Here is a 72,089-nt window from a genome sequence, read left to right as displayed (position 1 = left end):
TGTTTAGTGGGTATAAAGTTGATGTTACAAAGTTTATAGAATTATATCCTGCTATAGATGGGATAAATTGACAGTTCATTTGTTTAGTCTCAGTTGTTCAGTGGGTTACTCTATCTCTCCCTCATTTTGGCTTTCTAGGTAGATTATTCTCAGATTTTGTTGAATTATATGAGTGTTGTATTTGTGACTAAAATTTGATGGTGCCTTTTTTTTTTCTCCCCTTTCCCAGTTGTTGCTTGTGTTCAAGATGGGTTTCTAAACAAAGGTCTTGGTTAATGGAAATCACTCGCTCTCTTGGTTTTATCAGAATTCTAGATTCTTTTGATCTTATAAGAGATATTTTTTGAATATACTGATGGTGACTTGACTTGTCAGTTGTCACTAGGGTCTCAATTCGTTCAAAAGGGTTTTCCAGTTAAAGGTGTTGGTCTAAGGATTTCACTCTCTCTTTCTCTCTCTCTCTCTCTCTCTCTCTCTTTATATGGTCTCTAGGATGACTATATTTCTAACGCCATTGACTTATAATTGTTGTATGAGTAAAGGATGCACCTCTATGGTGCAGCAAGGGTCTTGAATTCCAATCTAATGTCATATCAGATCCCATATCCACTCATAAATGGCAGTGGAACACCATAGGATGGAGGTCATCGTTTAATGCTGATTTGGTATGATTTCAAATCAATTTCAATTTCAATTTCATTGGGTGATATCTATTACTGAAAATTGTTTGGTTTGATTTTTGCAGCTTATTGCAATGAAATAGAGATTCTGAAATAGCTGAATTTCTGTTCATTTCTCACTCTTGCTCTTTGATGTGCACATGGTAATTCTGATAGGCAAAGTAGTAATTTAATATTTAAAACAAAAAAACTGCCATTCTTCTCCTAGTGTTCTCACTAATCCAACACCATATGTAACTATTGCCACCAGAGATGAGCTTGATTACTTGGTTACTTGGTGGAATGTTAATTGACATAGAAAGAATGGCACTTGTATGTTGATGATCAAAAATATGACGTATTGGTTAAAAGATTTATTTTGAAATTGAATTTAGAGGTACTACCATTTGAACTTCTAAACCTTTTCCCATTGCTGGTAATAACTTGTTGAACCCTACTTTGTGTCTACTGTACAAAGAATCACCTCAGTGGTCAACTGTTCACCAAAATTGACTCGAAATTATAGTTAAGGAGTCCTGTGAAACATGCTTCTGAACCTTAAGTGACCTGGAACATACTAATTGGAGCTTGGTTCATTGAATAATCAGGTGAGTAAACCTATGTACACCATTGTCTATACTTCATTCCCTGTGAAATAAAGCTTTTTATTTTTGCTTTGCCTGTTTTTTCCATAATAATCATGAATCAGAGTTATTTATTTTTCTTGTTGCTTTTAGTCCTCTCCATTTCGCATTACGTAGAAAAAAATTCCATAGAAAGAATGTATTGATTTCCTTGGGGCTCTATTTTGTTTGATGTACAACTGCTGAAGTCAAAAAATGATATGTTGTCCTTTGTTGAGATCTTTCTACTCAGATGTTCACACCAGATATGAAATTCCATTGAAAACAGAGGGTGATTGTGTGTATTTTCTTTCTTCTCTTGTCTTTGTGCTCCTTTGTTTGGTGAGTTTCTATTTCTTTTGTGCTCCTTGAATTTATACGCTGTGAAGTTTGCAATTATGGAATTTTGTTTCATAGGAAGCAATGAAAAAGGATGTCAGGTTCCATCAAAAGGCTAACTATTTTACTTTCAAAGATGTTAATGTAAAATGTTACACCTACCGCTTTTTGTGGGTATTTTTTGTCAATACAGATGGAGACTGATTGGAGATTTTACCTTGGTTTTAGGAAATAGGCTGGCTACTAGAATTTCATCATTGGTGGTTGATAATCCTTTTGAAACCAATCCACCCCGCACCTCACCACTGGAAAGAGAATGAAAGAAAGAGAGGGAAAAAAAGGAGTTGACAATTTTTCCAAGGTACTAGCATATGTTGAAAAGGAAATTGGGTCCAAACATCAGACCAGTTCCACGACCCAAAGTAGGTGTCAGCTGATTGTGTGCCCATATATATTCAGAAGGGATTGAGTCAAAGTGGTGGGCCAGTTGCAGAGGCTACATGGTTGATGTGTTATGGTGGTTTGACTACCCATTTTAATGTTCATGAATTCTCTTCATTTAGTTGAATTGTGTTTCTTTGTGACCCCCGCCCGCAAGTCTGCTGTTAAATCAGTCAGTTAATGGTCCTTAGGATGTTGAAGAATAATTACTATGGATCTGAGGCTGGCTATTTACTACAGTTAATGAATCACACTCTTACCATATCTTTCATCTTTCTTGCAGCCTTGCAGGTAACCATTCTTTTGTGGTATAGAAGCTCTATGTGTGCATCTGAAGTCTGAATGCTGTTTCTGAGATTGCAGATTCAATCGGACTGTGTGGAGCTCTACAGAGTATTGGTTTATGAGAAAGATTCATGTGTGACTGCACGATGTAAAGTCATATCTTTGATTTCTTCAGTTTTAACAACTTTAGGAAGGTCACCTGATATTCAGCGTGGGATTACAAGAATTTTCCACCAGACTGCCACTGCATCTGAGGTACTAAACTGTCTTTCGCAGGACATATTGTAATATTAAATGCAAGGCAAAAGTATAACTATCACATATCATATCTGTCAGTGAGTTTAAGAGGCATATCATATTGGAGATGCATATCAAACACTGCAGATACATATGAAAATAGTTGACGTACACATGGAAATACACTTTTAGGGGGGGCGGGGGAAGGACCCACATGCATAAGCAATATATAATTATCTAACATGAAGAATAATGGTTGCTGGAAACATGGAAAGGATGGTATTGTAGCACTTCATGATTCATTTTTTAACCCAAAAGTATGAAAAGACCACGATTAAGTGAAAGATATGAGACTATTTTTTGTGAATTTTCCTCTTATATCGGGTTTCTGAATCAAAAGGTTTTTATTTTTATGGAATGTATCAAATGTATCAAATTTATCAATGGTATTGGTACGTATTGTGATGTATCAAGCAGTGGTGGTTGATATAATTTGATATGTAGAAATGCATACTGATAGGTATTAACACATCCACGATTTATAGATTGAATCATTGGTGTCATTATCTATCAATTGTATTGTATTGTATTGGCCAATATAATTTGATGGTGCATTTTGTAGAAGAAGATGAAGACGAAGACTAAGAGGCATTTCCTATCATACTGGTCTATACAAACTGTTGCTTATTTTCCTTATGTGTTATGTAGGCATCTAAATAGCTTACCTATTAAGATGCTTAATTTCAAATCTAACGAGTATTTTTTGTGTAAACTTGGTACCATTGCATACTTCAACTTAGAAGAAAGAACTAAAACTTCGCATTTTTTATGGTTTTTCTTCTCTCAGAAACAATAAGCCTGCTTATGTTTATTTTGTCCCCAAAAGATCCGTTTTATGATCAAAACTAGGCAATTCAAATGCATTGATCTATTTTCTGGTCAATTGATTACTGTCAAACACTGCTTTGGATGTACACCAAATGTACTACTTTGCCAGTTCATCTTGTTTTTCTGTGTATAAAATTTTATATCATTTTTCTCTTCCTCTCTCTTCTTTAGGTCAATCATTTCATGAAGTCCTACACGTGTTTCCTAGATTTCTGAACCTTGCTTTTGTCTAATCTGCTGCTATAGTTCAATACTATCAGTTTGTCATCTTGTCTCTGTGCACTATGTTTACTATGCCAAAATGCTACAGTTTGTTTCAGTGATGCATGCTACTTTAGATGCTGGGAAACAATTTCAGCAACTCAATATTGAAGTAGAGGACTGCAGTGGGAGGGTGGAGGAGCAGGTTGTGTATTCAGCTCTGCTGAGAAGGTTGATTTTGACAGTCTCATCATCCAACGTTGGTCATGCTTCTAAACTTCTTCTTGTTCTTTACAATGATGTAGCTGACCAAGGGGATTAGGAGAACTTAATATTTATAATAGACAAAACCCAGAGGTGACTGCAAAATTGTCGAACTGCTTTCCGCCCTTGATCTGCTTTCTGCTTTAACTTTGTGACTTCTTAACTTGTTTTCTGTCTGCTTATCAGAGATACCCAAAAACTGCACAAGGTTGCTGGAGCTCACGCGGCAGTTAAAATTATGGAGTCAGTTGTTATCGATCAGCACATAGACTCTATTTAATTTTACTGTCCTCCATAACTTTATTTTGACCACTCAATTCTAGTCTGCTTGCATTTGCTTTAGTTCAGTACATATTTTGTTGTTCCCTATATTTCAATCTAATTTCTTTTATTGGATTTAAATGTGTTTGCTTATTTATGAATAATATCTTTAGTAAATGGAATAACATTTAATTGATATTTCCATATGTAAGATGTGTCTTTTCTAGTTTGGTACCATTTCCAAGAATAATATATAGTATCAAACTTGTGTAAAATATGCAAGTACTATTCTAGTCTTTGTTTGTAAACCAATGCATGGTTTGGGTTCAAAATGCCAAAAAATGGGAGCACAGAAGATTTTTGATTGGCATATGGTTGAAACTGGCCCATTTTGTTCTTGGGGCTGGGGTGAACCTGATATTAGAACCTTACACTAACAGATAATTAAAAGAAAATAAGGAAAGATACAAACCAAATTCACTCTATGACTCAACTCACTTCACAATGGGGAAACTGTGAATATTCCTTGATAATATCTATAAGAACCTGAGATTGTTTTCTTTTCTTCTCTTATCTTTTGCAAAGTCTTACTTGTAAATGGTAATTGGGCATTTTCTTAGTATTATGGTAATCAGACTAATATGCTGGGGAGATCAGGCTCAAGTTTCAGATTGGATACATGTTTTGGTTGGTGTTTGTTCTTTTTATGCCTGGTTTACATGACAGTTTGATGGGGTGAGGATTTGGACTCCTATTAAGGTAGAATTCTTGGACTACTTTTTTATTTATTAATTCTCCTTCCTAATGTTTTCATCAAAGTTAGTAGGTAATTTTGTTCAACAAAAGTTCTTTCTTTTCGTTTGTTAATTATATACACTCTACCTTTTTCATTTTTAACGTGTTTAGGATAATATTATCTTTTTATAGCCAAAATTACTACTAGTTGATGGCATTGTTGCAATCCTAGTAATTTCAAGCCATTCAATTGGTCATGCAGTAAACTTAAAATTGCTAGATAATTTATTCATCATTTTGGTGTTTAGTTGGAGGTTAACTTGATTCAGCTTTGGCTCCAGTTGCCTTCGAATGTAAAGGTTCCATTAAAATGGATTGAGGTCAGTAGTACCCAAACGACAGTTCGTTGTCACCCTCCTATATCAGCTATGACTTTCCAAAGAGGAACTTGTTGTTGCTTGGGGCTCCATTGGATATTTTCTTAATGGGCTTCTCTAAAATATTATCTTGAATTTTGAGCTGTTCTACAAACTCTAGCTGCTTTGGATTGTCTGCATTCAGTTGCCATCCTTTCGAGAAATAAGGTTAATTCTGTCATAACTAATCTCTTTTTTAGTGGATGCACTTATTTTTTCAAGTCAATTTGTTACTTGTTGGATGGTTCGGTTATATTTTAATTCTCTAAGCATATGTTGCAGAATTATGTCTGGCCAACTTTTGTGGATGATGATGAACCTGTCCAAATACAAATCTGATCTGGGCACCATACAGTATGTATTTCTTGTAGAATTTAACTGCATTTCAGATATATGAACCATCTTCAATCAGTATTGCTTGTACTTCTTTCTTCTTCAGCCTCAAGTTAAAATTTTAGGTTTACTATTGTGGATACATTTAAGAAACGTTGCTTCAGTTACTTGATGATGCATTTGTAAGGTAGCATTGACCTCAATGGCTGCTATATAGTGGTAGTTGTTGTTGTCATTTAACGTGTGGTCATATTTTAGTCTGTGTTAGAGTTCAGTACACTTTCAGTTCCAGGAATGAGTTATGATTTTAGTTTTTATATTTCAATGCATGTAACCATCTAACATCAGTGTCAAAACAGAATAAAAGGTTTTGTTGTGAATCTAGGGATATGCGAATGTCCTTCATTGGTAGGGGTGAGGTTTTGAAGCATTTAAGGGAACCACTTCAGAGGATCCTTCGACCAGTGCATCTCCCTGTTCTGAGTTTTCTTGCTGGAGTTACAATTAAAATCTCCTGTTTTCGGGATACAATCACAGAACTAAGTTTTCCAAATTATCTCGATTATATCTCTAGGTTTGATTTATAAGTTGGGAATTGATTAGAGCTCTTAGGAGCTCAAGAATCTGACCGTTAACTCATTACAATCTTCTAATGGGTTCCCCCACAATTTGTGATTGATGAATAATCTGACATTCATTTGAGGATGTTGACTTCTCTGTTGACTTTTAAGATAATTTATTGGTTTGTTTTTACTTGGAGATGTTGTCCAGGAGGTGACAAGCCCAAACCTAGAGTTCAACCTACCCTACTGCCCACCACATCTCCGTATTCCTGGTTCTTATTCTACGTTGGTTCTACGCGGGTTTAGATTAGCATTTTGAAATATCATGGTTATTTGCATTCGATGTACTTCTGATTGAGTCTTCCATTCTGAAACTACAGCTTTACGTTCTATTTATAATCTTTGGGTTTGTTGGCAAATCACTATCTGGAATTGTGAACATAAACACCAAGGAAACACAAAGGAAAAATGAAACAGAGCAAAGATCACATGCCGATTTAATGTGGTTTATACACAATTAAAATATGTTGCCTCCCAAGGGATGCTGAAGTTTGGAAGAGAGGGAAATCAGAGATCTCTCAAGAAGACCAATAGTCATGGAAGAACATTTACCCAGAAAAGTCCCTACTCAAAAACTCCCCAAACATCTTGTTTCACTTTCTTATACAACAAGCCAAAGAAGTATGTTAATACTCCTACACGATAGGTCATTTTCTATTGTATGCCTTGGTTTTGCCTTTGCACCTCCAAAATAGGCTTAATAGGTGCAAGCCCTACTCTAACAACACAGTCCTTGGGAAAAGTCCCATTCCGATTGCAACAAAAATGTCATAATTGATCAATCTCTGAATGGGTACAAGAATTCAAGACACAAATACCAGAAACTCTTCAACTTTACATCAATCTCAAGGAATCTTTTCTAGTAAGATTTTTTGAAAATTTTAAATTTTAATTTGGTTTCCTATTTTGTTTTCATACCTATCAACCTATTCCTTTGTTCACGATCTGCTTTTGACATTGATTCCTTGAGAGTCCCATTAGTCCAATATCTGAGATCTTCATTTCTGATCTTTTGTTTTAGTTCAGGTACCAAATTTGTATTATATTGCTATTATTTAGATCTGTTCCTTATCTGTTCGTATGTTGATTGCTAGTTTGGATACTTTAAAAGTCTGATTTTGTCTACCGTTCTGGAAACCTAAAATCCAAAATCATAGTGGCAACTCTAGATCTGACTATCAGATCTAAGTCAAACTCTCAGTAGTTATTTTATCATATTACTGTATGGAATGTCTTAAATCTCTTTCAAGAATTTGACTCTATGTGACTGCTTCAATATGCCTGTTGACTTCTCAATATATTGGCTGATTTGTTTATTGTTAGTTGGAGGATTATATAGATACAGATAACTATTGCAACTTCAAGCTGAATGTCCCAGGTAAGCATGTAAAATGGTCGTCATTTCCCCTTCTGTTGAGAATGAAATGGTTGGAACATCTGATAATCACTTTGTTAATTTCACCAAAATGTCTAAACCTTTTCTAGCATACTAGACAAGTAGGTGTATTGGCTTTGCTAGGCCTTGAGTTAATAAAATTTCGGACCTATCACACTTTTGTGAAGTTTCTTTCACAGATTAAGACACCTCAGGATTGGAAATATGGATCACTGCTCACAATTTACTCTAATTTTTTTTATCAAATAAATATGTTTTGATGTCCACACATAATGTTCTTAAATTGCTTATGTTGTATATTATTCTGTGTGTTCTAGTGCTTTACTACCTCAGCCCCCTTCTAAATGAAAGAATAAAAATGGGTATATACTAGAAAGAATGGGTGCGAATCTTTTTGTTTCTTCTGTTCCCCTCCCCCATCCTGATCTAGTTGATAGGTATCTTGTAAGGGTAAAATTATATAACCACTCTAAATGAAAGTTTATCTCGTATTCTCGTTTTAGTGGTGCTTTAAAAAGAAAACAATCTTCGAATATATGTTTCAGTCCTTTAGGGTTGGTTGTAAGGCTAGGTGATGCTTGTGAGTTGTGACTGTACTTCAAAGCAAACATTGATAAAACATTTTTATTGCATTGCATCTTGTCATTTAGGGTTGGTTGTGAGGCTAGGTGATGCTTGTGAGTTGTGACTGTACTTCAAAGCAAACATTGATAAAACATTTTTATTGCATTGCATCTTGATCTATATTTAGATCTACTTCTTTTGTGCCTCGGTTGGTTACTTTGCTTTCACAATGCAAGATGTCGGCCTTTTTAGCTTAAGAAGCATGATTCTTTGATATATGATGCACATCGTTTACATGATATTGCACAAATGAACAGAACTTTTGATACCAAGCTGAAGATTGCACTGTTTGACACCTTGATCTATATTTAGATCTACTTCTTTTGTGCCTTGGTTGGATAGTTTGCTTTCACAATGCTAGATGTCAGCCTTTATATCTTAAGAAGCGCTATTCATTGATATATGATGCACATCGTTTACATGGTATTGCACAAAATGAACACAACTTTTGACACCAAGCTGAAGTTTGCACGGTTTTGACACCTTGGTCGGTATTTCTTTTTCACATTGCATTGTGTCATTTCTCTGTTGGATTGGAGGCCTAATTTTTTGATTCATCATACATGGAAGTTATACAATGATGTGCATAGAAACACATGAATATCAGAGGATTGAACATTGCATGGTACGGATACTAGTTGGGTATTGAACACATCAAACTAATATTTGCTCCACATTTTTTAATTGTTTTTGGAGCTGAATTACATTTTCTTAGCGATATAGGGATGTTAAGGTTGGTGTTGAACCCCATTTACTATCTTTCCCTTTCCATTGACGGGGAAAGATGGTGATGCTTTGATTAAGATTTCGTGGGTGGTTATTCTACACCTTTCTATTCAGGATCTGTTGAGAAATGAAGCACGATTTCTGTGCTTGGGTTGCATTCTGTGATGCACTGATACAGAATGACAATCATTAAACTAGTTTTGAGCTGTTTTTCTTATCTTTTTTTCTTTTACTTTGATCAGGTTTGGTGCTCTTTGAATCAGTGCATATATTGATGTTGCATCTTATTCCTCTTTGTGAATGGATATATGATGCATTGGATGACATAATGTGATGCAACCACAGATTTAGGGTTAAGGGTAAAGCTGTAAATTTTCCTAGATTTGTGGCTGCCCAGGAAATTCTTGCAAAGAGGGATGAAATTCCTAGGGTTTCAGAGGGTATTTTCTCACTCTCAAGTTCAGACACAGTGTGAAAGGGTTCAGGATTATTGCAGGTTCAGGTTTTAGGGTTTAGAGGGTTCAGCTAGGGATATAATAAGGATACTCCTTGCTGTTCCTGCCGTTAGAACTGTCACCCATTGTTACTCCAGCTAGAATGGAATCTAATTGACAAACATGGTAGAAGTCAGCTTTCTAGAAGTCTTAAAAATTCCGCAGAATTCCAAGGTTGAAAAAGACTTGCAAAATTCTCAAGTTAGGGAAAGTAGGCTGGATGGGGCAAACAACTAGAAGATTGTATTTTAGGGCATGGTGCGATCCAAGAGAGGAGGAAAGGGGTCAAGAGGGCTGGGGAGGTGGGTTTAATCAAGGGTGGATGCTATTGCAATCCCAGGGGAGAAGTGGGGAGACTTACGGCTGCAAGGGGAAGGGGTAGGAGTTGTTGAACGAGAACAGGAAGTCGAGAGGGGTAATTGCGATGGGGTTGTAACGGTTGTTGGTGTTTCTAGGTCTACACAAGAGGGGAGGGGCTGTGACTTAACATGGCTTGCTAAGAACTCAAAGAAGTTTGTTGGATTCGATGATTGAAGCTTCACAACTTGAATGCAGGCTTGCATAAATTCTAGGATTAACTTAAGAGCTCTCTCAAAGACAACCATAGGGTTCACTCAAACGAACCCCGTCACTCAGGCAATTCACATTGCATGAAGAGGCTATTTATAGCCTAAAATAGTAGACTCTGACTTCAACTGGGATCTTCTTTACCCATCATTTGATTATGTTTTGTTAGTGCTCTTATTCATTAATGTATTCCTTTTTCTGATATTAGACCTAATGGTTTGGTATGTGATTTTCTATCTACATTCTGGTGAGTATACATGTTGCTGCACAATCTTGTTCGTCCCTTCAGCCGGATGAACCTGCAAGAATGCGCTCGACCGTGGAGGTCGAGTTTTCACCTCCGACAATCTAGTTAGGAATCCGATTGAGGAAGACAAGAAAGTAATGAACAATAAGAATTCGAATAGTGATAGTTCTATTTAGCGTACCTTTCTCTTGTGTTCTCATACCTTTTTATAGCTTTCCTAAGTATGAGTTTGAGCGGGACTCAAACCTTAGTTAGGTTGCAATCTGAATCTTAGTCATTGAGTCCTACTCAAATATGAGTAGTTGAGTCTTGACTGAATACCGTTTCTTTGGCTAGAGTCTTTATTCAGATTTACCTTGCTATTCAGCCTTTGTACTTATTCGACCGACCTTGACTTGGTCGGTCTAACTTGATCCCCGCTGGTCGGACTAGGCTCAAACCGAACTGGTTTGATTCCGATCTGGTTGGACTGGGCTCAAACCGAACTGGTTTGAGTTTATTTATTCTTTCCTCATCAATACAAATAAGACGTTATTGGCAGGGTAAAACAAGTTATTGTTGCAAGATATAAGAGTAGGTTTAGCACGGCTAGTAAAGTCTTTTTCAGCTTCAAGGTTGGGTATGGGTTCATGGAATATACAATGATGCCAAGCTTCGAAGTTGTTATAAAAATTGAAGAATGATGGTTTCCTTGTTAACTAAACCAATCCCCCACCCCGCACTGAAAGAAAAAGAGACAAAGACATAGAAGAAAATAAAAATGAGAGCAGTTGATGAGTTTTCAAAGTACTAGTATATGTTGAAAAGGAAACACAGATGGTCAGAAATAACTGGGTCTAAAGACCAGTTCAACGACCCAAAGTGGGTTTCAGCTTATTGTGCGCCCTTACATATTCAAAAGGGATTGAGTCAAACGGGTGGGCCAGTTGTGTAGGTTACATGGTTAATGTGTTATAGTGGTGGTTTTTGACTACCCCCTTGTCAATGTTCATGAATTCCCTTCATTTAGTCGAATTGTTTTTCTTTGTGTTTTCCCCCTAGGTCTGCTGTTAAATTATTCAGTTAACGGTCCTTAGGGTGTTGAAGAGTAATTTTGATGGGTCTGAGACTGGCTGTTTGCTATAGTTAGTGATCACACTCTTACTATATCGTTCATTTGATTAGCAGGTAACCCATCCTTTGTGTGATAGAAGCTCATTATGTTGCATTTGAATGCTGTTTCTGACATTGCAGATTCAATTGGACTGTGTGGAGCTGTACAGAGTTTGGTGGAGCTTGTGAGAAAGATTCATGTGTGGCAAGATGTAAAGTCATGTCTTTGATTGGGAAGGTCACCTCTTATTCAGTGTGGGATTGCAAGAATTTTCCATCGGACTGCCACTGCATCTGAGGTACTAAACAGTCTTTCCAGGACATGTTGTAATATTAAATTCAAGGTTTAAAGTATCAACCATCATGAATCATATCTTCGGTGATTTTAAGAGGAGTACCCTGTTGGTGATGCATATCCAACACTGCAGATACACATGAAAATAGTCAAGGTACAAAAAAAGAAAAAGAAATACGTCCATAGATAAGCAATATATAATCATCATATAACCATGAAGAGCAATGGATGATGGAAACTTGGAAAGGATGGTATTGTAGCACTCCTTGATTCATTTTTTAACCCAAGAGCGTGAAAGGAAAAAACCATGATTAAGTGCAAGATATTAGACTCTTGTTAACAAATTTTCCTTTTATATTAAGTTTCTGAATCAAAAGGGGTTTTTTATGGAGCATATATCGAACGTTTATCGTATTGGTACATATGGAGATGTATCAACCAGTGTTGGCGGATGCATCTTGATATGTAAACATGCATACTAAAGGTATTAACACATCCACAAACCTTTTTATAGATTGAGTCCTTGGTGTCATTAAATATCTGTATTGTATTGGCTGATAGAATTTGATGGTGTATTTTGTAGAAGAAGAGGAAGACAATGACAAAGACTAAGAGGCATTTCCTATAATGCTGGCCTATACAAATTGCTGCTTATTTTCCTTATGTGTTACGTAGGCATCTAAATAGCTTACCTATTTAAGATGCTTCCTAGGTACCACTGCATACTTCATCTTAGAATAAATGAATGAAACTTTGCCTTTTAGATGGTTTGTCTTCACTCAGAAATAATAAGCCTGCTTATGCTTATTTTGTTCAAAAATGATCTGTTTTATGATCAAAACTAGGCAATTCAAATGGATTGAATTATTTTCTGGTCAATTGAGTACTGTCAAACACTGCTTTGGATGTACACCAAATGTACTCTGCCAGTTCATCTTGTTTTTCTGGGTATAATATCCAATTTTATATCATTTCTCTCTTCCTTTCTCTTCTCTCTCACTTCATTCATTTCATGAAGTCCTGCACATGGTTCCCAGACTTCGAACCTTGCTTTTGTCTAAGCTGCTGCTATGTAGCTCAATACTATCAGTTTGTCATCTTGTCCCTGTGCGCTGACATTTACTGTGCCAAAATGCTACAGTTTGTTTCAGTGATGCATGCTACTTCAGATGCTGGGAAACAATTTCAGCCACTCAATATTGAAGAAGAGGACTGCAGTGGGAGAATGGACCAGCAGGTTGTGTATTCAGCTCTGCTGAAATGATTTTGACAGTCTCATCATCCAATGTTAGTGGTCATGCAAATCTGTAGCTGACCAAACCCAGAGGCGAGTGTAAAATTGTCTTTCTGCTTTAACTTTGTGACTTCTTAACTCGTTTTGTGTGTTTATTTGAGATACCCAACAATTGCACAGGTCTGAAGGAAATTTTGATTTATTAATTGATCTTTACTGGAAACAGCTTGGGATTCCCAATTTGGAATTCATGTCTGTATCACAATCCACACATCTAATAAAGGTAATTTCTTTTCTTTTTTGATGAATTAATAGAGGTAATATCATGACATTGCATGTTGAAAAGAAATATTATGGAGTCAGTTGTCATGGATCAGTACCGGACTTTTTTTAATTTTACTGTCCTCCATAGCCTTCTTTTAACCAATCAATTCTAGTCTGCTTGCATTAGTCAGTTGTCATGGATCAGTACCCAGACTTTTTTTAATTTTACTGTCCTCCATAACCTTCTTTTAACCAATCAATTCTAGTCTGCTTGCGTTTGCTTTAGTTCAATACATACTTTGCCATTCTTAGTACTTCTATCTGACTGTTTTCATTGGATTTAAATTTATTTGCTTATTTTGTGAAAAGTAAATGGAATAACATTTAAATGATATTTTCATTAATTTTGGTTTTGTACAATTTTGCAAGAACAATATATAGTATCAAACTTGGGTTAAACATGCATGTACTATTTCGAAACTTGGTTTGGGTTCACAATGTCAAAAATGGGCAGCACAAAAACCTTTTGAGACATGGAAATAAGTTTTGAGTTGGCCTCAAGAAAGTTCCTGGTTTTGACTAAGATATAAGGTTGAAACCCGGCCTATATGGGTCTCGGGGCTGGGGTGAAACTGAGGTTAGAACCTTACTAACACTTAATTACAATATAATAAGAAAAGATACAATAACTTAACTCTATGATTCAACTCACATCACAATGGGGACACTCCTCTCTGTTGTGAATGGTCCTTGATAATATCTATAAGAACCTGAGACTGTTTTCTTTTCTTCTCTTATCTTTTGTAAGGTCTTATTTGTAATAGGTACATGGGGATTTTCTTAGTCTTATGGTAATTGGACTAATATGCTGGGGAGATCAGCCTTTCTTATTTCATATTGGATTCAGGTTTTTGTTGATGTTCGTTCTTTTTATGCTTGGTCTTCATGAAACAATTTTAGCAGGTGAGGACTCCTACTAAGGTAGAATTCTTGGGCTATTTCTTGGTTATTATTTTTTTCCTAATGTTTTCATCAAAGTTAGAAGGTGATTTGTTCAACAGAAGTTCTGCCTTTTCGCTTGTTAATTTATACACTCTACCTTTTTTTTTCGTTTTTAATTTATTTAGGATAATATTATCTTTTTGTAGCTAAAATTACAACTAGTTGATGGCATTGTTTCAATCGGTAGGCCGTTCATGTAAGTTTGCAAGGCTCATGATTTCAGTGAGTCTGCTTATGTAGTAAACTAGAAATTTCTGGATAATTTCTGTTACTAATCTGTTCATCTGTTGATTTCTGGTTTGGATCCTTAGAAGTCTGATTTTGTCTACTGCTCTGGAAAACCTGAAGGCCAGAATCATAGTGGCAACTCTAGATCTGACTACAGAGCTAAGTCAAACTTTTAGTTGCTAGTTTATCATATTACTTGTATGGGTTGTCTTAAATCTCTTTCAAGAATTTGACTCCATGTGACTATTTCAATCTATCTATTGAATTCTTGAAACATTGGCTGATTTGTTTATTTTGTTAGTTGGAGGTTCTATGTAGATACAGATAACTATCAACTTCATGCTGACTGTCCCAGTTAAGCATATAAAATGGACGGTATTTCCCCTTTTGCTGAGAATGAAATGGTTGTTATAGATGATAATCACCTTGTTAGTTTCACCAGAATGTCCAAGAGCTTTGCTAATAGACTAGACACATAAAAGTTACTATATTGGCTTAGTGTTGGAATATCTATCTTTTAGCAGGGCCATATTGTTCATTCTCTGTTCAAGTGTTTACTTGTGGTTTGTGTTCATTTAGAGGGGCTTTTGAGTACTTTCTAGTGTTGTATATTTAAACCCCTGTTTTAGGCTTAGGGTTTCATATGTTCAACATTGGGTTTTCTTTCTCTTTGAGTTGCAATTCCTCTTTAGTTCTCTTGCTCTCTTGTTTGAGGCTTGTGGTTGGTTTCCTTTGTGATTTAATGGTGTTCTAGCTTTCGGTGTTAGTTTCATGCTGTGCGTGGATGTGCTGCTGCTGTGCGTGTTCCAGGTGAGATCGTTCCTTTGGTATTCAATTGTGACGCCATGTCTTCTTGGTTGATCTCCTGAAAGTTCCTTTTGTAGAGAGGTTGTCTATGTTATTTGTGAGTCTCCTTGTACCCAACTTACATTGATTTAGTAGTGCATGTTATCTTAGTCCTTTGGACTCATCCTTGGATGTGTGTCACTTGACCGAACCAAGTAAAATCGTTGTCTCTTGTCTCTCTTTTATGCTTGATTCTGCTGCACATTTGAGGTTATTCCTAACACTTATCTAGGCCTCGAGTGAATAAAAGTTCAGACCTATCACACTTTGTGAAGTTTCTTTTACTGATTAGGACACCTTAAGATTGGATATATGGATCACTGCTCACAATTCACTGTAAGTTCTTTATTTTTTATTTTTTTCCAAATAATTAAGTTTTGACTTTTGATGTTCAAAAATAATGTTCTTAAATTGCTCGTGTCATTGTATATTATTCTGTGTAATTTACTACCCAGCCCCCTCAAAATGAAAGAAGAAAAGATGGGTATATACTAGAAGGAATGGGTGTGAATCTTTTTGTTTCTTTAGTTCCCCTTCACCCCATCTTGACCAAGTTGTCAAGTAAAATTATATAACCACTCTAAATGTAAAGTTTCTTGTTTTAGTGGTGCTTAAATAAGCATACAATCTTTGAACATTGATCAAATATTTTATTGCATTGTATCTTGGTCTATATTTGGATCTACTTGTCTGGTTCTTTGGTCGGTTACTTTGCCTTCACAATGCAAGATGTCAGCCTTTTTAGCATAAGAAGCATTATTCTTTGATATATGATGAACATCGTTTACATGGTATTGCACAAAGGAACACAACTTTCAATACCAAGCTGAAGATTGCACGATTTTGACACCTTGGTCGGTACTTTTTATGTCATTTGTTTGTTGGATAGGAGGCCTAATTATTTGATTTATGATACATGGAGGTTATACAATGATGTGCATAGAAACACATCCATGAAACACATGCATGTCAGAGGATTGAGAAGTGCATGGTATAGAGACTAGTTGAGGTATTGAAGACATCAAACTTCTCTTTGTTCCTCATTTTTTAAATTGATTTTGGAGTTGATTTACATTTACTTAGCGATATAGGGATGTTAAAGTTGGTGTTGAACCATTTACTATCTTTCCCTTTCCATTGACCGGGAAAGATGGTGATGCTTTGATTAAGATTTCATGGGCGGGATGTACATCCCTTTCTGAGCGATATAGGGATGTACACTCTTGTGTTCATGATCTGTTATGAAATGATGCATGATTTCTGTGCTTGGGTTGCATTCTCTGATGCACTGATACAGAGTGATGATCATTAAACTAGTTTTGAGCTGTTTTTCTTATCTTTTATTCTTTTTATTTTGATCAGGTTTGGTGCTCTTTGAATCAGTGAGTATATTGAAGTTCCTTCTTATTCCTCTTTGTGGTGGCTTTTTATCCTAGAACATGGTTTTGAGTGGACATATGCTGCATGGTTTTGAGTGGATATATTGCTTTTTATACAAGGTGGTTCTTCTTACCCATCCTATGATTATGTTTTGTTGGTGCTCTTATTCATTAATATATTCCTTTTTCTGATTTTAGACCTAATGTTTGGTTTGTGATTTTCAGTCTACACTCCGGTGAGTATAAAAATTAGATGATATTGAAAGGGTAAGACAAGTTATTGTTGTGAGATATAAGAGTAGATTTACCACGGTTAGTAAAGTCTTTTTCAGCTTTAAGGTTGAGTTTGGGATCATGGAACACATACAAGATGCCTTGTAAGTTGTCATAGAAATTGAAGAATGGTGGTTTCCTTGAAATTCTGTGGGGGTGTATTTGGTTTGAATCATTGTTAAACTTGCCTCTTGCAGCATTTGCTTATGTTGTAGCAGTTATTTATTCTCACTTGTTTTGTGGGTATAAAATTAATGTTAAGAAGTTGACACAATTATCTCTTGTTGTAGACAAGATAAATTTAAAATTCATTTATTTATTCTCAGTTGTTTAGTGGGTAAAACTCTATGTATCTCTCTGATTTTTTCCCCCTTTCTAATTCTAAGTCGACTATGTTTTCAGATAATTTAATTAATATAACTTGATGCTGCCTTTTTTGTCAATTCCTGCTAAGGTTTGGATGTGTTCAAAATAGATTTTTTTTATTAGAAGTCTTAGTTATAGGATATTTCTCGTTCTTTGGTTTTATGCTTTCATAGTATATTATCATTGATTCTTTTGAAAATTAGAGTTATAATTATAAATATAATTTGACTGTGCCTTAATCTGTGCGTTTTCATCAGGGTCTCAATTTGTTCAGAGGTGTTTTCCAGTTGAAGGTGTTGGTATGAGGATTTCTCCCAATCTCTCTCTCTCTCTCTCTGTTCTCTAAGAAGTCTATATTCAGATTCCGTTGAATTTTAAGTGTTATATTTTTTAATGGGATCTGTTGTTCCTTATATATATGTTGTCACTTGTCACTAAGGTTTCGATTTGTTCATGTTGGTTCATGGTTAAAGAACTTGGTCGAAGGATATCGGCCTCTTTCTGGTTTTGTGCTCTCTCTGTGGGATCTATTTTAGATTCCTTTAAATTTCATGAGTGTTATATTTTCTGAATATAATTTGATGGTACCTTTATTTGTCTGCTGTCATATGGGTTTTAATTTGTTTAAGATGGGTTTCCTGTTAAAGGTTTTAGTCAAAGGATCACTCTCTCTTTGATTATATATTCTCTTGGTGGACTATATTTTATGTCTCAGTCGAATTTTATTGGTTTAATTTTCTGACATGAACTTATCAGTTGTCAGCAACATTATGTTTTGTAAGAAAAATCCTCGTTGGATATGAGACATTTTGAGACCTAGTTTTCATATATGAATCATGGTGTGCACATGTGATGAGTGTAGAGATCCTTTTATGACACTTGATTGACGGTTATGTATGGTTGAAATGTTGGTTTTTTTTTTGGTGGGGGGGGGGAGGAGGGAAGGGGAACTCTTTTGAAATATTTTAATATGTTGAAGGGTTTGGATTCTTTGCGATGTTAGATATTAAATTTTTAAAACTATTGAATTTGTTTCCTCTTCAGCTGGTTATTGGATCCCTAGATACTTATTGTTTGGTTTTACTACAAATTTGAGTTCACTGGTGGCTGTCGTGCTTTAGATACTCTTCTAGATTTTGAAAAAAGAGAATGTTCCTTTTTGCTTGGTGTATTCTGTTTTGAATCTTCTGATTATTGTTATGCAAGTTGATTCTATATCTTGTTCAAACATAGAATGAGAGTTTTCTACTATGGACATTAATAGCATCTTTTTTAGCTAGTGCCACACAGAAGGGAAGTAACCATTCTCCTGCTATCCATTTTTCTACAAATTTGAGTTCATGATTGGATACTTGGTTGTTGTGCTTTAGACACTCTTCTAGATTTTGGAAAAAAGAGAATGTTCTCTTTTAGCTTTTTGCACAGTGTATTCTGCTTTGAATCTGTTGATTATCATTATGTAAGTTGATTCTATATTCTGTTCAAACCTAAAATGAGAGATTTCTACTATGGACATTAATAGCATCTTTTTTTGCTGGGGTCACACAAAAGGGAAGGAAATATTCTCCTACTATTCAGTTTTCCTTTCCTTTGGCCCTTCTTTAATTTTTTTAAGAAATTGTTTTGTTGACTAATGTTTGTTGGTCGTGATATATTCTGATTTTCTTTTACTTATCATCCATTTTTATTTAGCAATTAAGTTTTCTTTGTTTATTTCTTTTTTAACTTCTACTTACATTGTGCCTACAATTAGTTGGTTTTTGCATGTCCCTAAAAATTAAGTGTGCATGTACCCAAAAATCTACCATGCATTTATCTAATCTCTCATTAGTTCTACTCCTTGCTTTCCTAGTTCTTTGGTGTCTTTTTTCGGATAAAGCAGTTTTGAGAGTGTGTGCCTATTTATTATACTTATCTGATCTCTCATTAAATCTACTCCATGCTTTCCTATGTCTTATGATTTCTTGTTTCTTACCTGATCTTTTCAACAACCAAACACCCATCTTTCACATCATTCCAAACTCAAAACCAGATCACGATTCACCAAGGGGTGAGATATGGTTGGAGGAGGCATTTCTAGCCACAGACCAAAGATAAAGAGGTCAGGTTATAGCAAAGAGTAGATGGGGTGGTCATGAGGTTTCATACTTGTGAGGGAGTCAAATTATCAGAAGAGGATTGGACTTGGGGAGAGTGAAAAGATTGCAAGAGATGGGAGCAGTTGATGACAAGTGTGATTTCTACATTTTGCAGGAAGGTTCACAAATGTTTACTGTGCCAAAATGCGACAGTTTGTTTCAGTCATGCATGCTACTTTAGATGCTGGAAAACAACTTCAGAAACTCTACATTGAAGAAGAGGACTGCAGTGGGAGAGTGGTGCAGGTTTTGTATTCAGATTTGCTGAGAAGGTTTATTTTGACAGTCTAATCGTCCAATGTTATTGGTCAAACTTCTTGTTTTTCTTAACAAAAATGTAGCTGACCAAGGGGATTTGAAGAACTTATATGATGTTTCTAATGGACAAAACCCAGAAGTGAGTGCAGAATTGTCTGATAGTTTCTGTCCTTGATCTGCTTTCTGCTTTAACGTTGTGACTTCTTAACTTGTTTATCTGCTTATCTGAGTTACCCAACAATTACACAGGTTCCTAGAGATCAGGTGGCAGTTAAAATAGCAAAGGAAAAATGGATTTATTAGTTGGTCTTTACCAAGGAAATAGCTTGAGATGCACAATTTGAAATTCAGAGTGTATCACGATCCACACATCTAATAGAGGTAATTTCGTATCCTTTTTGGATGAATTAATAGAAGTAATATCATTAACATTGAAGTGGTGAAAAGAAATATTTATGTAGTCAGTTGTCATTGATCAGTACATAGACATTATTTTAACCACTCAATTCTACTCTGCTTGCCTTGGCTTTATTTCAGTACATACTTTGTTGTTCTGTATATTTCAATCTAATTGTTTCTATTGGATTTAAATGTATTTTCTTATTTATGAATAATATCTTTAGTAAATGGAATAACATTTAATTGATATTTTCATATGTAAGATATGTCAATTGGGTCTACTCTTACCTCCTTAGGTCTGATTCTTTCTGGTCTGTCCTTATCCTTTCCTACCCTTCCTGGATCTGGAGGTAATTTCTTCTCCTCAGACCCTGTGCTCTCCCTGCCATCACCACTCAAATTTCCTTAGGCCTCTCCACAAAGTTCTGACTAGATCTGTGGCATCCGATGGGTATTCTCCTCTCTCTTTTTCCCGCCCGCACCGTCTATGACTCCCGCATCCCCAAGTCTTCCCTTTTATCGGACTTCATCTTCGATGGATCTTGGACCCCTGCCCCCCACCCTAGTCTCACACAAGTCTGGAATTCCCTTCCCCCCATTATCCCCTCCGCTCATGACACTTTATTTTGGCTCCCCTCAGCCTCAAAATCTTTTACCTCAGCTTCTGCTTGGAACCTGGTTCGTTCCCCTTCCCCTTCCCCCCCTTGGCCATCCCTTGTCTGGTTCCTTGGACATATTCCCTGGCACACCCTCACCCTTTGGAGAGCCCTAAACCATGCCCGTTTTCATCTTTAACGTGTTTAGGATAATATTTTCTTTTATGCCTAAAATTACTACCTGTTGATGGCATTGTTTAATCCCAATCATTTCAGGCTCTTCACGTAAGTTTGCAAGGCTCATGGTTTCAGTGAGTACTGGTTATGTGGTAAACTTAAAATTTCTGGATAATTTATTCATCTTTTTGTTGTTTAGTTGGAGGTTAACCTGATTTAGCTTTGGCTGCAGTTGCCTTCAAATGTAAAGGTTCCATTAAGTTGGATTGAGGTCAGTAGTACCAAAAAGACAGTTTTTTTTTTTATCACCCTCCTAAAGTGTTGACAGCTTTAGATTAGTTATCACTCACCAAAAAGGTACTTGCTGTTGCTTGTCTGGCTGAATGGGATAGTTTCTTAATGGGCTTCTGTAGAATATTATCCTGATTTTCATGTTGTGGTACAAGCTCTGGCTGCTTTGGATTGTCTGCATTCACTTGCCATCCTTTCAAGAAATAAGGTTAATTCACTCATAACTGATCTTTTTCTTAGTGGAGTACACTTATTTTTCATTTTAATTTGATATTTGTTGGATAGGTAGGTTATTTTTTAATTCTTTTAAATATATGTTGCTGAATTATGTCTGTCCGACTTCTGTGGATGATGATGAACCTATCCAAATAGATATTTGATTTGTGCGGCATCTGGTATGTATTTCTAGTAGAATTTAACTGCTTTACAGATATGTTGAACCATCTTCAATAAGTATTGCTTGTACGTCTTTCTTCTTTAGCCTCAAGTTAAAATTGAAGGTGTACTTTCGTGAACAATATAAGAAACGTTGCTTCTCTTTATTGGTGATGCATTTGCAAGGTTGGATTGACTTGAATGAGACTATATAGTTATTAGGGGTTATTGTTGTCATTTAACATTTGGTCTTGTTTTAGTCTGTGTTTAGAGTTCGAGTTCAATACACTTTCAGTTCCAGGGTATGATTTGAGATTTATGTCTTTATATTTTGATGCATGTAACCATGTAACTTCGGTGTTGAACGGAATAAAAGGTTTTGCTGTTGTCACTGCCAAGAGCTGTGGGCTCACGAGTATTGCTGTTTCTTCAACTTTGTTTCCTCAAATGGTCCCCATACTCTATTGACCTATTGAACTTGGTTGGTTCATTCAAGGTCCTCGTGTACTAGTCAATAGTTGATCCCTATGAATCTAGGGATACGCAAGTGTACTTCATTGGTAGGGTTGATGTTTGAAGCATTTGAGGGAATTAGTCAAGAGGATCCTTCGATTAGGGCATCTTCCCATTCAAAGTTTTATTTCTGGAGTTACATTAAAAATTCCCGTTTTCAGGCTATAATCACAGAACTAAGTTTTCCAAATTATTTCAATTATATCTCTAGGGAATTGATTAGACCTCCTAAGAGCTCAAGAACTTGACTTTAATTTGAGTTCCTGATTTTGATTGATTACATTCAATCAGAAATAAACTCATTACTATCTTCTAATGGGTATCCACATTACTTATTTGTAATTGACAAATAGTTTGACCTTCATCTGAGAATGTTGACTTCTCTATTAACTTTTAAGATGATTTTTTGTTTGTTTTTACTGGGAGATCTCATCCAGGAGTTGTTTAGCCATAGTCTAGGGTTCATCCTACCTACTGCCCACTTCATCTCCTTATTCCTTGTTCTTATTCTTTGTTGATTCTGCACAGGTTTAGATTAGTATTTTATTTGGATTTCTTCATTTTATTTTCTTATCATATTGTACTTCTGATTGAGTATTATATTCTGAAACTACAGCTTTAAGTTTTGTCTATCATATTCAGGATTTGTTATCAAATCAGTATTTGGAATTGTGTACACAAACACCAAAGAAACACAAATGAAAAATGAAACAGAGCAAAGTTCAATTGTAGATTTAATGTAGTTTATACACAATTATGATGTGGTATCTCCTGAGTGATGCTGAAGTTGAGAAGAAAGAGGCATCAAATATCTCTCAAGGAGACCAATGGTCATGAAAGAACATTTACCTAGAAAAGTCCAACTCAAAAAACCCCCAAACCTCTTGTTTCACTTTCTTATACAACAAGCCACAGGAGTATGTTAATACTCCTAGAAGAGGTCATTTTGTATTGTATGTCTTGGTTTTGTCTCTGCACCCCCAAAATAGGCTTGATAAGTCCAAGCCCTACTCTACCATCATAATCCTTGGGAAAAGTCCCATTCATGCAAGGTAATAATGTCATAATGGGTCAATCTCCAAATGGGTATAAGAATTCGAGACACGGATACTCTTCAACTTGACATCAATTTCAAGGAATTTTCTAGTAAGATTTTTTGAAAATAAATCTGATCTTGTCCTAACAAAGGGTTGAGGTAAGCCTATCTCATGCATCTAGTGTAGTAGGCATTCACTGATTTTCTTTTGGTTTGTCTGAGAAGGCTTATTTTCCTATCTACTTTGTTTATCTCTTATTTTGACAGCTCAGTTATTCACTCTCAATTGTTCAGTGGTTATAAAATTGACGTTACAAACATCACACAGTATCTCTTTCTATAGAGGCGATAAAATTGACAGTTCATTTATTAATTTTCAGTTGTTTAGTGGGTAACCTCTCTCTCTGATTTTTTGCTTTCTAAGTAGATAATATTTTCATATTCTGTTGAATTGTATGAGTGTTATATTTCTGAATAGAATTTGATTGTGCCTTTTTTGTCAGTTGTTGCTTAGGGTTGGACGCATTCAAAGTGGTTTTGATTTGGTCGGTGCTTATCACTCGCTTTCTTGTTTTAGTCTTTTGGTATATTAGAACTTTTGATTCTTTTGAATCTTATAAGAGTTATATTTTTCAGTCTAACCTGATTATTCCTTTGTTTGTCCGTTGTCACCAGGGTCTCAACTTGTTCAAAAAGGTTTTCCGGTTAAAGGTGTTTGACCTATGGATTTTCTCTTTCTCTTTCTTTCTATGTTCTCTAAGAAAACAATATTTTCAGATCTGTTGAGTTATTAGTGTTATATTTCTGAATACAATCTAATGTTGCCCTTATATGTATGTTCTCATTAGGGTTTCAATTTGTTCAAGATGGGTTTTTTGTTAAGTGACTCGGTCAAAGGATATCAGTGTGTATCAGGTTTTGTGTTCTCTTAGTTAATTATATTTTATCTTCATTTGAATTTTATGTGTTATAATTTCTAAATGGAATTTGATGGTTTTCTTGTTTGTCTCCTATCAAAGATGCGTTTCCAAATCAAGTCATTGATGAATGGATCACTCTCTCTCTCTCTCTCTAAATTATATGCTCTTTAATAGACTACATTTTATGACTCAGTTCAATTTTATCAGTGTTATTTTCTTGACTGAATTTTGATATTATTTTATTAGTGGTCATTATGGTTATGTTTTGTGCAAGAAAATATGGATTTTTTGTGGGATTTAAGACATAATTTTTCATATATGAATTATGGTATGCACATTGTAATTGAATGTAGAGATCCTCCTATGACACCTGATTCATGGTTATGTATGGCTGCTGAGGTTGGCGGTTTTGGGAAGGGGAAGGGAGGGGAGGGGAATTATTTATAAATACTTGTCATGTTGAAGGGTTTGGATTCTTTGTACAACTTTATGGTATTAAAGTTTTAGTAAAACTGTTGGATGTGTTTCCTATTCAGTTGGTCAGTGGATCCATTCATTCATAAATGATTATTGTTGGATTTTGCTGCAAATGTGAGTTACCGATTACATACATAGCTGTTGTGCTTTAAAAACTATTCTAGATGTTGGAGAAAAGAGAATGTTTCCTTTTAAATTATTATTACTCAGGTCTGAATCTTTAATGTCCTGTTCACACTTAGAACAAGACGTTTCCACAATGGACATTAATGGCATCTTTTTACTTGGTGTCACACTAAAGGGGAAATGACAGTTCTCTTGCTATCCTTTATTTTTCATTTTCCTTTCCTTTGGCTCCTTAATGTTTGTGGCTGTGGAATATTCTGATTTTTCTTTTACTTATCATCCATTTTTTATTTGACCAATTTAGTTGCTTTATTTATTGTATTTTCAACTTTTTGACTTACATTGTACTTTCAACTATTTGGTTTTTGCATGTGTCCGTCAAAATCAATGTGCATGTACCCAAAAATTAATTATGCATTTATCTGATGTCTCATTATTTCTACTCATTGCTATCCTAGTTCTTAGGTTTCTTGTTCCTTTGCTTGTCAATTCAACTCCTAAATCCCCATCTTTCACTTCAAACTCAAAACCAGGACACACGATTCAAAAATAGGTGGGATGTTGGCAAAGAAGGCATTTCATACCAAAAAGTGTAATGCAGCCTTCAACAAATTAAATGAGAAAAGATCCACTTGCAGATGTTCAGGTAATACAATTTATTGTGATCAAATAGGAGTGGCTGTCTCAAAACTGGCCTGCTTCACTTTTACAGTTGTACCACAGCATCAACCACTAAAATCACCAAGACCTCCTGACTATATGACTTGTATTCCCACAACCCCACTGCCTTCATGATTGGAAACCCCATTGCAAGCCCATCCCCATCTCCATGCCATCACCCACTGGCCACCAAAACCAACACTAATGTAACCCAACCCTTGTAGCACACAACCTGACCTATTGTCACAAGACTCACAACACACCATAGCTGGCAAATGTAACCCCATCTCACTGCTCATCACGTCTCTCTTCCTATGATTCCCAGGTTTTCGTACTTCCTCAAGCAAAGATTATTTCAATTCTAACACATCAGGAGGAAAATATTATCACATATAATAGTTGTAGTAGATGGTGCATGAATTCTCTTAATTCATATCTAATATGAGAATACAATTTCTTGTTAGGTAAGCTGGTAAGGCCAAGCCTCAAACCAAGGAAAGAGAAGCTGGCATAGTAAGTTGGGTGCGGTGGTCATGGTTGCAAACTGCACAACAGATGGGGTCATGATCAAAAGATGATTGGACTTGGGGAGAGTGAGTATATCACAAGAGATGGTAAGTAGTTGTTGACATGGGTAGGTTCTAGATCTTGTGGGAAGGAGAGGGATTGGGCTAGGAGTAGTATTAGTGGTGGGATTGGCTTTGGCAGAGATACCTATGGTACTTATAGACATTGTTGGAACTATGAAACTAGGTTTCTAAAATATAATTTCAAAAGTGGTAGGCATTCAATAGACATACTGTCAAAACATTGGGTAATATCAAATGTTATCTATGCTTTTATTAATTCTTTTAAGTAGTTGATTTTTGTTTATGTTAGAATTGAGGCTGTAATAAAATATTTCAGTTTTGCATCGCAGGTACATTTTGTTGATGACTCCACTATTGATTGTTCTCTGCACTCCTCTTCCTTCATACTTAGTATTATAGTGAGTTTCAAATTAATGGTACAAAATTCACACAATGGATGAGGATTCCTCAAGAAATTGGTCGGGGTGACCTCCTCTCATGCATGAAGTCTCATAGGCTTTTTTTTTTTGGGTCTTGTTTTCCTATCAACTTTGAGAGCTCATTTACTTATTATCAATTGTTTAGTGGGTTTAAAGTTGATGTTATAAAGTTTACATAATTATATCCTGCTATAGATGGGATAAATTGCTAGTTCATTTATTTATTATCAGTTGTTTAGTGGGTTACTCTATCTCCTCCGTCATTTTGGCTTTCTAGGTAGACTATTCTCAGATTCTGTTGAATTATATGAGTGTTGTATTTGTGACTACAATTTGACGGTGTCTTTTTTTTCTTCTTTCCCTTTCCCAGTTGTTGCTTGTGTTCAAGATGGGTTTCTAGCCAAAGGTCTTGGCTAATGGAAATCACTCGCTCTCTGGTTTTATGGTCTCATTGTATACATCATAATTCTAGATTCTTTTGATCTTATAAGAGATATTTTTGAAAATAATCTGATGGTGCCTTGACAGTTTCACCAGGGTCTCAATTCGTTCAAAAGGGTCTTCCAGTTAAAGGTGTTTCTCTCTCTCTCTCTCTCTCTCTCTCTCTCTCTCTCTCTCTCTCTCTCTCTCTCTCTCTCTCTCTCTCTCTCTCTCTCTCTCTCTCTATGGTCTCTAAGAAGACTATATTTCTAACGCCATTGACTTATAATTGTTGTATTTATGATTACGATCTAATGGTGCCCTTTTATGTCTACTAAGGTTTCAATTTGTTCAAGATGGGTTTCTGGTTAATTGACTTGTTCTAAGGATATCAGTTTCTTTCTAGTTTTTTGTCTCTTAGTGGGCTATGTTTTAGATTCCTTTGAATTTAATAAGTGTTATAGATTCTGAATATAATTTGATGGCACCCTTATTTGTCTAATGTCTCCAGGGTTTAAATTTGTTTAAGATGGCTTGTTGGTTAAAGGTGTTGGTAAAAGGATAATGCTCTCTCTGATGTTAAGCTCTCTTAGACTATATTCTATGATTCAATTCAATTTTATCAGTTTACTTTTTTCTGACTGTGTTTTTATGTGGCCTTATCAGTTGTCATTAAAGTTATGTTTTGTGCAAGAAAATATGAATTCTTTATGGGATATTAAAGTTTATTTTTAATATCAATCATAGTGTGCACGTTGTGATGAGCATAGAGATCCTCTTGTGACACCTGATTTACAGTCATGTAAGGTTAGCTTTTGGGGGGGGGGGGGGGGAAATTCTTTTAAAATATTGAAATATGTTGAAGTGTTTGGATTCTTTGCGATCTTATGATATTAAAGTTGGGGTAAAATTATTGGATTTGTTTCCTCTTCTATTGGTTATTGGGTCTCTAAAGGCTTATCGTTGGGTTCTACTGCAAGTGTGTTCCTGATTGGTACATTGTTATCATGCTTTAAAAATTCTTCCAGATTTGGAAAGAAGAAGATGTTCCCTTTGCTGGGTTTATTCTGTTTTGATCATTTTCATGCAGGTCTGAATCTTGAATTTCTGTTCACACATAGAACGAGAGGTCTCCACTATGGACATTGACGTGTGTCACACAGAAAGGTGAATTGACCTTTCTCCTGCTATTCGTTTTTTGGGTTTCCTTGTCTTTGGCTTCATTCCTTTGATGAAGATTTTTTTTTTGCAAACTAATGTTTGTGGCTGTTGAATATTTTGATTTTTTGTTACTTATCATCCATTTTTCACTTTAGCAATTCAGTTTCTTTGTTTATTGCTTTTTCAACTTCTTGACTAACATTTATGCATGGAAGTAGTGGGTTTTTGCATTTGTCCCTAAAATTTCAATGTGCATGTACCCATAAATTTATTATGCATTTATCTGATCTGTCATTAGTTCTACTCCTTGTTTACGAGTTCTTAGGTGTCGTCTTCAAGTAAAGCCATTTTGAGAGTGAGTGCCTATTTATTAATGCATTTGTCTGATCTCTCATTAGTTATGCTCCTTGCTTTCCTAGTTCTTAGGTGTCTTGTTCCTTTGTTGATCTGTTCAACTCCCAAATCCCATCATTCACTTTACTCCAAACTCAATAATAGATGTTGTCGAAGGAACCCTCATCACATCCCCAAAGTGCCATGCAGCATTAAATTAATTAAATGAGAAAAGACCCAGTTGCACATATTCAGGTAATACAATTATCTGTTCAAATAAGAGGGGCTGCCTCAAAATTGGCATGTTTCACTTCAACCGCAACATCAACCATAAATTCCCCAACACCACCTAAATCTATGACTCGTATATCCGATAACCTGGCAGGCCTCACAGTTGGAGCAACCCCAATGTTGACTGATGCAAGCCCAACCCCATCTCAACGCCGTCACCCATGGGCCACTGCAACAAACACCAACGTATCTCAGCCCTTGTAGACACAACCTTACCGATTGTTGCAACACATCAAAACTGCAACACGTGGCTTCCATCTAATTGCTCATTTCTCGCTCCTCAGTCTTAGGCCATTTTCATATATGTTTCCATTTGTTTCACATTTTCCAATCATCCATTTGTGGAACTGTAGTTGCTGGTGGATTATGTACCCTGCATCCAATGTTCGGGTTGAGCATGTGCCACAGAAATGCTTATGTGATGGTGGGGCACTAGCTGAGTTCATATCCTTATATGAGAAGACAGCAGAATGTCCTACAGTGGACTACCATCAAAAACAATATTCAGACGCTATGGAACAGGAAAAGCCTTTGCTAGGGATTGAGGTATGGTTAAATTATGTTGCCTTCTTTGAGTGTAGATTCACACATGCTACCAATTTTTAGTTTTCATATTTGGTTATCTAGGGCTTGTTTTGCTGTCTTACTCACTAGCTTGTTTAATGGAACTTCAATGATGTTTTATTTAAATAAATTTTGTGGCTTTTTTTTTGGGGGGGTGTGGAGGTGGGGGGAATCATTGCAGTGCCAGAGTTCGCTGTCCAAGGATTGTCCTTAACCACTTCTCAACAAAAGCAATTTGGTTTAGAATTGATTCTGAGCCGTGGTGCTTCATTTTGGCCTTTCTCTACTAACATGGAAACGTCTCAATCGGGCAATGTCCTCTGACTGTAGAGGGAGTGCGGGAGATTTCTTTATGATGCAGTATGGAGTTTACTCTTTGTCAAGATTATTTTCTTCATGGTTCTTAAGTCATCTGTAGTGAGTTGAAAGTGTTAAAAGGATCAAGCATGCCAAAATTAACCTATGGCTGCTAGCTCAAACAGCTAAATGCATGATACTGAATGGAATAATTTTATAACAGTTTTTTCCTACTATTAAATCCTACTCAAAATTATTCAGAACGGTGAATTTTGAATCCCTATTGGAATCAGTCTTATTATTCTGCCATGTTTTCAGTTTTATTTTTAGTTTTAAATTTTAAGAACAGGTCCTGTTACTTCAATTCCAAAAATGAGAGCATGAGAACTTCTTTTCATCTTCTCTCTCTCCTCTTTTCCTTGGAGGGTTTGTTGGTAGGGTTCGCCATTCCTAGTACTGTGGACATATTCCTCTTCCCCAATGTGAACAAGTGGGCGGATATTCATAGATTCTTGCCAATTCATTTCCTTGTTACATATGTGTTCGCGATTGGGCGCCCTCTCAGTCCGGGTGCCTTGTTTGGTGGCGTGCTGGTATCCTTCTACTTTGTTCTGGCCCCCAACTGAATTGTGTTTGGGGGCGTGTCGTTGCTGTATATTATTTTCAATGGTGTTAGTGGATATGGGATTCTCATTCCATAAATTGTTGGAACTTTGACAGATGGCATATTCTCATTCCATATATTGGAGATCCTCTATAGATGGCATATTCTCATTGTAAAATCCCCAAAAATCCTAACCTGATAACCCATCGTTGTAGGTCCAAGAACCGAGAGTGCTAGTAGAAGGTAGCTTTGGACCATTCGAGTTAAGACCGGGAGTTTGGAAATTAAACCTATGGATATGGACGAGATAAGAGATGACCCGGCCACCATAGATGATTTGGAAGGAGAGAGAAAGCCAACCTAGAAGCCAAGGTAAAGTATACCATTGAGTCAGTCATGTTTAGAGGTATTTACCCTCCAAAGCCCGATGGAAACAACATCCGGATGAAGAAGTTATTGGGGCAGTCTCCCTGGGGCGATTGATTCAATTGATTGACCCTATTTTGGGATTTGGGTTTTGGAACCCTATTTTATTGTTCTTTTGTCTCTAAAATTAATATTTTATATTCTTGGAGGCTGAGAACTTGGGAGAGGAGAAAAGCTCTGTATTAGTGAGGTCTTTGCAAGATTGGTGGTCCCAAAGTGCGAATCATAAAGGATACTTGCGTGTTGAGGTAAGGAAACCTTTTAAACCCTCTTTGCAATTATTCTTTTGAGATAAGATGATTATTTGCATTGATGGTGGTGGTTATGGTAGTTAGTTGGAATCAAATGCTTGTTTATGTTTTCTATTGTGTCTCCCAACCCCATTAAGTGTTGAATAGTGTTATTTCCTCCATTTAAGACCGATTGACCATCTCAGAGATGCCCGTAGGCCATACTCTGTTAGCCAATTTGGGAGTTTTTGTGTTAACACTTTGTTTGGTGTTTTGAGGGCATAATCACTGCTCTATTGAAGCACCAAAAGTCCCCAAAACTTGGAGTTTCGAATTGAGCAAGAAGTGGCCAACTTGGTTTCATAGCCTAGGGGGCGATCGACTTGTCTTGGGGGGTCTAGATCAATTGCCCTTGCTCAATGTATGTTTTTTGATCTTGTTGTTGCCTAGTCTTGTTTCCAACTTAAACTAATCCAACCTACATGTTTTTTGGGGATTGCATAACTTGTTAGCACTTTGATTTGTGGATCTTCTTGTATTATTGGAGACCAATATTATTGAAGGTGAGGGATACATCATTATGTCTTTTACATGTTTGATTCATATTCCATTTCATGCTTTTGTATTGGTTGTGTGTGTTCTTCTGATTGGTATAGTAGGACATGCATGCATAAGTGGTAATATGATTTTTAGTTGTTTATGCTACTCAAATTATGATTGTGAATGTGATGTGTTGGGAAAATCACAAAATTTGTATCATTTTAACTCAACAAGCATAATCTTGATCACCCACTTATTATGCATCAATCTAATCAAACACATCCAATTGGATTAGAGCCTAGGTTTACTTACAATTCTCTAATACTATATGGCGGAGCATCTTGAGTCACGGATCCATAAGTGACTCAACTAAATTAGAAGTGAATAATAGGTATAAGCTTTGGAGTAGAAACCAAGAATGTAATAATTGGAGCATAACAAAGCTAACCCGAATAATATACAATAACCATGTGAAACTTAAAATCATACAATGATAGTAACCAAGTAGAGCACAAAGCACAATAACATGAAACAAACATAACCAAATGCAGAAGTCACGCATAAGTCATGCAAACCAAACTAAAAAATGTAGGAGCATGATAAATCATACAAGCATATGCACAATAACTATGTGAAACTTAAAATCATACAATGATAGTAACCTAGTAGAGCCTAAAGCACAATAACATGAAACAAACATAAGAAAATGCATAAGTTACACATAAGTCATATGTAGGAGCATGATAAATCAAACACAATAAGTATAAGTATGTCCATAATCAAATAATGTGAAGAGAATTGTGGGGTGGTGCTGATGTAGGCATATACTGACGAAGAAAGTTCTTAGTGGCCACTTGGTTTTGTACATCTAGCAGACACTGGTACATATCCCCCTGGCGAGCCTCAATGTCCACCATATGGCGCTGCATGTGGTACTGCCTATCCTCAATCCTCCCTAAGGCAGCAAGTAAAATAGGCTGTGGGCGCTGCATGTGGTGCTGCCTATCCTCAATCCTCCCGAAGGCAGCAAGTAAAATAGGCTACTGCAAAGGATCTGCCTACGATATAACTGGTGTCTCTAGAGCCTCCCAATCTCGAGAAGACTTACCCTCCTCTATGTGACACTTAGGCTGTACCTCCTCATGTGCCTGGCCCCCTCCCTCCTCTGGTAACTTAGGTGAGTGAGCTCCATTCTAAAGCCTCATCTGGTAGATAAGTCCCCTCCCGATGTGATCTCCCATACCGCCAGTAAGCTCCTCAGTGTTACTAAAGTCTCCCCGAAGTACCAGAAGATCCGACAAGTCAGAAGACGACCGTATGCTAGGTTTACCACACTAGGGGTTCTTTACCTAATAGATCATAGCCTTCTGTATGATGTAAGATAGATCTATGGGATATCCCACATACAAGGCGAAGGTGACAAAGGCCTACTACATAAGTGAGATTTCACCCTAGTGTCCTCCTTTGGGTATGATGTTATGACTCATTATGTGAGAAATGAACCTCAGAGAAGGAGCATGTGCCTACCTCGATGAATGGCGTAAGAGTATTCAACAACATTGCCTAACAATATAATAAAGAGTGTACAACAAAGAAATTAAAGCAACAAATCTCCATAAAATCTCTCCGGAGTCTCAATATGGTTGGACTCCATGGAAGTAGTCCAAGCAGGGACACGACTCTCTGTGTACCTCAGTGTCCTCTCCTGTTGGTCCTTCGTTGGATTCCACCGGCGACAAGGATCCTCACAACCTACAACAAAATCTAAGAAGAAATATATTTTGAAGAGTGAGTTCCAAAGAACACACACACTCTCTCTCTCTCTCTCTCTCTCTCTCTCTCTCTCTCTCTCTCTCTCTCTCTCTCTCTATATATATATATATATATATATATATATATATATATATATATATATATATATATATAAAAGAAGAGAGAGAGAGAGCCATGAAGGCATGGTGTATATGGTGTATATTCTAAACAACTCCGGTGTAACCCAAACTTTCTCCGTGTAAGTCCGGTTACCCTCACCAATGCTCCATTTACCCTCCTCCTTGTAACCTTATTTTTTTCATCAATGCATTATCATTATCATCAACGCATGAAAGGGATGGCTCTGCCGACCTTTCTTTTATTTTTCTTGCATCATTTGCATATTGTCAAATTATCGCCTAAATTTCTTTATTTCCATTCTGTTACGCATTTAATTTCCTTAATGCTTTAAATTCTCTATTTTTTTTGTATTATTTTCTTTTGGTCGGTTATACCACCTAAGATTTTCTTTAAATTTTGTTATGCATTCCTTTTTATCACTTCTTCAAATTCTTTACCTTTTGTCCTTTATTTTCCTTTCTGCAAAATATTGTTCATACTTTGTTTCTTTCTTTTTTAGTTTTGGTATATTGATGGCTGGATTTACCGCCTATTAACTTATTGTTTTGTTTATATGCTTTTGGAATCCATACTTTTCTTTTCTTTATTTTATTTTCTTCCTAATAGTTTGGCTAGGGTATCCGAGAAGTAAAAAAGACCGTCATGGTATGATTCCTAGAGGTGAGGCAGAAGGTGTGTAAGTCTTCTTTTGTGCTAGGTCTTAGTGACGGGTGAAGACTTCTCTAAGTGGACCCCTTTCTTTTAGGAGGGCGAGAGAGAGATTGAAAAAAATGAGTGTGCTTTCCCAAAGCATGTCTTCATCAACCGTGAGCCAGCAGGAGACCAATTTGGCTACCAATATCCTAAACCAAAAAGAATTGAACAATGACTTTGACCAATCCATGGCAAAATGGAGTATGTCCAAAATACCCAAAAAAAAATTACCAACAATCTATCTTCGGTTTTAGGGAAACCATTAAGACCGTTGAACGAACAATTCTTGTTTCTTCTGAATTTGGAAGAAATTCCTCTTCTTCAAAAACAAACAATTCTCAACCTTAAACAACAATACAATTACATCCATTTTGGGTGTGTCCAAATAGCAATTAAACCTCTCCACCGAGAAGGATTAAATACTTCCCTCATTTTGGCCCTTAGAGACCAAAGGTTTACCCAATTTCAGGATTCCCTGTTAGAAGCGGTCGAGACAAGTCTTTATCGTGGACCAATCTTCTTTAACCATTTCCCAAATTTAACAATATCCCTCGATGATAAAAACATTTTGGATTCATTAGTTGTTAACCTCCAAACCAGTGGTTACGACATGAAACCTGGATCCATACCAATTTTCTTAGTGTACAGGATTCAATACAAGGTTATGAAATCTGTAGCCCTTAAGAAATCCACCAGAGGACGAACGGAGTTCTTTGAAGGCTTTGATTGCCAATCAAGAACGATTCAACCCAAGTACGTTCGTTGGGAAGAGGTTAGTTTTCCCGCACAATGGACCTTTCAGGTTATGCAGCCTCAGGTCAAACCTGCCTCTACCATTGCATCAATAACACATGACCTATCTGGACTGGTGACAATGTCTTTTGACCGGATGAACCTCTCCGGCAGACTACGAGGTGAATCCTCGCAGTCAATGAAATACCACCAACCATCAAGAGCTTCTTGCTCAAGTATTCACTCTGATTCTAGTAGTCTAATGTTAGAACCTACTATCAAACTTAGCAAGCTGGTCACCAATAATCAAATTGCCCATGGTGTTTACACCAAGGAAGACCAATATGAACAATCTGAGGAAAGCCAAGCTGATCCCGAGTCACCGACTCCTTCGGCTATGGAAGTTCCCCCAAGGAATTCATCATTAATGATGATTATGTCCGATCGACCTTTCTCGATCTATAAAGAGTTGCTCCGGCAAGACTTTAGCAGCCCTGACAATGCCCTTAGGAAAGATTGGTTTAATGATAAATTTAATCTTCCTGAAAAAATTCAGATTCGTGATGCTTGGTATCACGATATGAAACAATACAAAATTAACATGAGATTCTTTGTTTGGTTCGCCTCTTATGCTGAGGAACATCAGATAGATTATCCATGGACCAATGGAACCATAAATCAAACGATTTACCCTTTCAAGAAATGGCTCGCCAACAAAACCAAAGAAACAATAACCTCTGTCCATCCTCCAATGGACCAAATCAAATTAAACATTGAAGGTGTAGATGTTTTAGCTGCCCCTTTTAAAAACAAAGAAGGTCTTAAAGGTGGAAGTCCTAAAATTGTTGAACAATTAAGCAAATCTGAAATGCTTAATAAGATTGAATCCCGTTTAAGCAACCTCATCATTCTGGATACTCCTGCAAAATCTGTAGAAGCATCTGCCTCCAATACCACTCACCAAAACGATTCAGGATGAGTTTGATTCTGGATTTGATTCAAGTTCGCCCATCACTGAGTCAGTGCATGAAATCAATACCAATAACACCAATACCCATCATTACCCTTAAATAACGAATAAATTTTGTAAGTATAAAGATAAGTATCGGAAACGACACAAACCCTTTACACCTATACTACGATAATTTAATTAATATAACTTGTTGCTGCCTTTTTTGTCAATTCCTGCTAAGGTTTGGACGGTGCCTTAATCTGTGCGTTTTCATCAGGGTCTCAATTTGTTCAGAGGTGTTCTCCAGTTGAAGGTGGTTGGTATGAGGATTTCTCCCAATTTCTCTCTCTCTCTCTGTTCTCTAAGAAGGCTATATTCAGATTTCGTTGAATTTTAAGTGTTATATTTTTTAATACGATCTGTCATTCCTTATATATATGTTGTCACTTGTCACTAAGGTTTCGATTTTTTCATGTTGGTTCATGGTTAAAGAACTTGGTCGAAGGATATCGGTCTCTTTCTGGTTTTATGCTCTCTTAGTGGGCTCTATTTTAGATTCCTTTAAATTTCATGAGTGTTATATTTTCTGAATATAATTTGATGGTACCCTTATTTGTTTGCTGTCATCTAGGTTTTAATTTGTTTAACATGGGTTTCCTGTTAAAGGTTTTAGTCAAAGGATCACGGCTATATTTTATGTTTTAGTCGAATTTTATTGGTTTAATTTTCTGACATGAACTTATCAGTTGTCGGAACATTATGTTTTGTGCAAGAAAATATTCCTCGTTGGATATGAGACTTTTTGAGACCTAATTTTTCGTATATGAATCATGGTGTGCACATTGTGATGAGTGTAGAGATTCTCTTATGACACCTGATTGACGGTTATGTATAGTTGTTGATGTCGGTGATTTTTTTGGTGTGGAGGGGGGGGAAGGGAGGAGGGAAGGGGAACTCTTTTGAAATATTTAATATGTTGAAGGGTTTGGATTCTTTGCGATGTTAGATATTAAAATTTTAAAACTATTGAATTTGTTTCCTCTTCAGTTGGTTATTGCATCCCTAGATACTTATTGTTTGGTTTTACTACAAATTTGAGTTCATTGGTGGCTGTCGTGCTTTAGACATTGTTCTAGATTTTGAAAAAAGAGAATGTTCCCTTTTAACTTTTTGCTTGGTGTATTCTGTTTTGAATCTTCTGATTATTGTTATGCAAGTTGATTCTATATCCTGTTCAAACATAGAATGAGAGATTTCTACTATGGACATTAATAGCATATTTTTTAGCTAGTGTCACACAGAAGGGATGTAACCATTTTCCTGCTATCCCTTTTTCTACAAATTTGACTTCATGATTGGATACTTGGCTGTTGTGCTTTAGACACTCTTCTAGATTTTGGAATAAAGAGAATGTTCCCTTTTAGCTTTTTGCTCAGTGTATTCTGTTTTGAATCTGTTGATTATCATTATGTAAGTTGATTCTATATTCTGATCAAACCTAGAATGAGAGATTTCTACTATGGACATTAATAGCATCTTTTTTTGCTGGGGTCTCACAGAAGGGAAGGAAATATTTTCCTACCATTCAGTTTTCCTTTCCTTTGGCCCTTCTTTAATTTTTTTAAGAAATTGTTTTGTTGACTAATGTTTGTTGGTCGTGATATATTCTGATTTTCTTTTACTTATCATCCATTTTTATTAAGCAATTAAGTTTTCTTTGTTTATTTCTTTTTTAACTTCTACTTACATTGTGCCTACAATTAGTTGGTTTTTGCATGTCCCTAAAAAATTAAGTGTGCATGTACCCAAAAATCTACCATGCATTTATCTAATCTCTCATTAGTTCTACTCCTTGCTTTCCTAGTTCTTTGGTGTCTTTTTCGGATAGAGCAGTTTTGAGAGTGTGTGCCTATTTATTATACTTATCTGATCTCTCATTAAATCTACTCCATGTTTTCCTATGTCTTATACTTATCTGATCTCTCATTAAATCTACTCCATGTTTTCCTATGTCTTATGTACATGTCTTGTTTCTTAGCTGATCTTTTCAACAACCAAACACCCATCTTTCACATCATCCAAACTCAAAACCAGATCACGATTCACCAAGGGGTGAGATATGGTTGGAGGAGTCATTTCTAGCCGCAGACCAAAGATAAAGAGGTCAGGTTATAGCAAGAGTAGATGGGGTGGTCATCAGGTTGCATACTTGTGAGGGAGTTAAATTATCAGAAGAGGATTGGACTTGGGGAGGGTGAAAAGATTGCCCGAGATGGGGAGCAGTTGATGACAAGTGTGATTTCTACATTTTGCAGGAAGGTTCACAACGTTTACTAAGCCAAAATGCAACAGTTTGTTTCAGTCATGCATGCTACTTTAGATGCTAGAAAACAACTTCAGAAACTCTACATTGAAGAAGAGGACTGCAGTGGGAGAGTGGTTCAGGTTTTGTATTCAAATTTGCTGAGAAGGTTTTTTTATACAGTCTCATCATCCAATGTTATTGGTCAAACTTCTTGTTTTTCTTAACAAAAATGTAGCTGACCAAGGGGATTTGAAGAACTTATATGATGTTTCTAATGGACAAAACCCAGAGGTGAGTGCAGAATTGTCTGATAGTTTCTGTCCTTGATCTACTTTCTGCCTTAACGTTGTGACCTTAACTTGTTTATCTGCTTATCTGAGATACCCAACAATTACACAGGTTGCTAGAGATCAGGCGGCAGTTAAAATAACAAAGGAAAAATGGATTTATTAGTTGGTCTTTACCAAGGAAACATCTTGAGATGCACAATTTGGAATTCAGAGTGTATCACGATCCACACATCTAATAGAGGTAATTTAGTTTCCTTTTTGGATGAATTAATAGAAGTAATTTCATTAACATTGAAGTGGTGAAAAGAAATATTTATATAGTCAGTTGTCATTGATCAGTACATAGACTTTATTTTAAGTTTTTAACCACTCAATTCGACTCTGCTTGCCTTGGCTTTATTTCAGTACGTACTTTGTTGTTCTGTATATTTCCATCTAATTGTTTTTATTGGATTTAAATGTATTTTCTTATTTATGAATAATATCTTTAGTAAATGGAATAACATTTAATTGATATTTTCATATATAAGATATGTCAATTCTGGCTTGGTACCATTTCCAAGAATAATATAGGGCAAATTACATAATGACCCCTGGATTTCAAATCAATTACATCTACTACCCCAGAAAAAAATCAAATAAAAATGCCCTCTACTATTAAGTGTTGGGGTTAAATGATGATGTCATCGGTTAACAAATACATTAAATACCCATTTTACCCTTCTTTATTCTAAAAATTGAAAAAGTTCATAAAATAGCAAATAGGAACATTTTTCCTTTTTTTTTATGGAAAGGTATTTTATTATTGAAAATCAAGTTACAGTTTTCTCAGTTTACTATGTTCTAGGGGTTCTTATACCACTTCCTTTAGTTTAGAGTAATACATCATCATTTAACCCCAGCACTTAAAAACAAGGGGCATTTGTAATTGATTTTCTTCCATGGGTAGTAGATGTAATTGATTCAAAATCCAGGGGGTCTATATGTCATTTTCCCTTTAAAGGGCACCAAAAGAAAGAAGGATAAAATGGGCATTTAATATATTTGCTAACCGATGACATCATCATTTAACCACAATACTTAACAGTAGGGGGCATTTGTAATTGATTTTTTCCCAGGGTAGTGGATGTAATTGATTCAAAATCAGGGGTTTATATGTAATTTGCCCGATAATTTATAGTATCAGACTCATGTAAAATATGAAAGTACTATTTTGAGTGTTTGTTTGTGAAAATGCGTGGTTTGGGTTCAAAAGCCAAAACTGGGCCTCACGGAAAACTTTTGACTGTGATATGGTTGAAAATTGGCCTATGTCGGTCTCAGGGCTGGGGTGAACCTCATATTATAACCTTACACGTAATTACAAGATAATAAGGAAAGATACGAACCTGAATAAATCTATGACTCAACTCACTTCATAATGGGGACACTCCACTCTATTGTGAATGGTCCTAGATAATATCTATAAAATCCTGAAACTGTTTTCTTTTTGCAAGGTCTTATTTTGAAATGGTACTTGGGGATTTTCTTGGTAGTAGGGTAATTGGACCAATATGCTAGGGATATTAGCCTCAAATTTCAGATTGGATAAAGGATTTAGTTGATGTTTGTTCTTTTTCTGCCTTTTTGTTTGTTAGTTATATACACTCTACCTTTTTCATCTTTAACGTGTTTTGGATAATATTTTCTTTTATGCCTAAAATTACTACCTGTTGATGGCATTGTTTAATCTCAGTCATTTCAGGCTCTTCATGTATGTTTGCAAGGCTCATGGTTTCAATGAGTACTGGTTATGTAGTAAACTTAAAATTTCTGGATAATTTATTCATCTTTTTGTTGTTTAGTTGGAGGTTAACCTGATTAAGCTTTGGCTGCAGTTGCCTTCAAATGTAAAGGTTCCATTAAGTTGGATTGAGGTCAATAGTACCAAAAAGACAGTTTTTTTTATCACCCTCCTAAAGTTTTGACAGCTTTAGATCAGTTATCACTCACCAAAGAGGTACTTGCTGTTGGACTAAATGGGATAGTTTCTTAATGGGCTTCTGTAGAATTTTATCCTGATTTTCATGCTGTGGTACAAGCCCTGGCTGCTTTGCATTGTCTGCTTTCACTTGCCATCCTTTTGAGAAATAAGGTTAATTCAGTCATAACTGATCTCTTTCTTAGAGGAGTACACTTATTTTTCATTTTAATTTGATACTTGTTGGATAGGTAGGTTATTTTTTTAATTCTTTTAAATATATGTTGCTGAATTATGTTCGTCCGACTAATGTGGATGATGATGAACCTATCCAAAGACATATTTGATCTGTGCGTCGTCTGGTATGCATTTCTAGTAGAATTTAACTGCTTTACAGATATGTTGAACCATCTTCATTAAGTATTGCTTGTACGTCTTTCTTCTTCAGCCTCAAGTTAAAACTGAAGGTGTACTTTCGTGAACAATTTAATAAACGTTGCTTCTGTTTATTGGTGATGCATTTGCAAGGTTGGACTGACTTTAATGGACCTTTATAGTTATTACTTATTAGGGGTTATTGTTGTCATTTAACATTTGGTCTTGTTTTAGTTCAATACACTTTCAGTTCCAGGGTATGATTTGAGATTTATGTCTTTATATTTTGATGCATGTAACCATCTAACTTCGGTGTTGAAACAGAATAAAAGGTTTTTCTGTTGTTGCTGCTAAGAGCTGTTTCTTCAACTTTGTTTCTTCAACTTTGTTCGCCCACAAGTATTGTTGTTTCTTCAACTTTGTTTCCTCTAGTGGTCCCCATACTCTATTGACCTAGTTGAACTTGGTTGGTTCATTCAAGGTCCTCGTGTACTGGTCGATAGTTGATCCCTGTGAATCTAGTGATGTTTGAAGCATTTAAGGGAACTAGTCAAGAGGATCCTTCGACTAGGGCATCTCCCCATTCATAGTTTTATTTCTGGAGTTACATTAAAAATCCTTGTTTTCAGGCTATAATCACAGAACTAAGTTTTCCAAATTATTTCAATTATATCTCTAGGGAATTGATTAGACCTCCTAAGAGCTCAAGAACTTGACTTTAATTTGAGTTCCTGATTTTGATTGATTACATTAAATCAGACAGTAAACTCATTACTATCTTCTAATGGGTATTCCCAGTACTTGTTTGTAATTGACAAATAGTTTGACCTTCATCTGAGAATGTTGACTTCTCTATTAACTTTTAAGATGATTTTTTGTTTGTTTTTACTGGGAGATCTCATCCAGGACTTGTTTAGCCCTAGTCTAGGGTTCATTCTACCTACTGCCCACTTCATCTCCTTATTCCTGGTTCTTATTCTTTGTTGATTCTGCACAGGTTTAGATTAGTATTTTATTTGCATTTCTTCATTTTATTTTCTTATCATATTGTACTTCTGATTGAGTATTTATTTGCCTTCCTTCATTTTATTTTCTTATCATATTGTACTTCTAATTGAGTATTATATTCTGAAACTACAGCTTTAAGTTCTGTTTATCATCTTCAGGATTTGCTTTCAAATCAGTATTTGGAATTGTGTACACAAACACCAAAGAAACACAAATGAATGAAAAATGAAACAGAGCAAAGTTCAATTGCAGATTTAATGTAATTTATACACAATTATGATGTGGTATCTCCCGAGTGATGCTGAAGTTGGGAAGAAAGGGGCATCAAATATCTCTCAAGGAGACCAATGGTCATGAAAGAACATTTACCCAGATAAGTCCAACTCAAAAAATCCCCAAACCTCTTGTTTCACTTTCTTATACAACAAGCCACATGAGTATGTTAATACTCCTAGAAGAGGTCATTTTGTATTGTACGCCTTGGTTTTGCCTCTGCACCCCCAAAATAGGCTTGATAAGTCCAAGCCCTACTCTACCATCATAATCCTTGGGAAAAGTCCCATTCAGGTTGCAACAATAATGTCATAATGGGTCAATCTGCGAATGGGTACAAGAATTCGAGACACGGATACTCTTCAACTTGACATCAATTTCAAGGAATTTTCTAGTAAGATTTTTTGAAAATAAAATTTAAATTTTTAACATGGTTTTCAATTCTGATTTCTTACCCTAAATCTATTCCTTTGTTCACAATCTGATTTTCACATTGATTCCCTGAGTGTCCCATTAGTCTAATATTTGAAATCTATGTATCTAGTCTTCTGTTTCAGTTCGAGTTCAGATTGGTATTATATTGTTATTATTTAGATCTGTTACTAATCTGTTTGTCTGTTGTGCTAGGTTTGGATCCTTAAAAGTCTGATTTGTCTACCATTCTGGATACCTGAAAGCCAGAATCATAGTGGCAACTCTAGATTTGACTATCAGGTCTCAGTCAAAGTCTCAGTAGTTATTTTATCATATTACTGTATGGCATGTCTTATATCTCTTTCAAGAATTTGAGTTTATGTGACTGCTTTAATCTGCCTACTGAAATTCTCAAAACATTGGCTGATTTGTTTATTGTAAAGCATATAAAATGGTTGTTATTTCCCCTTAGGCTGAGAATGAATGGTTGTTATATATGATAATCACCTTGTTAATTTCATCAGAATGTTCTAAGTAAATTTTGATTTTCAAATAATTATGTTTGATGTCCACACATAATGTTCTTAAATTGCTCAATGTTATTGCTATTCTATGTGCTTTAGTAATTTGGCACTTCAGCCCACTTCCAAATGAAAGAAGAAAAGATTGGTATATACTATAAAGGATGAGTGTGGTTCTTTTTGTTTCCCTCCCCCTTCCTAACCTAGTTGATAAGTATCCTATAAGGGTAAAATTATATAACCATTCTAAATGAAAGGTTTTCTCTTTTTAGTGGTGCTTAAATAAGCATAAAATCTTCAAATATATGTTTCTATCCTTTAATGTTGGTTGTAATGCTAGGTGATGGTTGTGAGTTGTGACTGTGCTTAAGAGCAAACACTGATAAAACATTTTTATTGCATTGCATCTTGGTCTATATGTAGATCTACTTCTGTTGTGCCTTAATTGATTACTTCACTTTCACAATGCAAGATTTCAGCCTTTCTAGCATAAGAAGTATGATTATTTGATATATGATGCACAACATTTACATGGTATTGCACAATGAACATAACTGTTGAAACCAAGCTGAGGATTGCACGGTTTTGACACCTTGATCGGTACTTCTCTTCACATTGCATTACGTCTTTTTTTATTGGATAGGAGGCCTAATTGTTTGATTTATGATACATGGTGGTTATACAATGATGTGCATAAAAACAAATGCATGTCAAATGATGGAGGAGTGCATGTATGGAGACTAGTTGATGGAGGAGTGCATGTCTGGAAGTCTAAAGGTTGAACTTGATTTGATTTTCTTTTTCAGAAAAAACGATCGTTATTCTTCATTCAATTTTGAAGTTTTAAAAATCTGACCGTTACACTTCATTCAATAAAACCGTTGGACGCTCCCTCTCCCCAGCCAATTCGCTCCCATTGTTTATCTTCTTCGGTCTTTTCTACCAAAGCTCTTAAATCTGTTGCTGTTCTGATGAACTCACTAACAACAATAGCAATCTCTGCAAACAAATCGGAACTTCAATAATTGTCAATAAGATTTGGGATGTCTCGACTTCAATCCTTTTGATCCTCTCACTAAAGTCTTCTCTATCCTCGAATTCCTTGACTAGTCTTGACAGGAAATACTTTTCTTTGGTTTGCAAATCTTTTTATGTTTCCAAGGCTCGACACTGGAAGACTTTGAAGCTGAGTTGCTCACCACAATCCTTGATCGTTATCCTTCCGTTTCGCATATTCGTCTTACTTTACGTCCTCCGGTTACCATCAATTCACTCACCGTTCTCTCTTCTGTTTGTAAATCGACTGTGCGTCCTATTGATTTATTGAGATCTGAGTGCTTCACTCATGTTGGGCTGTCTAATTTGGTTATCAATTGAGCTCTTTGGTCTGGCTTGATCTGGCTATAGCGAAGGCCAGGAACTTGGAAAAGTTATGATTGGTGAGGTGTAAATAGATTTCTGATATGGGGATGGGAATTGGATGTATTGGGGTTTAATGTATTGATTAATCAGGTAGAAGAAACCTATCCACCCCATATCTGTACTTTCCCTGTGTAATAAAGCCTTTTATTTTTGCTTTGCCTGTTTCTTGCATAGTAATCTTGAATCAGAGTTATTTATTTATTCTTATTGTTGCCTTCTCTTTGAATGGTTGTCTCCATTTTGCATTACATAGGAAAAAAATCCATAGAAAAATGTATTGATTTCCTTAGGGCTCTGTTTTTTTTTAATGTACAACTGGCCGACGTCATAAAAGGACTAGATGTTGTCCTCCGTTGGTATCTTCTTACTAAGATGTTCCCACCCGATATGAAATTCCATTGAGAGCCGAGGGTGATTGTGTGTATTTTCTTTCATCTCTTGTCTTTGTGCTCCTTTATTTGGCGAGTCTCTGTCTTTTGTGCTTCTTGAACTTATTATTGGCTGCGAAGTTTGCAATTATGGAGTTTGTTTCATAGCAAGTAAGGGGAAAGGATGTCAAGTTCTATCAGAAAGCCTACTATTTCATGCTCAAAGATGTTAAAGTACATTATTATACAGATGGAGACTGAATGGAGATTTTATCTTGGTTTTAGGAAATAGACTGGTTACTAGCATTTCATCGCTGGTGGTTGATAGTCCTCGTTACCAATCCCCCACACCCCACTGAAAGAAGAAGATAAAAAGACATAGAAGAAAAGAAAAATGAAAGCAGTTGATGAGTTTTCAAAGGTACTAGTATATGTTGAAAAGGAAACACAGATGGTCAGAAATAATTGGGTCCAAAGACCAGTTCAACAACCCAAAGTGGGTTTCAGCTTATTGTGCGCCCTTACATATTCAGAAGTGATTGAGTCAAACGGGTGGGCCAGTTGTGTAGGCTACATGGTTAATGTGTTATAGTGGTGGTTTTTGACTACCCCCTTGTCAATGGTTCATGAATTCCCTTCATTTAGTCGAATTGTTTTTCTTTGTGTTTTCCCCCTAGGTCTGCTGTTAAATTATTCAGTTAACGGTCCTTAGGGTGTTGAAGAGTAATTCTGGGTCTGAGACTGGCTGTTTGCTATAGTTAATGATCACACTCTTACTATATCTTTCATTTGATTAGCAGGTAACCCATCCTTTGTTTGATAGAAGCTCATTATGTTGTGTTTGAATGCTGGTTCTGAAATTGCAGATTCAATTGGACTGTGTGGAGCTGTACAGAGTTTGGTGGAGTTTGTGATAAAGATTCATGTGTGACTGCAAGATGTAAAGTCATGTCTTTGATTTCTTCAGTTTTAACAACCTTAGGAAGGTCACCGCTTATTCACTGTGGGATTGCAAGAATTTTCCATCGGACTGCCACTACATCTGAGGTACTAAACAGTCTTTCCAGGACATATTGTAATATTAAATTCAAGGTTTAAAGTATCAGCTGTCATATATCATATCTTTGGTGATTTTAAGAGGAGTACCCTATTGGTGATGCATATCCAACACTGCAGATACACATGAAAATAGTCAAGGTACAAAAAAAGAAAAAGAAATACGTACGTAGATAAGCAATATATAATCATCATATAAACATGAAGAGCAATGGATGATGGAAACTTGGAAAGCATGGTATTATAGCAGTCCTTGATTCATTTATTTAACCCAAGAGCGTGAAAGAAAAAAAACCATGATTAAGTGAAGATATTAGACTCTTGTTAATGAGTTTTCCTTTTATATTAAGTTTCTGAATCAAAAGGGGTTTCTTATGGAGCATATCAAACGTTTATCGTATTGGTATGTATGGAGATGTATCAACCAGTGTTGTTGGATGCATCTTGATATGTGCACATGCAAACTATAGGTATTAACCCATCCACAAACCTTTTTATAGATTGAGTCCTTGGTGTCATTAAAATATCAATTGTATTGTAATGGCTGATAGAATTTGATGGTGTATTTTGTAGAAGAAGAGGAAGACGATGACGAAGAGTAAGAGGCATTTCCTATAATGCTGGCCTATACAAATTGCTGCTTATTTTACTTATGTGTTATGTAGGCATCTAAATAGCTTACCTTAATAAGATGCTTTGTAGGTACCGCTGCATACTTCATCTTGGAATAAATAAATAAAACTTTGCCTTTTTGATGGTTTGTCTTCACTCAGAAATAATAAGCCTGCTTATGCTTATTTTGTCCTAAAAAGATCTGTCAAACACTGCTTTGGATGTACACCAAATGTAGTTTTCCAGTTCATCTTGTTTTTCTCTGAATAATATAAAATTTTATATCATTTCTCTCTCCCTCTCTCCCTCTCTCTCTTCTCTCACTTGTAGCATTTCATGAAGTTCTGCACATGTTTCCCAGACTTCTGAACATAGCTCAATATACTATCAGTTTGTCATCTTGTCCTTGTGCACATACGGTTACTATGCCAAAATGCTACAGTTTGTTTCAGTGATGCAGATGCTGGAAAACAATTTCAGCAACTCAATATTGAAGAAGAGGACTGCAGCGGGAGAGTGGAGGAGCAGGTTGTGTATTCAGCTCTGCTGAGATGATTTTGAAAGTCTCATTATCCAATGTTATTGGTCATGCAAAGGTGTAGCAGACCAAGGGGATTTGGAGGACTTATTTAATGTTTCTAAAGGACAAAACCCAGAGGTGAGTGCAGAATTGCCTTTCGGCTTTAACTTTGTGACTTGTTAACTTGTTTGTTTGCTTATTTGAGATACCCAACAATTGCACACGTCCGAAGGAAAATTTTGATTTATTAATTGGTCTTTACTGGAAACAGCTTGGGATGCACAATTTGGAATTCAGGTCTGTATCACAATCCACACATCTAATAGAGGTAATTTCTTTTCTTTTTGGATGAATTAATAGATGTAATTTCATAACATTGAAGTGTTGAAAAGAAATATTATGGAGTCAGTTGTCATGGCAGTACCTAGACTTTTTTTAATTTTACTGCCCTCCATAACCTTCTTTTAACCAATCAATTCTAGTCTGCTAGCCTTTGCTTTAGTTCAGTACATTGAAATGTTGAAAAGAAATATTATGGAGTCAGTTGTCATGGATCAGTACCTAGACTTTTTTTAATTTTACTGCCCTCCATATCCTTCTTTTAACCAATCAATTCTAGTCTGCTTGCCTTTGCTTTAGTTCAGTACGTACTTTGCCATTCTCAGTACTTCTATCTGACTGTTTTCATTGGATTTAAATTTATTTGCTTATTTTGTGAATAATATCAAGTAAATGGAATAACATTTAAATGATATTTTCATATGCAAGAGGTGCCAATTCTGGTTTGGTACAATTTCCAGGAATAAAATATAGTATCAAACTTGTGTTAAATATGCATGTACTATTTTGAGTGTTTGTCTGTGAAAACAGTGCATGGTTTGGGTTCACAATGTCAAAAATGGGCAGCACGAAAACCTTTTGAGACATGGAAATAAGTTTCGAGTTGGCCTCAAGAAAGTTCCTGGTTTTGACTGAGATATGGTTGAAACCTGGCCCATCTGGGTCTCGGGCTGGGGTGAAACTGAGGTTAGAACCTTAATTACAACATAATAAAAAAAGATACAAACTAACTTAACTCTATGACTCAACTCACATCACAATGGGGACACTCCTCTCTATTGTGAATGGTCCTTGATAATATCTATAAGAACCTGAGACTGTTTTCTTTTCTTCTCTTATCTTTTGAAAGGACTAATTTGTAAATGGTACTTGGGGATTTTCTTAGTATTATGGTATCGGACTAATATGCTGGGGAGATCAGCCCTCTAATTTCAGATTGGATTCAGGTTTACGTTGATGTTCGTTCTTTTTATGCCTGGTTTTCATGAAACAATTTCAGCAGGTGAGGACTCCTAATAAGGTAGAATTTTTTTTCAGTTATTATTTTTTTCCTAATGTTTTCATCAAAGTTGTAGGTGATTTGTTCAACAGAAGTTCTACCTTTTCGTTTGTTAATTATATATACTCTACCTTTTTCATTTTTAATGTACTTAGGATAATATTATCTTTTTGTAGGTGAAATTACAACTAGTTGATGGCATTGTTTCAATCCTAGTCATTTCAGGCCGTTCATGTAAGTTTGCAAGGCTCATTATTTCAATGAGTACTGGTTATGTAGTAAACTTGAAATTTCGGGATAATTTGCTCATCATTTTGGTGTTTAGTTGGAGGTTAAATTGATTCAGCTTTGGCTGCAGTTGAAGTTAATTTGCTCATCATTTTGGTGTTTGGTTTCCTTCGAATGTAAAGGTTCCATTAAAGTGGATTGAGGTGAGTACAACCAAAATGACAGTTCATTATCCCTCGCCAAACAGGAACTTGTCGTTGCTTGTCAGGCTGCGTGGGAGATTTTCTTAATGGACTTCTCTAAAATATTTTCCTGAATTTCGAGCTGTTGTAAGCCCTAGCTTCTTTGGATTGTCTTCAGTTGCCAGCCTTTCGAGAAATAAGGTTAATTCTGTCATAACTTACGTCTTTCTTAGTGGCATACACTTATTTTTTCACGTCATTTGTTACTTGTTGGATGGTCCGGTTATATTAATTCTTTTAAGCATATGTTGCAGAATCATGTTTGTCCAACTTTTGTGGATGATGATGAACCTGTCCAAATGCATATTTGATCTGGGCACCATCTAGTATGTAGTTCTAGTAGATTTTAACTTCATTTCAGATATGCTTATACTTCTTTCTTCTTCAGCCTCTAGTTAAAATTGAAAGTTTACTTTCATAGTTTCATGAACACATTTAAGAAACGTTGCTTCTGTTCATTGATGATGCATTTGCAAGGTAGGACTGACCTCAATAGGGGTCTTTATAGTTATTAAGGGTTATTGTAGTCATTTAACATTTGGTCTTGTTTTAGTCTGTGTTGGAGTTCGAGTTCAGTGCACTTTCTGTTCCAGGGTATGAGCTAGGACCTTAAACTTTATATTTCGATGCATGTAACCATCTAACTTCAGTGTTGGAACGGAATAAAAGGTTTTGGGTGCACAAGTATTGCCATTTCTTCAAACTTTGTTTCCTTAAGTGGTCCCCAATCCCCATACTCTATTGACCTAGTTGAACTTGGCTGGTTTTATGCAAGGTCCTTGTGTACTGGCTGGCCAATAGTTGATCCTTGTGAATCTAGGTATACACAAGTGTCCTTCATTGGTAGGAGCGATGTCTGAAGCATTTAAGGGAACCACTCAAGAGGATCTTTCGACCAAGGTGTCTCCCCATTCTGAGTTTTATTTTTGGAGTAACATTAAAAATCTCCATTTTTTTCAGGCTACAGTCACAGAACTAAGTTTTCCAAATTATCTCAATTATATCTCTAGGTTTGATTTATAATTTGGGAATTGATTAGACCTCCTAAGTGCTCAAGAACTCGACTTCAATTTTAGTTCCTGATTTTGATTGATTACATTCATTACTATCTTCTAATGGGTATAACCCCACTACTTGTTTGTAACTGACAATAGTTTGACCTTGGGAAAATGTTGACTTCTCTGTTGACTTGTAAGATGATTTATTGGTTTGTTTTTGCTGGGGTATGTTGTCCAGGAGGCGTTTAGCCCAAGCTCAACCTACCCACTGCCCACCACATCTCCTTATTCCTGGTTCTTGTTCTTCTTTGATTCCCTGCAGCTTTAGATTAGTATTTTGGAATATCATGCTTATGTGCATTCCTTTAATTTCTTTTCTTCTAATATTGTACTTCTGATTGAGTGTTTTATTCTGAAACTGCAACTTTAAGTTCTGTCTATAATCTTCAGGATTTGTTTTCAAATCACTATTTGGAATTGTGAACAGACACACAGATCAAAGGAAGAAGAAAAAAATTAAACAGAGCAAAGATCTCATGCAGATTTAATGTAGTTTAACACTCTTTCTCCCAAGTGATGCTGAAGTTGGGAAGAGAGGGACATCGGAGATCTCTCAAAAAGACCAATAGTCATGGAAGAACATTTACCCAAAAAAAATCCCAAGTCGAAACCCCCAAGCCAATGAAGTATGTTGTTATACTCCTACAAGATAGGTCAATATGTACAACAACACAGTCCTTGGGAAAAGTCCCATTCCGGTTGCGACAAAAATGTCATAATTGGTCAATCTCCAAAGCAGGTACAAGAGTTCAAGACACAAATGCCAGAACATCTTCAACTTTTCACCAATTTCAAGGAATCTTTTCTAGTCAGATTTTTTGATAATTTTAAATTTTAATAATATGTATAACAACACAGTCCTTTTTGTTTGTTAGTTATATGCACTCTACCTTTTTCTTCTTTAATGTGTTTAGGATACTATTTTCTTTTATGGCTAAAATTACCAACTGTTGATGGCATTGTTTAATCCCAGTCATTTCAGGCTCTTCATGTATGTTTGCAAGGCTCATGGTTTCAGTGAGTACTGGTTATGTAGTAAACTTAAAATTTCTGGATAATTTATTCATCTTTTTGTTGTTTAGTTGGAGGTTAACCTGATTCAGCTTTGGCTGCAGTTGCCTTCAAATGTAAAGGTTCCATTAAGTTGGATTGAGGTCAGTAGTACCAAAAAGACAGTTATTTTTATTTTATTTTATATCACCCTCCTAAAGTTTTGAAAGCTTTAGATCAGTTATCACTCGCCAAAGAGGTACTTGCTGTTGGACTAAATGGGATAGTTTCTTAATGGGTTTCTGTAGAATATTATCCTGATTTTCATGCTGTGGTACAAGCCCTGGCTGCTTTGCATTGTCTGCTTTCACTTGCCATCCTTTCGAGAAATAAGGTTAATTCAGTCATAACTGATCTCTTTCTTAGAGGAGTACACTTATTTTTCATTTTAATTTGATACTTGTTGGATAGGTAGGTTATTTTTTAATTCTTTTAAATACATGTTGCTGAATTATGTTCGGCCGACTAATGTGGATGATGGTGAACCTATCCAAAGACATATTTGATCTGTGCGTCATCTGGTATGTATTTCTAGTAGAATTTAACTGCTTTTCAGATATGTTGAACCATCTTCAATAAGTATTGCTTGTACGTCTTTCTTCTTCAGCCTTAAGTTAAAATTGAAGGTGTACTTTCGTGAACAATTTAAGAAATGTTGCTTATGTTTATTGGTGATGCATTTGCAAGGTTGGACTGACTTCAATGGATCAGTATAGTTATTTGGGGTTATTTTTTTCATTTAACATTTGGTTCTGTTTTAGTCTGTGTTAGAGTTCGAGTTCAATACACTTTCAGTTCCAGGGTATGATTTAGGATTTTGGTCTTTATATTTTGATGCATGTAACCATCTAACTCTTGTGTTGAAATGGAATAAAAGGTTTTGCTGTTGTTGCTGCCAAGAGCTGTGGTCGCACAAGTATTGCCGTTTCATCAACTTTGTTTCATCAAGTGGTCCCCATACTCTATTGACCTAGTTGAACTTGGTTGGTTCATTCAAGGTCCTTGTGTATTGGTTGATAGTTGATCCCTGTGAATCTTGGGATACACAAGTGTACTTCATTGGTTGGGGTGATGTTTGAAGCATTTAAGGGAACCAGTTAAGAGGATCCTTCGACTAGGGCATCTCCTCGTTCAAAGTTTTATTTATGGAGTTACATTAAAAATCCCCATTTTCAGGTTACAATCACAGAACTATGTTTTCCAAATTATTTCAATTATATCTCTAGGTAATTGATTAGACCTCCTAAGAGCTCAAGAACTTGACTTTAATTTGAGTTCCTGATTTTGATTGATTACATTCAATCAGACAGTAAACTCATTACTATCTTCTAATGGGTATCCCCACTACTTGTTTGTAATTGACAAATAGTTTGATCTTCATCTGAGAATGTTGACTTCTCTATTAACTTTTAAGTTGCTTTTTGGTTTGTTTTTACTGGGAGATCTCATCTAGGAGTTGTTTAGCCCTAATCTAGGGTTTATCCTACCTACTGCCCACTTCATCTCCTTATTCCTGGTTCTTATTCTTTGTTGATTTTGCACGGGTTTAGATTAGTATTTTATTTGCATTCCTTCATTTTCTTTTCTTTTCATATTGTACTTGTCGTTGCTTGTCGGGCTGCATGGGAGATTTTCTTAATGGACTTCTCTAAAATATTATCCTGAATTTCGAGCTGTTGTACATGCCCTAGCTGCTTTGGATTGTCTGCATTCAGTTGCCAGCCTTTCGAAAAATAAGGTTAATTCTGTCATAACTTATGTCTTTCTTAATGGCATACACTTATTTTTTTCACGTCATTTGTTACTTGTTGGATGGTCCGGTTATATTAATTCTTTTAAGCATTTGTTGCAGAATCATGTTTGTCCAACTTTTGTAGATGATGATGAACCTGTCCAAATGCATATTTGATCTGGGCACCATCCGGTCGGTATGTAGTTCTAGTAGATCTTAACTTCATTTCAGATATGCTTATACTTCTTTCTTCTTCAGCCTCTAGTTAAGATTGAAAGTTTACTTTCATGAACACATTTAATAAATGTTGCTTCTGTTCATTGATGATGCATTTGCAAGGTAGGACTGACCTCAATAGGGGCCTTTATAGTTATTAGGGGTTATTGTTGTCATTTAACATTTGGTCTTGCTTTAGTCTGTGTTGGAGTTCGAGTTCAGCACTTTCTGTTCCAGGGTATGAGCTAGGATCTTAGTCTTTATATTTTGATGCGTTTAACCATCTAACTTCAATGTTGGAACGGAATAAAAGGTTTTGCTATTGTAGCTGCCAAGAGCTTTGGGTGCACAAGTATTGTCATTTCTTCAACTTTTGTTTCCTTAAGTGGTCCCCAATCTCCATACTCTATTGACCTAGTTGAACTTGGCTGATTCATGCAAGGTCCTTGTGTACTAGCTGGCCGATAGTTGATCCCTGTGATTCTAGGTATACACAAGTGTCCTTCATTGGTAGGAGCGATGTCTGAAGCATTTAAGGGAACCACTCAAGAGGATCTTTCGACATAGGTGTCTCCCCATTGTGAGTTTTATTTCTGGAGTAACATTAAACAGGCTTCAGTCACAGAACTAAGTTTTCCAAATTATCTCAACTATATCTCTAGGTTTGATTTATAATTTTGGAATTGATTAGACCTCCTAAGAGCTCAAGAACTCGACTTCAATTTGCGTTCCTGATGTTGATTGATTACTGTTGCTGCACAATCCTGTTCGTCCCTTCAGCCGGATGAACCTGCAAGAATGAGCTCGACCGTGGAGGTCGAGTTTTCACCTCCGACGATCTAGTTAGGAATCCGGTTGAGGAAGACAAGAAAGTAATGAACAATAATAATTCGAATAGTGGTGTTCTATTCAGCGTACCTTTCTCTTGTGCTCCCTTACCTTTTTATAGGTTTTCTATGTATGAGTTCGTCTCGAACTAAAACATTACTTGGACTGCAATACGAACTTTAGTGATTGAGTCCTACTCAAATATGAGTTATTGAGTCCCAGTCGAATACTTTGTCTTCGGTTATCAATTTACTAGGATTCACTTTGTTATCCTACCTTTACGCTTGTATAACCGGCCTTGACTTGGTCTGTTCAACCTGGGTTTATCCGACCTGGTCCGACCTGGGTTTATCCGAACTAGTTCGAGCCATTTTATTTATTCTATATCAATTACAATCATTACTATCTTCTAATGGGTATATCCCCACTACTTGTTTGTGATTGACAATAGTTTGACCTTGAGAAAATGTTGACTTCTCTGTTGACTTTTAAGATGATTTATTGGTTTGTTTTTACTGGGGTATGTTGTCCAAGATGCGTTTAGCCCAAGCTCAACCTACCGACTGCCCGCCACATCTCCTTATTCCTGGTTCTTGTTCTTCTTTGATTCTGTGTGGCTTTAGATTAGTATTCTGGAATATCATGTTTATGTGCATTCCTTCAATTTCTTTTCTTCTAATATTGTACTTCTGATTGAGTGTTTTATTCTGAAACTGTAGCTTTAAGTTTTGTTTATAATCTTTAGGATTTGTTTTCAAATCACTATTTGGAATTGTGAACAGACACACAGAACAAAGGAAGAAGAAAAAAATTAAACAGTGCAAAGATAACATGCAGATTTAATGTAGTTTATACACAATTAAGATATGCTTTCTCCTAAGATATGTTTTCTCCTAAGTGATGCTGAAGTTGGGTTTTCTTTCTATTTGAGTTGCAATTCCTCTCTGGTTCTCTTGCTCTTTGGTTTGAGGCTTGGTGGTTGGTTTCCTCTGTGATTCGATGGTGTTCTAGCTTCCGGTTTTAGCTTTGTGCTGTGCGTGGATGTAATGCTGCTTTGCATGTTCAAGGTGAGATCTTTCCTTTGGTATTCAGTTGTGATGCCATGTCTTCTTGGTTGATCTCCTGAGAGTTCCTTTTGTAGAGAGGTTGTCTATGTTATTTGAGAGTCTCCTTGTACCCAACTTTACATTGATTTAGTTGTGCATGTTATCTTGAGTCCTCTGAACTCATCCTTGGATGTGGGTCACTTGATTTTGGTTTGTCTGAGAAGGCTTGTTTTCCTATTTACTTTGTTTATCTCTTATTTTGACAGCTCAGTTATTCACTCTTAATTGTTCAGAGGTTATAAAATTGATGTTACAAACATCCCACAGTGTCTCTTTCTATAGAAGAGATAAAATTGACAGTTCATTTATTAATTTTCAGTTGTTTAGTGGGTAACCCTCTCTCTCTCTCTGATTTTTTGCTTTCTAAGTAGATAATATTTTCATATTCTGTTGAATTGTATGAGTGTTATATTTCTGAATATAATTTGATTGTGCCTTTTTTGTCAGCTGTTGCTTAGGGTTGGACGTATTCAAAGTGGTTTTGATTTGGTCAGTGGTTATCACTCACTTTCTGGTTTTAATCTTTTGGTATATTAGAACTTTGGATTCTTTTGAATCTTATAAGAGTTATATTTTTCAGTCTAACCTGATTATACCTTTGTTTGTCCGTTGTCACCAGGGTCTCAATTTGTTCAAAAAGGTTTTCTGGTTGAAGGTGTTTGACCTATGGATCTCTTTCTTTCTATGTTCTCTAAGAAAACAATATTTTCATATCTGTTGAGTTATTAGTGTTATATTTTTGAATACAATCTAATGTTGCCCTTATATGTATGTTCTCACTAAGGTTTCAATTTGTTGAAGATGGGTTTTTGGTTAAATGACTTGGTCAAAGGATATCAGTGTGTATCAGGTTTTGTGTTCTCTTAGTTAGCTATATTTTATCTTCGTTTGGATTTTATGTGTTATAATTTCTAAATGCAATTTGATGGTTTTCTTGTTTGTCTCCTATCAAAAGATGCGTTTCCAAATCAAGTCATTGATGAATGGATCACTCTCTCTCTCTCTCTCTCTCTCTCTCTCTCTCTCTCTCTCTCTCTCTCTCTCTCTCTCTCTCTCCCTATATATATATATATATATATATATATATATATATGCTCTTTAATAGACTACATTTTATGACTCAGTTCCATTTTATCAGTGTTATTTTCTTGACTGAATTTTGATATTATTTTATTAGTGGTCATTATGGTTATGTTTTGTGCAAGAAAATATGGATTTTTTGTGGGATATGAGACATATTTTTTCATATATGAATTGTGGTATGCACATTGTGATTGAACGTAGAGATCCTCCTATGACACCTGATTCATGGTTATGTATGGCTGCTGAGGTTGGCTTTTAGGGTTTTGGGAAGGGGAAGGGAGAGGAGGGTAATTATTTAGAAATATTTGTCATGTTGTAGGGTTTGGATTCTTTGCGACTTTATGGTATTAAAGTTATAGTAAAACTGTTGGATGTGTTTCCTACTCAGTTGGTCAGTGGATCCATTCATTCATAAATGATTATTGTTGGATTTTGCTGTAAATGTGAGTTATCGATTAGAGACATAGCTGTTGTGCTTTAAAAACTATTCTAGATGTTGGAGAAAAGAGAATGTTTCCTTTTAAATTATTAGGGAAGGGGGTAGCTGAACAAACATGTGAATATGTTAACTGAACGACTCTAAATTTCTACCGTCAGATCTGTTGAATAAATCTGAATCGTCCGATAAAATTCCTATTTTTTTCTCCTATTATTTATGTGCTAATTAAGATAACCTTCTATCACCGGTTAAATTTTCACCAAAAAAAAAGAAGAAGAAGAAAGAAAGAAAGAAAACAACACGCTCGATTCTCGCTGGTGGTTAGAGTAACGGTTAAATTTCTTCTTCCTCTGTTCCTTCTCTATCTCTTTCTCTGTTCCCTCTCCATCTCCATCGGCTCTGAAAATTCTTTCATTTGCATTCATCAAGTTTGGACCCTTTGATTGCAGTAATTCTTTTGCTGTCGTCTTGAAGAAGTGAAAAAGAAATTTTCGTCTTCCCTGATATCTCATGACTCTTTCTTTATTCTAATTCCATCTCGAAGGATGCAAACAAGTGATTCCCTCATATTTATGTTCAGTGAATCTCCCACAAAAACCAGCCTTTTTCCTCTCCAGAAAATCAATTGTGTTGAACCTGTAGAAGAACTATATTAGAGAAGAAACCGAGGAAGAAGAAAGTGTTGAAACAGAGAAAGAAGAAAGAGATGTTACTACCAACAAGAATCCACAACCGGTGATATTAGGTTAAACTTAACTAACCCATAAATAATGGGAGAAAAAATAGGAATATTATTGGACGATTCAGATTTAATTTAACAAATCTGACGGTGAATATTCAAAGCCGTTCAGCTAACCTATTCACACGTCCGTTCAGCTACACTTTAGCTAAATTATTATTACTTAGGTCTGAATCTTTAATATCCTGTTCACACTTAGAACAAGATGTTTCCACAATGGACATTAATGGCATCTTTTTACTTGGTGTCACACTGAAGGGACTAGCAATCCTTTATTTTTCGTTTTCCTTTCCTTCGGCTCCTTAATGTTTGTGGCTGTGGAATATTCTGATTTTTCTTTTACTTATCATCCATTTTTAATTTGACCAATTTAGTTCCTTTATTTATTGCATTTTCAACTTTTTGACTTACATTGTACTTACAACTATTTGGTTTTTGCATGTGTCCCTCAAAATCAATGTGCATGTACCCAAAAATTAATTATGGATTTATCTGATCTCTCATTATTTCTACTCATTGCTATCCTAGTTCTTAGGTTTCTTGTTCCTTTGCTGGTCAATTCAACTCCTAAATCCCCCATCTTTCACTTCAAACTCAAAACCAGGACACAATTCAGAAAGAGGTGGGATGTTGGCAAAGAAGGCATTTCATACCAAAAAGTGTATGCAGCCTTCAACAAACTATATGAGAAAAGATCCATTACCAGATGTTGAGGAAATACAATTTATTGTGATCAAATAGGAGTGGCAGTTTCAAAATTGGCCTGCTTCACTTTTACAGTTGTACCACAGCATCAACCACTAAAATCACCAAGACCTCCTGACTATATGACTCGTATTCCCACAACCCCACTGCATTCATGATTGGAAACCCCATTGCTGACTATTGCAAGCCCATCCCCATCTCCACGCCATCAGCCACTGGCCACCAAAACCAACACTAATGTAACCCATCCCTTGTAGCACACAACCTGACCTATTGTCACAACACACCATAGCTGCCAAATGTAACCCCATCTCATTGCACATCACGCCTCTCCCTCCTATGATTCCCAAGATTTCGTACTTCCTCAAGCAAAGATTATTTCAATTCTAACACATCAGGAGGAAAATATTATCACATATAATACTTGTAGTAGATGGTGCATGAATTCTCTTAAATATTATCACCATCTACTTAATATGAGAATGCAATTTCTTGTTAGGTAAGGGTAAGGCCAAGCCTCACATCAAGGAAAGAGAGGCCAGCATAGTAAGTTGGGTGGGGTGGTCATGGTTGCAAACTGCACAACAGATGGGGTCATGATCAAAAGATGATTGGACTTGGGGAGAGTGAGTATATCACAAGAGATGGTAAGTAGTTGTTGACATGGGTGGGTTTTAGATCTTTCGGGAAGGAGAGGGATTGGGCTAGGAGTAGTATTAGTGGTGGCATTGGCGGCATTGGCAGAGATACCTATGGTACTTATAGATATTGTTGGAACTATGAAACTAGGTTTCTAAAATATAATTTCAAAAGTGGTAGGCATTCAATAGACATACTGTCAAAACATTGGGTATATCAAATGTCATCTACGCTTTTATTTATTCTTTTAAGTAGTTGATTTTTGTTTACGTTAGAATTGAGACTGTAATAAAATATTTCAGTTTGCATTGCAGGTACATTTTATTGATGGCTCAAAGGAATTGCCTGAGAGAGAACTAGACTATGACACTCCTGACAAACCTATTATACTTCTTGGTCTAGATGAGGTGCCAATTCAATTTCCACCGGTGCAAATCTATCATCAGCAAAACGAACAATAACAGTCAGATGCTACAGCAGTCGATATCACTTCTACCATAGATCCTCCTCCAGCATCTAATAATCCTGAAGATCTTCCCATTGCTTTGAGTAAAGGTAACTATTCTTACTCCCAACATTTTAAGATCCATATTGTACCCTTACCAAATCTCTATCTTCTATTCATCAACATATTCTAGGCTCTCTCTCTCTCTCTCTCTCTCTCTCTCTCTCTCTCTCTCTCTCTCTCTCTCTCTCTCTCTCTCTCTCTCTCTCTCTACTATGGAATTTAAAATTGAGGCTCTACACTCTAGAGATACTTGGACACTTGTGGATCTGCCCCAAGTAAGGATCTTGTGAAATGTCGTTGGGTATTCTTGATTAAGTCTGATGGATTTGTAGAGCGCCTTAAAGCGCAGCTGATTGGAAAAGGGTATACTCAGAGTTGTGGTGTGGATTTTTTTTAAATTTTCTCCTCTATAGCTTGTTTGAATCTCTGTGTGTTTTGATGTCTTTGGCGACTAATTTAAAGTGGCCACTTCATTAGTTAGATGTCAAAAATGCTTTTTTGTTGGAGACTCGCTCGAATAAGTGTATATGGAACAACCTCCTGGGTTTGTTGCTCAAGGGGATATTGTACAAAAGTATGTCAACTTCACAAGTCTATCTATGGGTTGAAACAGTTGCCAATAGAATGGCTTGAAAAGCTTAGTTCAATAATATCTGAAGTAGGATTTTCCTAGTGTTACTTAAATCATTGTCTTTGTAAGAAAGACAAAGTCTGGAATTGTGGTACTAATTGTTTATGTGCATGATATAATTGTTTATGGAAGTGATAATGCACACATTGATGAGGTAAATAATTTTTTTAGTACACGGTTCTAGATAAAGGACTTAGGGCATTTGTAGTATTTTCTTGGAGTTGAAATTCTTTGAAGCAATCGTGGGATCGGTCTTTCTCAGGGGAAGTACGTGCTGGACCAGCTAACCGAAACTGGAATGCTTTGGTGTAAACCAGTAGATAGACCCATGGACCCTCATTTCAAACTCACCAACGATGAAGGAGAGGATTTGGCAAATGCCTAAAGGTACAGACGGATTCGTAGGGAAGCTTATATATCTTATTGTGACTCATGCGGACTTGTCCTATGTTGTAGGTGTTGTTATCCAATTCATGCATTCGCCTAAGAAGCCTCATGCATAACTTGCAGTATTTGAAGAAGGCTCCAAGGGAAGGCCTTTTGTACAAGAAAAATTCTCACCTAAAATTGTGTGCTTATTTAGATGCAGATTGGGCGAGGTCACAAAATGATCAAAGGTCAACTTCTATTTTTTGTACTTTCCTTGGAGGGAATTTGGTTACTTGGAAGAGTAAGAAGCAGATTATAGTGGCCCATTCTAGTGCTGAGGCTGAGTATCCTGCTAGTGGCTCATACCCTATATCTACTATATCTTAGATTCATTTGAATTTTATGAGTGTTATAATTTCTAAATAGAATTTTATGGGTCCCTTTTTTGTCTCCTGTGAAAGATGTTTTTGCAGTTAAAGGTGTTGGTGAAATGATCACTATCTCTCTTTAATTTTATGCTATTAAGTAAACTGCATTTTATGATTTAGTTCAATTTATCAGTGTTATTTTTCTGACTGAATTTTGAAATTGTTTCATCAGTTGTCATTAAGGTTATGTTTTGTGCAAGAAAATTATGACACCTGATTGATGGTTATGTATGGCCTTTTCAACTTCTTGACTCTTTAATTTTGCATCTGTTCTATCTGATCTCTCATTAGTTCTAGTCCTTGCTTTCCTAGTTCTAGGGTGTCTTGTTCAGCTAATGCAATTTTGGGAGTGAGTGCCTATTTGTCATGTATTTATCTGATCTCTCATTGTATTTTGATATGTCTGGTTCTTTTGCTGATCGGTTCAATCCCAAATGCCCTTCACTTCACTCCAAACTAAAACATGGTCATGATTCAACAAGAGGTGGGATGTTGGCGAAGAGAACATCTTCATATCCAAAGTGTTAGGCAGCCTTCAACAAATTAAAGGACCCATTTGCAGATATTCAGATAATAAAGTTTTCTCTGATCAAATAGGAGGGGCAGTTTCAAAGTTGGCATGCTTCACTTATATAGTTATACCACCACATCAACCACCAAAATCACCAATACTGACTCTGTGACTCGTATTCCCACAACCTCGCTGCATTACTGTTGGAAAACCCCATTGCTTACTATTGCAAGCCCATCCCCATCTCAACGCCATCACCCTCTGGCCACCACAACTAACACCAATGTAACCCAACCATTGTAGGCACAAGTGCCAAACATAACCTATTTGTTGCAACACATCATAGTTCCAAAACATAATGCCATGTCATTGCACATCGCATCTCTCTTCCTATGATTCCCAAGTTGTCTTACTTTGTCAAGTAGAGATTATTTCAAATTCTAACACATCAAGAGGAAAATATTATCACATATAATACTTGTAGTATATCAGTATATGGTGCGTGAATTCTCTTAAGTCCATCCATTTTGATGTTTCGGGTAGGCTCTCCTCCCTCCCCCATCCTCCGGTTGTTGACTCCTCAAAGAATAGGCTCATTGTTGTATCCTGGGGTTCATAGTTCTTCTTTTCTTCCTTCACCCTGAAGGTTGTTTTCCTTTGTTCTTTCCTTCGTTTTACTATAATTATTTATTCATCCACAAAAAATTCTCTTAAGTCATCTCTAATATGAGAATGTAATTTCTTCTTAGGTAAGTTGGCAAAGGCCAAGCCTCACACCAAGGAAAAAGAGATCAGGGCATAATGAAGATGGGTGGGTTGGTCATCGGTTGCTGACTGCACGAGCAATGGGGGTACGATTAAAAGATGATTCAGAGTGAGTATATCGCAATAGATGGGGAGCATTTGTTGACATGGGTGGGATTCTAGCTCTTGTGGGAAGGAGGCGCATTGGGCTGGGAGTAGCATTAGTGGCAGCATTCATGTTGGCAGAGATAGCTATGCTATAGTACTTGTAGGTATGGTCGAAACTACTCGAAACTATGAAACTAGGTTTCTAAAATATAATTTCACTAGTGATTGGTATTCAATAGATGTATTGTTGAAATATTGGGTATTTCAAGTGTTATTTATGCTTCTATTTTACGCTTCTATTTTCTCTTTTTAAGTAATTGAATTCTGTTTATGTTAGAATTGAGGATGTAACAAAATATTTCAGTTTGCATCGTAGGTATATTTTATTGATTACTTCGCTATTTGATTGTTCTCTGCTCTGCTCTTGCTTCATACTTAGTATTTTAGTGGTTTCAAATTAATGGTCCAAAGTTCACACAATTATCACTTACTATGGATGAGAATTCCTCCGAGAAATTGGTTCAGGTAAGCTCCTCTCATACATGAAGTCTCATCAAAATTCTTCTTCCTCCTTTCTTTTTTTTTCCTTTTTTTTTTTCCCCTCTTTTTTTTTGTTTGGGAAGGCTTGTTTTCCTATATACTTTGTTTGTCTTTTATTTTGACATCTCATCTGTTTATTCTCAATAGTTTAGTTGGTATAAACTTGATGTTACGAAGTGCGCCTGTTCTTAGTAAATAGAATCAATAGAATAAAACTCATCCACCTGTTCTTGATGAGGGTGATTGATTGAACGTAAAATTACTTCATTTTGATTTTTTAGACAATATCATATCATATTATTGGCACTTGGTGCCTTAACTCTTTAGTGAAATATTTCTTTGTTCTTGGACTATAATCATGAAGCTAGTTATTTAGTTATTCACTTGTAGTTACTTTTTGTTATAGACACATCAACAGATGCTAGAGACTTTTGGTTTCTCCTCGTAGGGAGTCAAATGCCTTCTCTGAATTGTTTATGATATGTGGGAAATGTATTGAGCTTGCATGAACGATGTTGAAGAAAGATATTTTGGCACTATGTTTCTGAGTTTGGTTAGTTTCTTCCTGTAGTGATGTATTCTATACTGAGAAGGTTAAGACTGATATAACTTCAGCGCTTCATAGTGATGGCAAATGATTAACAAGGAAACTATCATTTCAGAGTGTGAAAAATAATTTCTTATGTTTGTGTCTATTAGGATTGATGGTGGAGGAAAGAATCACTGTCGACAAACCTGACAAGATGGCAGCCTTTCAATAGAGCCCCGAGACTGAGGTGTGCTCAGGGAGGATCCACATGCCCTCTTGCTGATCCAACCAGGAAATCTGTGTAAGTTGGCAAATGCAACTCACTTAACCCATGGTGCATATTGTTGTGTTAGCATGTTAGGCTTCAGGATAAATAAAAGGTTGAAATTATATTTCTGAGATTCTAGTTTACCTTCTTTCACTTTTCTCCATCCTTTTTTACTTTCTTTTCTATTTCAATATGAATATGAATTATCCATACAAAAGATGACATAACTCAGAAATCATAATATGAATATGCAAAATAGATGCACAAAAGACAGCATAGCTCATTAAACTATGTATATTGCATCCCACTTTAGTGGAAGTGTGGAACTTGTGATGAAATGCATTATAATTACTTATGCAATTGTTAGTCTCCAGATGTTGCACAAACCTTTAGAGATGTCAAACAACAAATTGGGAAGAGTTGTTATTATTGACCTTCTCAATTATTGCATGAAGTTTCTATTTTCTATTATGATACAGGTTTTCCATTCTCAAACTACTTTGCTTACCCCATGTTATGTGAAATAGAAAGCCTCATGGATTCATCTATTTAACATCCTTACATTTAACCAAACTTTTTCAATTTTAGTTTGATAACTTATCAAATGAACTAGGATTCTAATTTTCGATTCTTTTGAATCTTATAAGAGTAATATTTCTGAATATAATGTGATGGTTCCTTGATTTGTTAGTTTTCATCAGGATCTCAATTTGTTCAAATTTTCCTGGTTAAAGGTGTTGATATAATGTGATGGTTCCTTGATTTGTTAGTTTTCATCAGGATCTCAATTTGTTCACATTTTCCTGGTTATAAGGTGTTGGTATAATGTGATGGTTCCTTGATTTGTTAGTTTTCATCAGGATCTCAATTTGTTCAAATTTTCCTGGTTAAAGGTGTTGGTATAATGTGATGATTCCTTGATTTGTTAGTTAAAGGTGTTGGTCTAGGGATCTCTCTCTCTCTCTCTCTCTCTCTCTCTCTCTCTCTCTCTCTCTCTATCTATGCACTCTTAGAGTAAGAGGACTCTATTCTCAGTGAGTAGAATCATAAGTGTCATATTTTTTAATACAATTTATTGGTGCTCATATATTTCTGTTGTTGCTAAGGTCTCGATTTGTTTCAAATGGGTATCTGGTTAAATGACTTGGTCAAAAGGATATTCCTCTCTTTTTGGTTTTGTGCTCTTTTAGTTGGCTATGTTTTATATTCATTTGAATTTTGTAAGTGTTATATCTTCTGAATAATTTGATGGTACCCTTATTTGTTTGCTGTTGCCACGGCTTCAATTTGTTGAAGATGATTTTCCAGTTATAGGTGTCAATCAAAGGATCGCTCTCTCTCTCTCTCTCTCGATTTTATGCTCTCCAAGTAGACTATATTTTATGATTCATTTCAGTTTATTATGTATGGTTGAGAGGTTGGCCTTGGGGGGGGGGTCGTTTTGAAATTGTTGAAGTATATACACTTTGGGCTATTTACTGTTCACGACACTATTCATGTGAACAGTAAAATCTGTTTTTACTGTTCACGATTACTGTTCATGTGAATAGTAAAATCTATTTGTACTATTCACGTGAACAGTACAAATAGAAACTATGCTTTTTAGAAACTCCCAAAACTTATGTAGCAAGACTCATACATTAGAAATAGAAAGTAGAGTAGCACCACCAGCATTATACTCTTCACGTGAACAATACAAATAGATTTTACTGTTCACATGAATAGTGTCGTGAATAGTAAATAGCCCAAAGTGTATATACTTCAACAGAAATGTTTGAATATGTTGAAGATTCTTTGTGATCTTATGGTATTAAAGTCTGGGTAAAACTATTCGATTTGTTTACTCTTCATTCTGTTATTGGATCCCTAAATGCTTATTGTTGGTTTTTGCTGCAAACTTGAGTTCTTTACTGAATACATTGCTGCTTTAAAACTTCAGTTTTCTTTTACAGGTTTATATTCTTGTCGTGATTTAAAATACAGTGGCAATAGAAACTAAGCCTGTTTACATATCTCACTTCTCAAACTTAGGCCATTCTCATACATATTTCCAATTGTTTCCCATTTTCTAATCATCCATTTGTGGAACTCTAGTTGCTGGTGGATTATGCTGAGCCATCATCCAATGTTTGAGTTGAGCCTGCATCACGCAAATGCCTATGTGATGGTGTGGCACTAACTGAGTTCATATCCTTATAGGAGAAGAAAAGGGAATGTCCTACAGTGGACTACCATCAAAAGAAAAATTCAGACGCTACTGAATGGGAAAAGCCTTGGCTAGGGATTGAGGTATGGTTAATTATGTTGCCTTCTTTGAGTGCAGATTTGCACAAGCTACTAATATTGAATTTTCATATTTGGTTATCTAGTTCTTGTTTTTCTGGCTTACTCATTAGCTTGTTTTTTTGGAACTTCAATGATATGTTTTAAATAAACTCTTTGGCTTTTTTTGAGGAATCATTGCAATGCCAGAGTTGGCTGTCCAAGCACTGGCCTTAACCTGTCATCATCTAAAGCAACTTGGTCTGTACCTGGGAGCTTCATTTTGGCCTATCTCTACTATCAGGGAAATGTCTCTATCAGTCAATGTCCTCCAACAAGTTGAGGTAGTAGTGCTGGAGATATCTCTACAATGCGGTATGGGAGTTAAAGTTTTTGTCAAGATTATATTTTAATGGTCCTCTAGTCATCTGTAGCAAGTTGAAAGTGTTAAAAGGCTCAAACCTGCCAAAGTCAACATATGGCTGCTAGGTCAGACAGCTAAATGCATGATAATGAATAGAATAATTTTATAGCAGCTTTTTCCTACCATTAATTCCTACTCAAAATTATTCAGAACGGAAAATTTTGAATCCCTACTAGAATCACTTTATTTTCTGCCATTTATTTCATTCTTTTGTAAATTTTAAGAACAGCTCCAGTTACTCTATTTCCATAATTCAGAGTTCCAGAATTTTTTTTTCCATCTTCTCTCTCTTCCTCTTTTTCCTTGGAGGATTTGTTGGTAGGGCTCAGCCATACTTAAATACTGCAAAACATATTCCTCTTCTCTGCTGTGTGGACAAGTGGGTATGAATATTCATGGATCCTCGCCGATTTTAATTCCCTGTTGCACATCCTGGTGGGTCTAGAATCAAGGATGCTAACCTCATTCGAGTTGCACGAGGTAGCAACTATAGTTTGGTGGACTTGCATGATGATCCTACTAACCTGGTTCTTGGCACTGCCCAAAGCAAGAAACTATGATGTAACCATGGAATAAATTTCGTACCTGCAATTTTTTAAGAACAAAATGAAATTTCAAAAATTTTGTCCTAGTACTTTGTTTCAACCAAAACATGGGGAAATTTTGGTTGAAACCGACCAAAATTTCGGGTTCAACCATTTTCAGCCAAAACAACACATTCCCACCTTACATTGTACTTATTTTCGATCGGAAATTGCGCTATTTCGCAGGTTCCAAGCTTTTCCTTGCTTCGCTAGTGGGGATTTCGACCCCCTTTGTGATTTTTGTTCACTTTTTGTTACTTTCTTCCCTCATTTCACCTAATTTCTAGAACTACAATGCATTCAAATGCCACGTTTGGTCCTCCATTGGTGGTTTTTTGAGATTCTTGCAAGGTGAGTCAACAAAACTTTCTCATTTTTTATTTTTGTTATTCAACAAAACTTTGTCATTTTTTATTTTGTTTTGTTCACGCCTCAAATCATGTATGATTGCTTTCGGATTAAAGTATGTCTAGTCTAGAGTGTTGATCTATGATACTGTGGTGTTCAAATTAAATTTTGTTCACACCTAATTCTCTATTATTATATAAAAATTATTTTTTAAATTTAGTATAGTGCTAAAATACATATGTATACATGATGTATTAGCTTCAACTTAATCTATGTTGTGATGGTGTTGAATCACATTTTTGTTGTTAATTTTTAAAATTTATTTAAATATTAAAAATACTAGTTCATTTAAGTTTTGTATTTAAAAATATGAGAATATTAGTAGAAGAACATTTGTAATTTTTGGAGCATGTTGTAACACTTTTGATGCAAGAGCTTGGTGGGGTCTATAGGATCCATGAGCTTAGATGATTCCAGAGTCTCCACCTCCAAAGGATCAGGAGGGTATCAACCTACCAATTCTCAGTCACATGATAGTGCTATTGAGAGTGTTGGTTATGCTTCTAATTCCAATTATGGACCTTATGGTGTACCTCCTAGCTATCAGAGTCAGACACAAGTAGGACCTTATGGTTATGCTCATTATGGTGTCCCTTCTGACTACCAGGGTTTTTCTTTGGGGTCATATACGTTTGTGGATCAAATCTTCGACCTTCAACCACAACCACCAGTCTATCCATCAAGATTTAATTACTTGGAATTCCCACGATCAAGACTTCTTAGCCATGTGGATGAGGTGACGTATAGAGCTGCAACTGTCGACCACCTCAACAACCATATGGTCCATATGTAATGGGATATGTATTGTGCTTGGTATGGGGAGCAGAGATTGCGGGGACACATGTATTAGACCTAGCACTAGTCGGCTAGCATAGTAGCAGGGTATCACTTTTGTCCATTTGTTGTCTACTTGCCTATGTAATGTTCGAAACTTTCTTAGTTGTAAGTTTTAAGTTCTAACTTTTAACCATTACCGTGCTATGTAAATGTAATGCAATTGGTACTTCTCAGTTCATGTCATATGGTAGTATATACATGAATGTTAGTTTTTCTGTGATTTCTTGGTAAAATAGTAGTTCCATTGTGTTTATTATGCTTTAAATAGGTAGGAGGCAAGAATTCGGACCATTTGAGTCATATAAGGTCAAAACTTTTAGGAAAAAGTATTAGGTTTCGACTGATATTTTCTCCATGGGTTTAGCTAGGATCAGCAGACCCAATAAGGTTCGAAGTTTGGGCCCAAAACAACCCCTTAGCTTGCGGCAACCAAGCCTAGCCGAAACAAAATGGACCTTAGGACCTTAGGACCCATTTTTATCCCAAGAACCAATCATTGGCTTTACTTATCATCCTTATGTGTGTTAACCCATTCCTTTTCCTTCCAACCATTGAGAAAATTTCAGTCAAAACCAAGGTCTTGTGGCTAGATGTTGGGCCTCATATGAGCTCCAAATGGTCTAAATTCTTGTCTCCTACCTATTCAAAGCATAATAAACAAAATGGAACTCCTATTTTATCAAAAGAAAACCACTGAAAATCTAACATTCAAGTATATACTACCATATGACAAGAACCAAGAAGTACCAACTATATTATATTTATATAGGATGGTAATGGTTAGAAGTTACTCAAGTTAGAACATAAAACTTGAAACTACAAAGTTTCAAGAAATACAAGTACATAGACAAGTCGATAACAAATGAATAAAAGTGATAGACTATCGTCTAATACATGTATCCCCATAATGTCTACCCCATACCAAGCACAATACATATCCCATGACACATGGACCATATGGTTGTTGAGGTATTCGACAATTGCAGCTCTATATGTCACCTCATCCACATGGCTAAGAAGTCCTGATGGTGGAAAGTCCAAATAAATAAAGGTTGTTGGAGGGGTTGGTGGTGGTTGAATATTGAAGATTTTATCCACAAATGTACTTGACCCCAAAGAACCCTGGTGGTCAAAAGGGACACTATAATGAGCATAAGATCCCACAAATGTCGGACTCTGATAGCCAAGAGGTACACCATAACGTCCATAACTAGAACCAGAAGCAGATACAACACTCTCAAAAAGAACTATTATGTGACTGGGAATCGGCATGTCTATACCATCTTAATCCTCTAAAGGGGGAGGCTCTGGAATCATCTAAGATCATGGATCCCATAAAGCCCACCTAGCTCCCCACATCAACCGGATGGTAAGACCCATATGATGATGTGTCCTCTGTGGTTGTTTCCCCTTCCCCTTCATGATATATATTGAAGCAGAACAAACCTTGAGCTGTAGCTCCACCATGGTTTGATCCTGTGTAGCATGGCTAACTCTCATTTGTGAATCTCAGTGATCGTCCTCCCCATCCCTGACTCTCAATTGTTGGTGGAGGTCTCTCCCTAGATTCGGCCAAATTCTAATCACAAGGTCCAACATCATCATCATCTCCTCCATCATCATCATCATTGTCATCATCCTCATCATCCTCATCATCATCTGAGTGAGGGACGCTTGAGTTGCATCATCCTTAGTGTCTGACCACACAATTAAATCCTCACTCTAGGTAGATGCACCAGGGGTGTGGCACTAAGGGACGAGCGGGGACTGCATGTGCACTTCCCTCCTGCGCTAAGAAGTCGTCATCCACATCAACCCCCATCCACTTTGCAATATGTCTACTGGAACGACCTCCCTCCTCATCCAACAATGGCTCTCCACTATCCCTGATCCACTCAACCATTGGGTTATCATCATCATCTAACTCAATCACGTTACTCTTTCTTTCCATCCATTGTCTAATATGATCCTACCGTTGTCTCATATTACAATGTATGTAGACGAAGTCCTCCAGACGCTTCATCCACTCAATTGCACCTCTTTGAATGGATGAGGCTGAAGGTGCTCCAATTCCGCTCTTACCTAGTGGCAAGACATGTCTGGGAGAGCACTCTACATGTAATCACATTCAAATGGGGTGAGTCACAGCCATATTGTAACCACCATCCAACTCCAATAAACATAGACTCGAAGTCAACACTTAAGTAACTAACTAAAAGATAAAATATAACTAATTAAATATATAATGAATTAACTTATCCCCAAAGGTGGATTCCTATCTCGATATGGCGACGAGGCGACCGAAACTCCCTGTAGCATCCCTAAATGCCTTCATCTAATATAAAGTAAAAACATTAACTAGGTTAATATTTAATAACTTAGTATGAAATTATGAATTGTGAATTATGAAATCACAATCTCACCTCCATAATGATGACTGCCTGTTTAGATGGATCCGATTCCATCCTCTCCACTATAGTTTAGATGGCATCTATCAAATCTTGCATCATCCCAAGCATGTCTTTGTAGTGGTACTTGGGATTTAGATAGTATGTTGTGTGACAAAAAGCAAGACTAAGAGTGAACAGTGTGATAATAAAATGAAAACTAAATCCACCACTGGACTTAAATAACTCACCAGCATTATGTAGTGTATGCTGCAGCTACTTGTCCCATCCATTTTGAATGATATCAAGAATTTTCTTGTTGCCTTGTGGGTAGGTCTGAGTAACTTGCTACATCATCTTATCTATTGCGGCCCATATGTATAGTAAATTAAGTCTTCTCCACTGATCCACTATCATCAAAACATGCACCATGGGCTCAAGCATCTTCATAGTAATCCTCACATTAGTTCAAAAGGTGTCACTGAGAATAGTATTCAGTGCTCTCCTCCCTCCTGTGGTTGAAGAACCCTCCCAATTATACCACTGCTCTGATGCAAACATAGTCCTAAGGCCAACCTTCTCACTCTCAAAGCTCTATAGTGCAATCCAAATGGTTGCAAATCTGGCTATGTCGGGCCTCACCAACTCACCCTGACATCGGCCCCTCATCATCTTTAGTGTATAGGTATGATTATAGATGAAGGTGCTGAAATGTTGAGCTCGCTCCATGGTCTTATTCACAAGCTTGACATGACCCTTATGGTCAATGGAATGAGCAGCACATGGAGTCCAAAAGAGCTTATATCTGTACAAATAAGAATGTCCAAATTAGTAATAAACCATCAATATTAAGTATGTATGTAAATGTAATATGTACTTAAATTAATACAAAAAATAGATGAATGTTTTGTAAATGTTTTGTACCTGGGGTTCTCTGTTATCTTCAACCCAACTTTCTTATAGTTAGAGCCGTTATTAGTCACAATCTGGACCACATTCTTCCCTCCAACCTCCCTTAGCATGTGTTGATGAAGCTTTGCCTCGTGTTTGGGCCTGTGGGATAAGAATCTCCTCCCTCACACTCTGACTCCTCCTCATAGGGATTGGGAGCTGCCCCCATACCTACTGGCTCTCTAGAGGACCCACAACCCATAGCTCTCTACTACCTCCTTATATCATCCAGTCTCCCCAGCTCCATACTCATCCTCATCACTCTCCTCATCTGTGTGCCTCTCTGTCAAGGTCGGTTCTTTCCTTTTAAGGCTTATGTAGATTAGAATCCTGCTCTCCCAGATCTAGAAGGGCATATAGTCAAGCTCCCTCGAACTCCTCCCACTATATTCTCTTCTCTTTCCTCTGTTGCTTTCCCCAAGCCAAGTATTGTGTGATTGCCTTCTTCACCTTTGAGGGCACCTTGGTGCATCCTATTACATTCCTATCTCCCCCAGCTCTATGAACCTTTAATCTCTAGTGGCCCCACCTCCTATTTTTTTCTTGCAATAATTGCACTCACTCTTCTTTTTATTAACTGTCAGTGGCCTCTTGTGTTGCCAAGCTATGTCTAACATTTTTCAGAGAGTGTCTGATACAACAAAATACACACTATATATCTTAAAAAGCATCACAACATGCTCTAAAAGTTACATACAAATATTCTCCTATTTTTTATATAAACCATAAATTAATTAGTATTTTTTTTTATATTTGAATCATTTTTTTAAATACTTAATACTTTTTAAATAATTAATGACCAAAAATTTAATTCAACACCATCATACCATAGATCAAGTGATGGTGTCTCACATTTAGTTGAAGCTCATACATCATGTATACATATATATTTTAGCAATATATCTAATATGGAAAATAATTTTTCAACAACAACAACAACAACAACAAGCCTTGTCCCAACTAAATGGGGTCGGCTACATGGATTCTTGCCCTCCAATCAGTTCTGTTCGAGGCCATGCTAGATACAAGGCCTAAGCTATACATATCCTTTCTCACCACTTCTCCTAAGGTTATCTTAGGTGGAAAATAATTTTTAAAAACATAAAAATAAAAAATAGTAGGGAGAGCCAAAAATTAAATTTAACACCACACAATCATAGATCAACACTCCAGACTAAACATACTTTAATTTGAAAGCAATCTAACATGATTTGAGACATAAACATAACAAAAATAAAAAATGAGAAAGTTTGTTCAAAAACTCATCAATGGAGGATCAAATATGGTGTTTAAATGCAATGGAGTTCCACAAATTAGGTGAAAAGTGAAATGAGGGAAGAAATCAACAAAAAGTGAAAAAAATTTCAAAAGGGGGTCGAGATCATGAGGGGCGGAAGTGGGAAACCTACAGAACCTGCAAATTCCAATCAAAACTGGGTACTTTATAATAAGGGATTGTGTTGTTTCAGCCCATACATGTCGGTACCAAAATTTAGGCAAGTTTCAACTGAAATTTTCTCATGTTTCGGTGAAACAAAGTGTTGGGACAAAATTTTGAGAATTTTCTTTCGTTTTTAAAAAATGCAAGCATTTTGGTCAAAATTTTCCCAATTTAGACCAAAA

The 72,089-nt window shown here is 36.2% G+C and overlaps 1 pseudogene; it reads left to right on the top strand.

The window, feature by feature from the left end:
• The first annotated feature begins 37,633 nt into the window (after positions 1-37,633).
• Positions 37,634-59,872, top strand: LOC149010783 (DNA mismatch repair protein MSH3-like; annotated as a pseudogene).
• Positions 59,873-72,089: the final 12,217 nt, after the last annotated feature.

Source organism: Hakea prostrata, chromosome 7, assembly GCF_041222555.1.
Source record: "Hakea prostrata isolate BN-2017 chromosome 7, UWA_Hpros_2, whole genome shotgun sequence".
NCBI classification, from domain to species: domain Eukaryota; kingdom Viridiplantae; phylum Streptophyta; class Magnoliopsida; order Proteales; family Proteaceae; genus Hakea; species Hakea prostrata.
The sequence above is the reverse complement of the archived record's forward strand: the minus strand, read 5'-3'. Positions and strand labels throughout refer to the sequence as shown.